Below are 57,810 nucleotides of genomic sequence, written 5' to 3'. Positions count from 1 at the left end.
AAAAAAAAAAAAAAAAAAAAAAAAAAAAAAAAAAAAAAAAAAAAAAAAAAAAAAAAAAAAAAAAAAAAAAAAAAAAAAAAAAAAAAAAAAAAAAAAACGTAAATGTGCTTGATAACGGTTTCCTGTTTATAGTTTTATTGTTTTTTTGTAACATTTTTATTAATAACCTTGAAATTCTAATTTTGTTTATTTTTTAAAGATACTCTTTTCTCATTTCTTCAACACTATATCCATTTTTTTCAGAAATTTCTAAAATTTATAATAAATATAAGAAATTTCAATATCCAAACCATAAATTTGTTCGAAAAATAATTATTTTGAGAGATTTAAAAAAAAAATACTAATAAAATCTATCATTCAAATTTGATGTGCTGTCATTTTTTTTTTTTTTTGTTCTCTGTTCAATTTGTCTTAAATAATATTGAGTTGCATAATTATTTCAATTAAACTAACAAATTTTGTAAATTGTTAACGATCAACTGCTAATTGATATATATTTTTGTGTGTCGATTTGGTTATGTGACATTTAGTTGGTAAGGTTTGACATTGTAGCATATTTATATTTCTCTAATTCAATAATATATTTTCTTTTAGTGGAGGATTAAGTTGAATTTTTGAAAAACTGATAATTCGGTATGATTTTTATCGGGTCAACCTGATTGACTTGAAAATAGGGTTATAATCTAATCCTACGTCCTAATAATTTATAAAATTAGTAGAGTGGTGTTTATATTTTTGTCAAAATTTGATCTAACAAATAACAGTAATATTATAGGAGCAAGCTGAAGCAAACTGAGATGGAATACCAGTATTTAAGGAGGTGGTTTGGCTCATTGACGGAGCAAAACCGCCGGCTGCGGCGGGAACTGGAGGAGCTCAGAGCTATTAAGGTTGCTCTCCCAGCCGTCGACTCAAGCCACGGCCGACAGCCACCCCTCCCGGTGTCCACTATAACCATGTGTCCCCAGTGCAAGCGCGTAACCGCTGCCACCATAACATCTAGTAGGGCTGCAGCCACCCAGACCGCCATTGCCACCACTGCAACGCCACCGAAGGCGGTTCGGTCCGCCCTCAAGTTGCAGCAGCCGTCGCAAGGTTGATGATCGGCCGACCAAGAAGGCCAGAAATGAACAAATGACGACAAACCATGGTTAGAAAATGACCTTAGGCTGTTCCTCCATTGAAAACATAACCTGCATAGGTTCACTTTTTTTAATTTTTTTTTAATTTTGTTTTATTTTATTTTTATTTGAATCTAAGATTTAAGTTACTATTTAAAAATACTACAATATTAAAATTTAAAAATTAGCTTTTTATCTGGTTAGCCCTTTGTGTTGGAGTTTGATCTTTGGAGACGATGATAGCAAAGAAGCCCATCATTCTCATGCACAACCCATAAGCCCATTTTTATGAGATTGATCTTGGATAATGAATTTTTTTTTTTAGTTCATTACTGTCCACTCGAGTTTGGTAAACCTTTTGAAACACTATTAAACTGTGAGCTAGTTGTGTTGGTGATTCGAGAGAGTACAATTAAACTGTGAGCTAGTTGTGCTAGTTGTGTTGGTGACTCGAGAGATCACAATCGAACCCAATTCTCTATTTGAGAGATCATAATTCGAACTCAACTCTCTATTTCTGAGTTGAGTTGATTGTCCGTTTTTTTTTTCCATAATTATTTAAAAAACTATACTTATTCACAATATATGTTACAAACATTTAAAATATCATAAACGTCAAATATCAAATATTCATAAGTCACAACACACAACACATCTTTAACCTCCATTACAAGCGTCAAATATTCTTAATTTTCATAATAATCTTAGAAGTAGGGGTAGGATAAGTTGTGGATTGTAAACCTATTTTCTAGTCGGTCAAGTTGACCCCCCAACCTGAATTTTTAGTGTTTCACTTATTGAACAGGGTTCTATGGTTGGTCTATTACCACTGGATCCCGAAAGCATCCTTGAGGTGATCTCGTAGTTTGTAGGGGTGGAGACGATGGGGTCGGTACATGGATTTTCCTTCCTTTTGCCGCATTTCGCTCGTAAGGGTTGAAGGGAGATAGTGCATCAAAGTGCAAGGACCAACTTGATCCTCTTCCCAGGGATCCCAGATGAGGGAACCCTAAGAGAGCCACTGACTCAAACTACTGTCCATGTACGATCTCAAATAGATCTGACCAACTGCCCATCCTACCTCCTCTACGCTGTATTAACATGAAAGCTAATTAGATTTCAAACCCATAACTCTCTGTCACAAATGCTAAAACTCTATATTAAGATAATTTCATTTCAAATGATATAAAAAGTATTCTTAGAAATTTGATCTTTATTAAAGAATAAGACATTTAGATCTAAAAGATTCAAAAATCTCAAAACAACAAGGAATCACTTCAAAAGAAAGTAAATTTTGGATTACTAATCAAATATCATAAAGTAAGAAAACTTGTTTGAGATTCGAACCACTCCCCAAATAAAATTGAGGGATGAAATTAAACTTGATGAATAATTTGAAGGAGACAACCAAAACCCATCAATTATCTTTTACTAACTATTCATCCCAACACATAAGGGTCCTGCCATACTTACTCCAAATAAGTCAGGTTCTCGAACGGTAACTGTTGTTATAAACAAATTTCGATAGGAACATATTCAAATTTGTACTATTTGAATATCCATTTCTTATAATACTCATTTAGATTAGAGAATGGGCCGAGATAAGGACAGAGAAGACGAAACATATTTGGAATAAGGTCCAAGGGTTAGTCTTTGACATTGTCCTACACCACGTTATTGTCGATAGAATGAATTCATCCTATAGCAAGGAGGTCCCTCTTGCTATAGAGAGAAGGGAGGGAAAAAAAAGTAATGCATGGACGTGAACTATCCTTACTATTTCCATTTGAATATGGTCTTTTGGTAAAGTCATGAGAGCTTATGATAAATGTAAATGATTTCGTATTTTAATGAAGATAAATGAAATTTGTGGTACCTAAAAAACAGTATCAAGGTCATATTTGACTAAGTAGTGCCTGTGTGTAATCCTGAACAACGAACCAAAGTTATAAATCTCAATTACATAGTCATGATGTCAGTGGTTAAGCTCTATGAGATTGTCGTAGTGCTCCAAAAGGCAAAAGAGTTAGCCTCAATAAGAGTAAACTCATAAGAATGTTCGCCAAAACAGATAATTTCATATCATTACGAAGATTCTAAGGTTCATTGTCCGCAACAATAATACAAAGGAGGGTCGTGTTATAAATATAGAAGAAAGTTTGAATTGTTTTTGAAAACCAACAAATCAACAGGGTATTGACAAATTATGTACGGATACCCGGTTTGAACAATTAATTTTGTTTCGGTTTACATATACATAACGACTACTCGAAAAACTACCCCTTTTGAAGGCGTTTGAAGACGACAATCAAATCAAGGATGTCCCTAATATGAATAATCAAAACCCTGTAAGTATATGGTTCCAACAAGAAAGGATGAGTATTAATGGTGGGTTTGTTGTTAACTCCCTCCCAACCGAACATTTGGAATAAATTCTCAAAGAGGCCCTAAACAACATCACATGGGTCTTTCCTAGCAGCCAAAGAGAGAGGTTTATTCAAAACAAACATAAAAACAATGGTTGTGAGGGCCTTGACATTGATTGTTTTGGTCACTTTGGTTTTCTCCAAACCCTATAAATTTTGTATCAAACATGCATTCAACATGTCTTCCATCCTCCATTAAAAATGCCTCCTTTTGTTACTTTGCTTCGAGACCCATTCACACCTACGAATCACCAAAATATATATCTTCTATGCTTAGAAAATTTCGGTTATATCTAATAATTTACATAATAGTATTCCAAAAATATTTTTTTGAGTTCAACAATTATATGGGTGGAGGATTGAATCTTAACCTTTGAATGATAATTAATATCTTATCTGCACGTTTGTACTTGGATTGATACTCTTCATTTGGGATGGATTAGGACACAACTCCCATCCTTTAGCTTAAATAGATATCTAAATTTAAATTTAGGTTACTTTTAGTTTTACTTTTAATCAATATTATTTTTATAGTGTTGTATTTTTAAGAATTTATCGAAAGTTGAAAAAATCAAGACGCTGATCTATCTCGATCCCTATAACTTCACAACTCGTAGATGACCTTGTCATGATCTTGCAACTTATCTTTCACCTATAAAGAAAAATGTAGCAAGAATGAATGCAAAATATTAAAAAAAGTAGCTTACTTCGTTATTAAGTTTTGTCATTCATGTTTATTGATTTATTCGTTTCTTATTTCATACTCAATTATATCATTTTTAAGTCATACGCACTCCTAAAATATCATCTAGGATCAACTAATAACCCAAGCTCAACTTAGGGTTTTGTATAGTAATTCATGGTTCCTCGTCTTTTGATCCAATCAAAGCTCTTATTGGTTCATCCGTTTTTAAGGTTCTAACTTTTTAAAGCTTACTACCTCATGGTTCTAAGATATCTCGATAGAAATTTACTGGTCACTTTCATCATTATCATTATCAACCTATGATTTGCATGACCTTTATCATAATTTCAACCCATAATTCTGATCATACCACCACTAGGATTTAGTTGGTTTCTCTTTAGTAAGCCCTATTATATCGATATCATTAAAGAGGGAGCGACCACTCATGCCTATCAACACTCACATTTACCTATTCAGTCACTTACCCGAACAAGAGCACGACCAAAAAATGATAGGAGTCTAAACACTGGAAAAAGTTCAATTAATAAGTAGTTTTAAAAAGGCAACACCATGATAAAAGAATGTTTTTCACGTGGGGGTGACCTAATCTCCAGAAGATTATGTTGGTAACTACTAAATGGATTGAAAACTAAAATTTTATTTGGATTAAATAATTTATGTTTTTGATAACTCAAGCTCCAAACTCCAATGGAGAAGAAATGAAGGGAATTGCTTAACAGGCAGGTTGAGAAGCATAGGGATTTGGAGTTTCAAAGCTATTTTTAGTCTTTTGTGAGATTTGAGACCTTTCTTGCTTTGCTTTACTTTGCTTACATATAATCCTTTTGTTTAGGTTTTCAAATTGGTGCAGTAAGAGGGTGGGGAACAAGATTGAGTATGATTGAGTGGATAACCCAATCATTCTACTACGAGTATATTTTGGCTAATGTAAGTAATATCATTGGGGTTGGAAACACAATCCCATGGGTTACAACACTGATAAATTCATTAGATTGCAAATACAATTCCGATTATGTACACGTACAGATTATGGGTGTTAATTAAAAATAAGGCTTTTGTAATTTTGAAACATAAAAGATACTTTACAAATAAGCAAGCTTACTTGGGGGACCCGTTAAAAGACATTGAAAGGAGATCCTGTCACGACTCAAAATTCGAAGATTCGAAAACTAGGTTCGTCGAGCGTGTGATCAAGGAGACTATTGCCTCTTTGTAGTACCCGATGCTGACGAGGTTTAACTATAACAAGTGGGCTTTGTTGATGCACGTCAACCTACAGGCGCAAGGGCTATGGCACGCCGTAGAACTAGAGGACAGAGAAGCGATTGAGTACCGGGAGGATCGGCTGGCGTTCGCCGCCATATGCGGGTTGTACCTCTTGAGATGCTGGCATCTCTCTCCACCAAGCGCACCGCGCAATCGGCCTGGGAGGGGATCAAATCCTGCTGGATTGGTGTGCAGCTAGTGCAGGAGTCCAACATCGAACAGTTGTGGAAGGAGTTCTCGGAGATCACTTCAAGGACGGCGAATCTGTCGACGATTTTTCCATGCGGGGCTTGCCAACAACATCACCACTCTCGGTAGGAGCATCAGCGAAACGAAGATCGTGAAGAAGATGTTGCAGGTCGCCCTAGATCACCTTGAGCAAGTCGCAATCTCAATTGAGACATTGCTTGACATGAACGACCTAATGGTGGAAGAAGTGACCGGAAGATTGCGAAACATCGAGCAGAGGAAGAAGAATGCCGCTTCAGCTATCGACAAGCAAGGTCGTCTTCTCCTCCATGAGAAGGAGTGGCTTGCACGCCTGAAGCTCCGCGACAACTCCGGTGAGATCGGTGGGTCCTCTGGCGGCAAAGGCGACAAGAAGCAATGGAAATCTCGCGGGCGCGCACACGGGAAAGAAGGGGAGCATAAGAAGGAGTCGGCTGATGGTAGGCCAATCTAATGCTTGAACTGCGGGAAGAAAGGCCACCTGAGCAAGGATTGCTGGAGCAAGCCCAGGAATAAGGAGAAGGCCAATGGGGTCCAATCCGAGGAGGAAAAGCCGACACTTCTCATGGTGATCGCATCGGTGTTATCTATCTTCCGTAATTCCGATTCCAAATCCATAGCAGAAATCCACGGCGGCGCTGCTCCGGTGAGCGTCATCAGTGAGGGTCCAAGAGATCCCGAGGAAGATCTACAGCTAGGCGTGACAATGGCACTGGCTGGAGAGTTGATTCAGCTGAAGGAGGAGCGAGTGTTCGCTCAGATCGGTGAAAGGGGTGAGCAATGAGAGCACCGACGATGGGTTATTGATACGGGGGCAACAAACCATATGACTGGGGACAGATCTGCATTCTTCGAGCTTGACTTAGGGGTTCGTGGGACGGTGAAGTTCGACGGCGGCTCCATTGTCGAGATGAAGGGTGCGACACCATCCTGTTCGTCGGCAAGCGAGGCAAGCACCACAAGCTGACCGGTGTCTACTTCATCCTGAGGCTTAAGGCTAACCTTGTGAGCCTGGATCAACTCATTGAGGTCGGCTCTACATTTCCATCGAGTGTGGGATGCCCAAGATTTGCGACGATCGATGACGGCTCTTCACTCAAATTCAGCATATGGCGAACTACCTCTACATTTTGGAGTTGGAGATAGAACAGCTGGTCAACCTCTCAGCCAGGATCGAAGAAGCAGATTGGAGATGACACGCAAGGTATGGGCACCTGATTTTCCTGCTCTACGAAAACTACACAAGGAGGAGATGGTGTACAATTTTCCAGCAATAGAGGGCGTGAACAGGCTGTGCGACGGGTGTCTCATCGGCAAGTAGAAACACACCCCTTTTCAGTCTTAGGTATCCTATTGTGTCGATGAGCCATTGGAGCTCATACACGACGATCTCTACGGGCCCATCAAGCCGATGATCCCAGGTGAGAAGACTCTTCCTCTTGCTGGTCAATGGCAAGAGCCACTTCATGTGGCTAATCCTGCTGCAAGCGAAGAGTGAGGCGGCAGAGGATATTAAGCACATTCAAGAGTGCGCAGAGGCCAAATACGGGAAGAAGATGCGAGTGCTGCGCATGGACCGATGCGGAGAATTCGCCTCGGCAAGCTTCGACAAGTACTGCGACAAGCTCGGCACTTAACGACGCCCTACTCCCCCTAACAGAATGGGGTGGTGGAGTGCCTAAACCAAACCATCGACAGGACGACAAGATCACTACTGATGTTTGCCGGGATGCCCGAGAGGTTCTAGGGAGAGGCAGTCATGACGGTCGTCTACCAAATCAACCGGTCGCCAACGCAAAGCATTGACGGGAAGACACCCCATGAGGTTGGTACAACTTGAAGCCTATGGTACATCATCTCCAAGTGTTTGGCTGCGTCGCGTACATGAAGATCACGCGTCCCCACCTTGCCAAGCTCGATCCCAGGGGGCTAAAGGTCGTCTTCATCAGCTATGAACCAGAGAGCAAGGTTTACAAGCTCTATGATCCTGCAGGGGGGCAAGCTCACGTGTCGCGTGACGTTGTCTTCAATGAGAACACCATCTGGCCGTGGAATGACGTAGCCACGACAGACTAGAACTCGGAACAATTTACAGTGGAGTACCTTGTCACTGTGCCGGGAGAAGGAGGAGAGCAGCACTAGGCACTATCACCGACGCCAGCAGTTACACCGAGCACGCCTACGCTAACACCGATCGCAACTCCTGCTGTGCCCCCTTAACTAGTGGAGTTCGCAACACCACATACTACGGATTCGACGCTGGATACCGATCATGATGATGGTCTGGTGGTCAGGTACCAGAGGATTGAAGACCTACTGGGAGGAGTTGAACCACCGGAATGGCGGCGCACAAGCATGAAGAAGAGGTGGCCGAAATGCATGCCATCAACGCGAATGAACTGAATTCTTCCGCCAAAGCAGAAAGGAACCCGTGCTAGCTGAAGGCAATGCAGGAAGAGATGGCATCCATCACTGAGAACAAGACGTGGAGTCTAGAGGACATGCCATCAGGACATCGAGCCATAGGGGTCAAATGGGTGTTCAAGCTAAAGCGTAACGAAGAGGGAGAAGTTGTGAAGCACAAGGTCCGTTTGGTGGCAAAGGGCTTCGTCCAAAAGTAAGGAGTGGACTTCGAAGAGGTGTTCGCACCGATGGCACGGTTGGAATCCGTCTGCCTGTAGCTGGCGATTGCGGCACATCACTCCGGGGGTCCACAACTTGGACATGAAGTCCGCTTTTCTCAACAGAGAGCTGAAAGAGACTGTCTACGTCTGACAACCACCTGACTTCATCGACAACGACAACCCTGGTAAGGTGCTGCACCTACACAAGGCGCTCTACGTGCTTCGGCAAGCACCACGAGCCTGGAACCGAAGCTCGATAGTACCCTGCTATCACTCAAGTTCAAGCGTTGTGCCCTTGAGTATGGAATGTACACGAGCGACCACGGCGAGCAGCGACTAATCGTGGGAGTGTATGTCGATGATCTCATAATCACTAGAAGCGACATGGAAGCTCTTTAAGATAAGCAACCTCAGCACACTCAGCTATTACCTCGGCATTTAAGTGCAGAAAGTATAACTGGCATCACCATTTGTCAAGGTGCGTATGCAAACAAGCTACTGAAAATAATTGGGCTAGCAGACTGTAACCCTACAAGGACGTCAATGAAATCCCGACTCCAGCTAAAGAAGGCCGGCACTACGCCAGCGGTCGACGCCACCAATTATTGCAGTATCGTCGGGAGTCTGCGCTATCTGATAAACACACTCCCTGACCTCGCCTATTCTGTTGGATACATGAGTAGATTTATGGAAGCACCAAAGGAGAAGCATCTTGTGGCTGTCAAGCGCATCCTGCGCTATGTGGCCAGAACCAAAGGCTAGGGTGTGAGATACTTTTTAGGGAGAGGAAGGAAGAAGCTTGAGCTCGTCGGCTAAAATGATAGTGACATGGTCGGTGACGTTGATGATCGTAAGAGCACCAGCGAGATGATTTACTTCCTCTCAGGTGGTACGATCTGCTGGCAATCAACTAAACATAAGATACTTGCTTTATCTTCTTGCGAAGCAGAGTACATTGCTACTTCGATGGCGGCCACACAGGGGGTCTGGCTTGCACGACTGATGGAAGATCAGATCGGAAGAGAATGCGATCCACCAATGTTGTACGTGGACAACAAGTCTACGATCTCCCTGATCAAAAACCCAATTTTGCACATTGAAGCAAGCACATAGAGATTAGGTTCCACTACATCGAAAATGTGCAGATCGGGGGCTTATCAAGATTGACTTCATCCGAACAGAGGAATAACTTGGAGACATCTTCACCAAGTCTTTGGTGCGAGTAAAATTTGAGGAACTTTCCTCAAAGATCGGAGTTCAAATAATAAGGTAGATATACCATATGCTTTAGGGGGATTGTTAGATAAAAGTTCAGTTGGTTTTTTCTTTATTTAGTCTTTCCTTAAATTAGTGAAGGTGAATTCTTTTGGTAGACAACTTTACGCGTCCAGGTCGAGTAGATTAGCTTAGGCCATGTTTACAGGAAAACGGCTAAGTTTAGTTGGCCACTTAGACTATTTTTTTCGTAGATTTTTTTATTTAAATAGGGGAATCTAATGAGAAACATAAGTATAGTTTTTCAGCAAAAACATCTTCCAAAGTTTTTAGTTCTCTTGTTTTTTGTTTCTTCCAAGGCTTTGTAGTTTTCTTCAAAGGCTTTCTTCTTGCTCTCACCAGCGGCGAGCTACTTAATCCAAAAATCAGGATTCAACTATCCCATCATTATACCAAGGACTACAGGAGAATGACTTGCTGGCGACTAATACCTGCAATAGCTAATTGGTTTGCACGTGGTTCTCCATGGTAGATCTCATGAAAGTTTGTTGTACTTTCAGATGAAGTGTTGCAAATGACTTTCCAGGCGATACAGGTGTCTAAGGAACTATCTTTAGGGGGTCTTGGGCCAGAGTCCTCCTCCGCCCTCTCTTTGGCGCTCTTGTTGGTGGCATAACCTCATCGATGTATGGAGGCATAACAATTTGTGAAGGTATATAGTAAAATAGTGTAAATTTTACGAGTACTATACATTATCATAAGTATACACTATCATAAGTAGTAATAAGTAAATTATCGATTCCACAATTAACCAATTTTTTTTTTTTTTATCGCAAAAAACTGAATTACAAGTGTGTTGATGGTTGTATAATATCAAGAACAAAAAAGATATGTACATAGGGAACAGTGAGGTTAGACTCGGAGAGTCTAAATAGAGAAGTTACTGAACTTTTTAGTGAGTTTTGTGATTCAAATAGCTTGACTTGAAAAAAAATATAATTATTAAATTGAATAAGTTTAGGAAAATGGTGAGTGAGTTATTTAAGAGAATTTTTAGTAGATATTAGAAATTATTAAGTTGACTAAGTTTAGAAAAATGGTTAGTGCTAGGATAATTGTCTGTAGTTTTTAAGTTGAGGAGAAAGTTAAAGAATTTTTTTTTTGTGCTTTCTCCCTTGTAAATACTCATTATTTGTATGTTCGAAGAAACTCTACCCTCAAATTGTTCTTTTTGCTTAAGCTATTTGTTTCAGTATAGTTCGATCAAGGGTCAAACAAAACATCTTACATAAGAGCTAGAATATCAAAACAAATGTTAACATAAAAATTCACTCGAGGAGATGTGATAACTGTTGGGTTTTATGTCCTAAAACTCATAGTTTGTAAACAAAAATATATTCTATTTTCAATAAAGTTATTATTGTTATTTATTCAGTAAAGATTGTTATTGAATAAAGTGAACTTTACGATTATTAATCTAAATCCAATAAACTAAGAACATTCTGACTATAATATGATTACTTGAACTATATGTAGAGACATAAGAGTTGATCAAGTTCAAGTATATAGTTAAAATGATCTATAGTATAAAGATAAAGCTGAGTACCTTATTCTGGGGACACTATGGATGCGGCCCACTTTTGTATATGATATAAACAATGTGAACTCATAGTTTGTAAACAAAAACATATTCTATTTTCAATAAAGTTATTATTGTTATTTATTCAGTAAAGATTGTTATTGAATAAAGTGAATTTTACGATTATTAATCTAAATCCAATAAACTAAGAACATTCTGACTATAATATGATTACTTGAACTATATGTAGAGACATAAGAGTTGATCAAGTTCAAGTATATAGTCAAAATGATCTATAGTATAAAGATAAAGCTGAGTACCTTATTCTGGGGACACTATGGATGCGACCCACTTTTGTATATGATATAAACAATGTGAACTCATAGTTTGTAAACAAAAACATATTCTATTTTCAATAAAGTTATTATTGTTATTTATTCAGTAAAGATTGTTATTGAATAAAGTGAACTTTACGATTATTAATCTAAATCTAATAAACTAAGAACATTCTGGCTATAGTATGATTACTTGAACTATATGTAGAGACATAAGAGTTGATCAAGTTCAAGTATATAGTCAAAATGATCTATAGTATAAAGATAAAGCTGAGTACCTTATTCTGAGGACACTATGGATGCGGCCCACTTTTGTATATGATATAAACAATGTGATCACTAAAATTGTACATGTGGAGACATGTGAGTGAGGGTGTCCTATGCAATGAGTATTGCATAAGATCGGACCATGAAGAAAATCACTCTCACTTTATAATGTCGTTTACTGTTGAGACTGTTTTTTTTTTCATTTGATGACCTAGGTAACTCGATCTTAATCCTGAGCTAACCATGAACTCCTGTTTATTCGGAATTATCCTTAGATTTGCATGAGTGAGAGTGGCTCAAGTTCGCCGACTCAATAGGCCTCCCATTTCAGGAGTAAGACTGGGTAAATGGCTGGGGACGTGGGGTTCACGATGGAATTCACTTCTACCCACTTTTAGGGATAGAAGAGAGGTAGTTCTCTTAAGTACTGACTCCAGGTCTTGAACATGGGACCCCACCCTCTCATTGGTCTGAGAGGGATCCGGTTTACTGGTTGGACCACAAACCAATTGTTCATTAGAGTGTCAGTGAGACATAAGAAACAAGAAGTAACTTCAGGGGTAAAACGGTAAATTGACCTAGTTCTAGTTACGAACAACTTGTGAAGGATCGACTTACTAATCATGGTTATATCAAATGGACAGAAATATATCTATAGTGAGGGGAGTGCAACTACTAGGCTATAGTGGAATGTTCTAGTAGTTAACGAATGTTGGTTAACAAGGTTAATGAGTTTAACCGGTTAATCTTGGATCGTTGGAGCCCATGATCTATAGGTCCATTAGGTCTCTCTGCTAGCTCATATCGGACTAAACCATAGAACAGTGTGACGAGTGAGTTCGAAGTGTTCGAATTCAAATTAGGGAGAATGCGCTACATATATACGATATATTTAACCGCATTTTTGTTTTATTTACGAATTAAACAAAAAGAGAGAATCTGAGATATTTAAATAAGATTTAATATCTTAATCAAATATGTGTCGGAATTAATTGAGATTGTCACTTGAATTAATATTAAATATTAATTAAATAGTTTAATAATCATTTAATATTACTTCAATTTGAAATTAATAATTCAAATTGATTGTTGAATCAAATTGAAGGAAGTCAAAATGTTGACTTCATTTAATGGAAAAATACATGTGGAATTTTGAGGTGTCAAAATTTGGTTTAACCAAACTTGCATGCTTGCCAAATAAACCCCACAAATTTGAGTGGAATTTTGAGTGTCAAAATTTGGTTAACTCAAACATGCATGCTTGCCACATAATCCCAAACATTTGAGTGAAATTTTGAGTGTCAAAATTTGGTGATCTCAAATTTGCATGAACATGCAAACATGACTCTATAAATAGAGTGATCATAATATATGAAAGAGCTTATTGTTGGTGAAAAACCTTGAGAAAAACCTCTCACAAACACTCTCTTCATATATACAAAATCTCTCCCAAGTTTAGTCACTCACCGGATTTCACAATCCCGTTCTAAGGCCGGAGGATAGTGGAGAAGACACTAGTGGTAGTTCAAAACCGGTTCGTGAAGAAAAAGAAATTTGAACTACAAAAGGTTAGTATTCAAACTCATTAAGTTTTAATACTTATGAACATGCTAGTTATTTACTATAATTGATGTTTTAAAAGTGCCTAAGATCCAAATTGCTTCCGCATGTGTTATATTAACACCTTCAATAACATTAAGGAGCAGAAGGGAGGAGAGTGAATCCTCTCGTACCTGTTACTCATAAAGAGTAACTAAGCATCATGGCTGATAAAGATGCGTGTTAACTTAGAGGCACAAGGTGTGTGAGAAGCCATCAAACATGGTGATGACGTTGAGAAGCATAAGGACAGGATGACTCTTGTTGTCATCTCTCAAATAGTCTCGGAGGGCACCCTCATGTTGGAAGAGAAAAACTTGGTAAAAGCAGTATGGGAGACACTGCAAACAATGCTTGTGAGTGCGAAACGAGTCAAGTATGCAAAAGTGAAAATCTTGAAGAGTGAATTTAAGACTATTCATATGAAGGATAGTGAGTCAATCGAAGACTTTGCCATGAAGGAGATAATGATCGTCATCGACATCCGTTTTTTAGGTAACAAGGTGGAAGAAATTTTCATCATCAAGAAGTTCCTTCGTGTTGTCCCCCCTGCCAAAAAAAAAAAAAAAAAAAAAATCATGTAGATTGTTGGTCATCTTAAGGTCCTTGAGAAGAGACTTTGTAGCTATGGCGACAGAGAGGACAAGAAACATCTCTTACTCACACACGAGGAGTGGCTTGCATAGACGAAAACAAAAAATACGGCTACCTCTTCTCTTTTCAGGTACGAAAGGATGTGGCAGCCACAACAAAAAAATAGAGTTCATGGCCGTAGACGTGAAGGCAAAGGAAGCCATGAAAATATCTCACAAATCCATGACAATGCCAACTCCTAGAAGGATAAAGGTATATCAAGTGTTACACTTGTGAAAAATACAAGCATTATGTTGCAGAGTGCCTCAACAAGTAGCGTGATGGAGAGGTAAACCTCACATTTATGGATGACGAAGAGCTCGCATTGATGTAGGAAGCAACCACATGACCGGAGATCAAACAAAGTTCAAGGAATTTGATGAGAAGCTCATTGGAAACGTGAAGCTTTGCGTTTGACCAATTGTATCTATCCAAGGCAAAGGATCCATCTTGTTCCAATGCAAGAATGAAAATCAACTTCTACTAACCAATGTATATTACATCTCGAATTTGAAGAGTAACTTTTTTAGCCTTGATCACATAATGGAAGAAGATAGTAGAGTGGAGTTAGTTGAATTGTTACTCAAAGACATTCGGTTGAAATGGAGCCTTATTGATGAAGGTAAAATGATCACAAAATCGCTAGTACGAGATACTAATAAAAGACCAATAACATCTTCTAGAATCTTCCATTGACATTGGTGGAAAAAATGGAAAGAAAAAATCAGTGAGAGGGAGAAAAAGGAACTGAAGAATAGAGTTTAGAAGAAATTGGAGCTATTTCCGTCAACGAAGAGCAATCTATAAGTCAGGGTGCTTCAAATTTATCATCTCAACTAAGAAGGCCTTGAGAAATGCCACTAAGGGATAAGAAAAATGGGACATCAAATTAAAGAGGTTTAGAGGTAAACCTAAAAAGAAACAAGAATCCAATGATAACTGGGTGACAATTGCCAACTTGTTCAAGCCCCCCATGTTGAATACCTAGTTGGTTCATCTAACTTGCTTGAGACGGAAGTTGTTCCTATAAATTTTTAAGGGTACTAAAAAAAAAAGGTTGAAATACGTAGGAGTACCTTACAAGAAGCTTCTACAAGCAATTTTGAAGTTTCTGCATAGAAGAGATAAGTGGAAGAAGTTGCACGTTGTAGAATTGAAATTTTTCTGAAGAAGACGAAGTTGATCACAGACCAAGAAAATTTGACACTACAAAGCAACATGAGGATACTCTCACCAAGGCCGTAGCATAGGTGAAATTTGCAGAGTGCAGGAGTCGTTCACTCTACCAGTGGAGCTTAAGAGGAAAAATGTGAGTCTATAAGCTTGACTTAGTAAAACTAGGGTTTATTTTAGAGAATAGTTAGTAAAATTTTGAAGTTATTACGCGAGCAAGTTTAAGAGAGTGATTAATACTTTATTTAAGAGAATTGTGAGTAGTTTTTAACGGAGAAGAAAGTTAAGAAAATTCATTAGTGCTTTCTCTCCTATAATTACTCATTAGATGTATGCTCTATTCCTAACCACAAAAAGAATTGAAAAGTAAGTGCGCATAGTTTTTTAATTTAAATAGACGCTCCCCTCAAATGGTTCTCTTGTTCTCTCTTCTTCCGAAGAGAAACACGACTAAACAAACATGCAAATAACTAAATAGCAACTTCTTAATAAATCGAAACACACTGTCCAACATGTTTTAACTACATAAAACTTTCATGTGTCCCCTATAATGTTTATCTCTCCATGGACATTGATTTATACAAATGAATAAATATTTTAGTCATACACAATTGATAGATAGAGTAAGAAAAGAGATTAAGAGATTAGGGTGATAAAGTTTTTGTTGTTCTTCCACTCATAAGAACTCTCTCATCTACCTCTCTACCTTAAGCTATTCTTCTTAGCCAATTTTTTCTTCTACTTTCACTAGTTATGGAATTAGGGTATCTCTTTTCTCTCATTTAGGGTAGAAGAGTGGTCATTCATCACCTAGACAACTTTTATTTGGTAGTCAACCATTCATATGACTCACTGATTTAGATTATTATTATTATTATTTTTTGTGTATTATCTTCGACAAATTTGCCACCAGAATTCCTGCAGCATAATGGTTCAACAGTTGGTGTAGACATGCCATCACTGACAAGATTCCTTCCAAGTTTGCTATAGCATTATGGTTTAGCAAAGAAGATCCGCTACTTATGCCACATATTGTATTACTTCCCCCAAAAAATCTCTAAGACTTGCATACTCTTGAGTAAGCTCCTTACAATGTTCAATATGGTGTGGTTTCTTCGCTCTACCACTTCGTTTTGTTTTAGAGTGTACATTGCGGGGAATTGAATTTTGATACCTTCTTCTTCGCAAAAGTTTAGGAAGTTCTGAAATAAAAACTCATCACCTCGATCAATGCGCAAGGTTTTTAACTTGTGACCAGAACCGTTTTCAACGAATTTTTTGAAGTTCTCAAACGCACATAACGCCTCTCATTTTTCTCTAAGCATGTACATTCACATCCAATGGTTGTAATCTTTAACACCTCAGAGAAAATACTTGTTACTAGAAATCGACAATGAAGTGATTGGACCACATAAATTTGCATGAACCAGTTGCATGGTTTCTTAGCACGAAAACTAGTTTGAGTTGGCAACGATAGTCTCACTTGTTTTGAGAGTATGCAACATTCACTCTTCTCATTATGTAAGAAGGTCTGCCATAACATTCTCTTTGTTGAGCATCAATTGGTTGGGCATCTTCTCGACCAACATTAGTGTAGACTCTTGATCATGTGTGAGTGTGAGGTTTTCCTCCTCATCGCATTTCTTCTTGCGGCACTCTACCACATAGTGCTCGTATGTTTCTCAAGAATAACACTCGATCATACTCTTGTCCTTCTAAAGGTTTACATTTTCATGGATTTGTGAGGTATTTTCAAGACCTTCTCTGCCACTATGTTTGCAGCCGCGCCGACGAGCTCACTTTCGTTGTTGTGGCCGCCATATTCATTTGTACCTGAAAAGGAAGAATCATCCTTATCTTTCTTTTTCTTCTGTGCGAGCCATTTCTCATGTGTTAGTAAGAGGTGCTTCTCCTCCTCTCTATCATTGTAGCTACAAAAGTCTCTCCTCATGGACCTTGAGATGACTAACGATCTCCTCAACCTATATGTTATTAAGGTTGTCGAACTACTCAATAGAGGTAACAATCTGCATGAATTTTGGGGAGAGGGGAGAACAGCTCGAAAGAACTTCTCGACGATGCAGATTTCCTCCACCTTGTTGCCTAACAAATGAATGTCGTTGATGATCGTCGTTTACTTTATGGTAAATTCATCTATTAATCCACCGTTTTCATACGGATAGTCTTAAATTCACTCTTCAAGGTCTGCACATTTGCTTTCTTGATACATTCCACACCTACATGCATTGTTTGCATCGTCTCACACGTTCCACACATACATTCATGTTTTTAATAGTCAAATTAGTCAATTTCATCTCACATCATTCACATAATTAGTCAAGTCCATCTCAAATTGTCCTCATAATTCATTCCTATATCATGCTCCATCAAATCCTACAAGAAATTCTTGAGAACTATTTTTCTTAGTGTTGATTGTCAAAGATTTGAGGCCTTGGTGCTGAGTGTCACCACCATACTAAGAAAATATTAGGTTTGTGACCCCAAGGTAGCAGACACACTGACATTGTAAGATGAATGTCTTTGATGTCTTCCTTTGACAATAAGTTTTCAATGACGGTGTCAGACGACACTGATGTGCCAACATTACACCCTTATCCTTACGTAGGAGGTTTGGTATATGGAACCATTCATTAGTACAACATTCGTAAATGATGGGAGGATTCCTGCCTTAATAATACTCAAATGGATGGATGTTCGAGATATCTCAATGATATAATTAACTTGACTAATGACATCACGAGACTTAGGATGGCATCGAATCAAGATGATGAGATGAGATGCAGCATTGTATCTAAAAGACCTTGGCATGGTGGCCTAGAATAGAGACAAGTGGACTAGAGTCGCAAGTCAGTGAACAAACACGCATGAGCGACATTAATTTTCACATGAGTTGTGTTCAGTTGGCGACAAAAAACCTCGCATAAAGCCCGAGAAAGCCATGAAAATTAGGTGAAAAAAATAAATAGGACTTAGAAGTTTAATTTGAGTTTTAAATGTAAGTAAGTAAGTTTATTAGAGCTACCAATTCTTCGATTTTTAAAAGGAATAAAGAAGAAGGCATCCACGTCAGTGAAAGAGGAGGCCACATGAAAACTGCCACTTGTGCATAACCCTAGTTGGGTTAGACTAACCATNCTTTAGAGCTTAATATTGAAACCAACTAGAAGTTGAAGCAAGTTTGCTCAAGAACCGAAACCAAAAACCTTATGTCAGATAGAAAATACGGAATAGATGATGTCAAAAACATTGTGCAGACAAAAGAGAAAAAAAAAGGATAACTGTGATCCTCCATTTCTTGCCAACAAATATCGCAAATGGATGGGGACAATGCATATAAGAAGAGATATGGACGAATGTAAGGATTGAACCAAAAACATACAGGAGGGATCAATCCTCCATACTTCAGCATCATCCCAATCAATACATATTACAAACGTGATAGTTGTAACATAAGCTCCTTGAATTCAGTTTCCTTGAGGTTCCTTTTGGCTAGAATTTTGAAGAACCACAAGCTGTATCCCAGTAGTAAAAAATGAAACCATTTGGGTTGACAATGATGTTCAACAAATGAAGAAACTAATTTTATAAGCAGAGTGACCATGCCCATGCCAGATTGCATTCCAAGAAAAAAAAAAAAAAAAAAAAGAAAAAGAAAAACACGTCACTTCTCTCTTCTATATATACTTCTCCACTCTCTCTTCCTCCTCTCCGCTCTGCTCTTTCATCCTCTAAATTATTATTATTATTTTTTAAAAAAATGTGTTTTTAATTTTCTTTTTTTCTTATTTTTTGACGTCTTGTCGTCCCTTCCCTTTCTCATAGTTCCCATCAGGAAGCTTTAGCAGTCGATTGCTGCAGAACGACATATATTCCCCCTCTTTGTTTAAGTTCGTTAACTAACTGAATTTCCCCATTTTTTTTCTCTCTACTTTCCACTTTTACCCCTCCTCTCTCATCTAATTTATCCTCCACTGCCACTGTCACTACCGCCATGATTTCATGGAAGGATCTTTACACCGTCTTGACGGCGGTTATTCCTCTTTATGTCGCTATGATTTTGGCTTACGGTTCTGTTCGGTGGTGGAAGATTTTCACGCCAGATCAATGCTCTGGAATCAACCGTTTCGTCGCCATTTTCGCTGTTCCTCTTCTCTCCTTCCATTTCATTTCTTCCAATGATCCTTACGCTATGAACTTCCGGTTCATCGCTGCCGATACACTTCAGAAGATTATCATGCTGTTCTTTCTTGGGATTTGGACTAATCTCACCAAGAATGGGAGTCTAGAATGGATGATTACTATTTTCTCCCTATCCACGCTTCCGAACACGCTAGTCATGGGGATTCCTTTACTGATTGCTATGTACGGTGATTACAGTGGGAGTTTGATGGTGCAGGTGGTGGTGTTGCAGTGCATTATTTGGTATACGCTTTTGCTTTTTCTGTTCGAGTATCGTGGTGCGAAGATTCTCATCATGGAGCAGTTTCCCGAGACGGCTGCTTCGATTGTGTCGTTTAAAGTTGATTCGGACGTGGTTTCGCTGGATGGCAGGGATTTTCTCGAGACTGATGCTGAAATTGGGGACGACGGAAAGCTTCACGTGACGGTGAGGAAATCGAATGCCTCTCGACGATCTCTCGGTCCTTGTTCGCTTCCGGGATTAACGCCTAGGCCTTCTAATCTCACTGGCGCTGAGATTTACAGCTTGAGTTCCTCTCGGAACCCTACTCCTCGAGGCTCGAATTTCAACCACTCAGATTTCTACTCTATGATGGGATTTCAAGGCCGATTGTCTAATTTCGGACCTGGAGATTTGTATTCGGTTCAATCCTCCAGAGGTCCGACTCCCAGGCCGTCCAATTTCGAGGAGAACTCTGCCGTTCAGCCTCAGACCGCATCCCCGAGGTTCGGGTTTTACCCCGCTCAAACTGTGCCCTCCTCTTATCCGGCTCCCAACCCGGAATTCACCAAAACTGCTAAAATCCCTCAGCCACCGCCTCCTCCTCCGCCGCCGCAACCGCAGAATACAAAAGCGAACCATGACGCCAAGGAGCTTCACATGTTTGTTTGGAGCTCGAGCGCTTCTCCAGTATCTGAAGGTCGCGGTGGGCTCAACAATCTCGCCGGGAATGAGCTCGCTGGAGCCGAGCAATCTGGACGGTCCGATCAAGGCGCCAAGGAAATACGGATGCTCGTGGCCGATCATCAACAACAAAACGGGGAAAACAAAGGTAATATTAATAAATAATCACTAATAATTTATATTTTATTCTCAATCTCAGTAACTTGATTCCATTTTTCTTTAGCTGTTCCAGAGAGTGAGGGCTATGGAGGTGAAGCCTTTAGTTTCAGCGGCAAAGAAGGGGAAGAGGAAAGAGATGATCAGAAAGAGGGACCCACAGGCTCCACCGGCGAACTCCACGGGAAAGTTTCGGCCGGAGCTCCGGACGGCGGGAACTCCAAACTAATGCCGCCGGCGAGCGTAATGACCCGTCTGATCCTGATCATGGTGTGGCGGAAGCTGATCAGAAACCCCAACACATATTCAAGCCTCATCGGACTAATCTGGTCGCTCATTTCTTTCCGGTAAGCCAAAAATCAAGTTCACAAATCACAATGCTACTACAATTACAGTTGATTGATTGAAACTTCCATTTCAACTAACTGTGTTCCCTCTTATTTGGGCTGTGTCTATGAAATTGCCTCTGTATTTATTGTCTGTGTTGTTGGGTTGTGATGAAATTTTGCAGGTGGCATGTGGCCATGCCCAAAATAATAGAGAAATCAATCTCCATACTCTCTGATGCAGGTCTTGGAATGGCTATGTTTAGCTTAGGTGAGTGGTCCTTATCTTTTATTTATTCTCTTGATCTAAATAATTAAGCACAATTCTCAAGAACTATGAAGAAACTAAAAAAAGAAATCACTCGTTCTTAAAAGAATGTGTCCGAAACATATTATCATGTTGTCACGTAAGTATCTCAATAATGGAAGGGAACGTAATCTAATCATTACAAGGGAAAAACAAATAATTAAAGAGTTGTTTTGTTTCGTAATCGGAGAATTAAGAAAAAGTCATTGCCCACCTTTATCCAAATAACAAATGCATTGAGAGGTTTATTCTTTGGTAGTGTTGTGAGTATCTTAGGAGATTAGGTTGATTATGTGGTAGAGAGGCTGGCAAAGAATGGGTATTGTTTCTGTGCATTATTTTTCTCACATTAGGTGTCTGAAAAGGGCTGAGAAAGGCTTTTAATCTTGAGCCTTTACCACCCGACATGTGGGTCCAAGTGGGTAACGTCAACTGGGTGGTCCAAAGATAGGTGGGTCGGAGTTTAATGCCCTCTATTACACTCCAAATTAGTGAAAGTAGTTGAACCGTAAATTCATGTATTTTTCTTTTGATGGGAAGGGCTTGAGAATTGACTGGTGTTTGTTTACCGCTGAAAAAAAGGTATATTTATGGGACTACAACCAAAGATGATAGCATGTGGGAACTCTGTTGCTGCTTTTGCGATGGCCATTAGATTCCTTACTGGGCCAGCCGTCATGGCCATCGCTTCCATCGCTATTGGCTTGCGTGGAACCCTCCTCCGCGTTGCTATTGTGCAGGTACTTCTTTTCATCCTCGATGCCTTAACAAGTTTTCTCATATGAAATCAATACTGAAAAGCTGGTGTATGCTATTGTAGGCGGCACTGCCCCAAGGAATTGTACCCTTCGTGTTTGCTAAAGAGTACAACGTTCATCCAGCAATTCTGAGCACTGGGTAAGCAAAACCCACCTCTCAAAATGTGCCATTTTTTCTTTCCGTTTTTGTTTTGCAGCTTTTTGGTCTTTGCATGATTTAGTCTCTACTATGTTTTTGTTCATTGGTGGCATTGTAGGGTGATCTTTGGCATGCTCATAGCTCTGCCCATTACTTTACTCTACTATGTTCTGCTCGGTCTGTAAATTTTTCAAGTTCAAATGGATTTCCTTCATATCATATTTCTTAATGATTTTGAGACGAAGAAGACGAAGACCACGACGACGACGAAGATCTTAGGGTTATTATATAGAAGAAGTTTGACAAAAGTTGCGAGAGAGAGAAGCCTCAAATGCTATTTGAGAGGAATTAGAAAGAGAAGAGAAGGCGTTGATCGTATAGTGTTGAAGGAAAAGGGATTGTTGGTTGCCATTTTGGGTGTAAATTTGAGACTCGAGTGGGAGGTCAATAGCCAATAGCCAATAGCCAATAGGGGGATTTGAAGAGGTTTGTTAATTAGATATAGCAATTATTTTGCGTTTGTCGTCTTCTCTCTTTTTCGGGTTTGTAGCTTTATATAATCTTTTTATATTTTAGGGCTGCTGATTATGTTTCCATTTTGTCACCTTCCCCTTTGTTCATACAAACATTTTTAAGGATGTATTAATGTTTCAGACCACCTCATCGTAATCATAACTCTCTACTTTTATGTATTTTTGTACTTATATATTCATCAAATCTTGATATTAATAATTAATTATAACAATTACATACCATTAATATTAGTTATTTATAAATTGTTATATTTTTACTATTCATGTGTAAAAATTTCATAATTTAATTACCTCGATTGTTAACGTACTTCTTTCGGAAACAAAGATAATAAATAATATATCTAAAAATTCAAAAGCTTATTCTTTAGATTTGATCCTATCATAACGATCAAATTGAAACTTTTTGAAACTATGTCCGGCGTACAAAATTAGTAATTTATCATTAAAAAAAAAAATCATCCTTATTTCATTAATTGGGTGGAAATGTGCATATAGAATGGGCCAAGGTTGGTCAAGTAACCAAATTAATCATATTATGTTAATTATTTGCTTACATTGCACATCTTTCTAATGTGATAAAAAAATAATAATAATCAAATTAAAGACCAGTCATTGGTTACCAATCAATTTCGATAGGAGGGGCGTATATGCTATGTCGTTTTTATTTTCTCACTTTATTCCTTTAATATTTTTCTAATTAAATTAAATTGTCTTTGGGAAGCAGTGACATCAAAAGTAACCGGGAGTCCTACGCTTACATAATTACAAAAAAAAATAAACAACTGGATAGAATGAAAGATATACCATGAAAGCAAAAGGTAAAACGATTTAGAATGGATATGTGACGCACAAGCAACATGCTATGGATAAGCATAATCGTGACATCCTTCCTCACTTAATTTGTTGACGTCGCTATCAATCTACTCTTCTTGAACTTATAATGTATTATGCTACTAACTTCTTGTCTTTCGTCATGTTTCCAATTGATCTCAACATTAGGGAGTTCCTTCCTCTTTATAAAGAGTTCTTGTATATCTCCTCTCGATTTGCTGACTCATCGTATCTTCTTAGTTAGGATGTCTTCCACTTCTTTCTCGGCAATATTCTTCATCGTGGTAGGAGATCATGTCACCTTGTTGTGTCTTCTTTGTCTAGGTTGTTAGGGTTTCAAGCAAAACGAGGTGAGTCTTCATCTATAAAGGTAATTGAACCTTGTACGATGCCTTTTTTACCTTCTGAATGACTTTAATTGGTCCTTCATATTTCATCACCGACCATTGATCCCTATTGCTTCATAATAGAAATTGTTATAGTCTCAACTTGATCAAAGCTTTTATCTCCGACTTAAAATTTTAGTGGTTTGTGTTTCTTCATGTGTCTGGATGTTTTCTCCAAGTAAGCACAAGCATGGTCGATTTCTTCATGTGTCTAGGAAAATAAATGCAACTACCCTATGCATGTATCATGGTCTCGAATTGTGATGTCGTCATCAGCCGTACAAAGATGTCTTGCCTTTACCTGAAAGATATGTAGCACATGATTTGAGTATTTTAAGAAACAATCAGTAAATGACCCCACGGGTCAGAGAATGCAAACATATGTCACTCATGATCTAGGGGACCTATAGTTAAAATCATCATAGGGGTGGTCTCGAGTCCGGACAAATTGGATGTGTAGTACTTCCTTACACATGACCCACATGTGTGAGTGTAGATCCTCAGGAGATTGTCACTCCCTTGGACCCATCATAGTCGAGCTAGCTATCCGTAGCAACGTCCGGAGGTCAGCAGACCTCGAGTGTCATGCAAGGTATGATGATGATCATCATAGTTTAGTTTCCGTACTCATCATCATAAATGGGGAAGTATCCTGATGTATATGAATACACAAAATACATGAGGTCCCTATAGTTTTTATCTTTAAATCATTTTAAATCATCTTTATGACACAACCCTATACATCGTTTACACATTACTCCAAGTAACATGCATGCATTGACTTTCATACATTCATCATCATTAACATTAACTAGGGTTGTGTCTTTGAAAACTCGTCGTCATAGTGCATCGTGACATTTAATACATGCACATTATCTTAATATAGAACATCATCATATTAAGTCATTTCATCATCATACGTCTCACATCATCTTGTTATCATGCATCATCAACATCATCACATTATCTTGTTATCATGCATCATCAACATCATGTACATCATCACATCATCATATAACATTATCACAACATCATTGAACATCATCACATCATCATTTAACGTCATCACATCATCATATAACATCATCACATCATCATATAACATCATCACATCATCATATAACATCATCACATCATCATATAACATCATCACATCATCATATAACATAAAACATAAATGTCGGCCACTGGATACATGTCATCATACATAAGACAAGTCTTTCAATCGAGCAGATAGTAAACCACTTACTTGGGTGACCTTAGCCGAGGTTCTATCTAGCTCCAAATTCACTTGCATTGTTCCTTCAAATTCGTTTCACTTACATCGAGCCTTCACCTATTTTGAATATAAACTTAATTGCCTCATAAAAAATCGAATTTCATGTTTTGATTGTTTCTAAAATGTCATGCTACATGGATCATACAATCCCACTATTATTTGTTATAATATTATATTCACTGATACCAACCAACTATTATTTGTTAATACCAACATTTTAATACTTTTTCACATAGTCCATTTCCTTTTTGCTGTTCACATAGATGCTTTTGACCCATTTTAATTGATCTTTTTTTTTTTAAAATGGCTATGGAACCTGAAGTAATTTTCTAAAATTCATAGAAAATCTTTAATTTCTAATTAATGCTAAGTAATTGCAATGAAATTAATATCTTTTCGATAAATGAATAGAAAAATGTAAAATATTATTTACTTTGACAGCTCTCCTTAAGGAATCCTTCCTTGAATTTCTTGAATTTTTACAGGGCTTCTAAATAATTACCGTAAAATAGAATCTGTAAAGGAGTTTTGAGTCGCAAGTTTTGGCCAGAAGTTTTGCATGATGAGGATTGGTCATGGGAGAGAAGGATGGGGGAGGGTTTAGTTTATTTTACTTGGGTTTTCCTTCGTCTGTTACACTGTGATTCGAAGCCTAAGATAAAAGGTCAATTGTCTCCATTAATTCTTCCATTTCCTTTCTCTTGGAGTGATTCCTTATCATTAGGCGTAAGCCAAGGGCTAAGTTATTTGAAATTCTATATATTTTAGGTTGCATGTTTAGAATCATTCAAGGTTGACATGATTGACCTTGCTTGTGGAGTGATTCAAATCTCAAACAACCCTTCTTAGATATTCGATCAACAAGATAATTTGATTCTTACTTCCCTTGTAACGATTCCTTATCACTTATAGCTTAGGCTTCAAATGCATGGATTAACAAATCCTGATGATTGAAACGTATGCTTCAATGCATAAGGTGTTTTCTTCCTGTAGCAACACTTGTTAGCTTACCAATGTATCAATACTTATTGCATCAGATAGGTCTTCAAACAAAGCGTGACAAGAAAGGAAATGTCAGCAACATTGAAAGATATTTTTTGACCTGTGGATTTATAAAAGGTGGAGGAGAAGAGAATTATAGTTGTAAGTTTGTATGGGGATGATTTGAATTTTACAAGAAATGATGATAAGTTGATGATGGAGTTCATGAAAGCAATGATGTCTGAATTTGTGAGACATGGAAAAAATAAATTATTTTCTTGATCTTAAAGTAACACAGAAAGGAAGTCTTATGGTTATATATTATAATAACAATATCTCTATCCGTAGCTGATGTCATGACTAAACCACACTCAAGTTGGAAACCTTTGTTCAAATGAAAAGCAAGTTAGGAGTTTAGCTAATATAAGTCATCGTTGGTAGGTTGTTATTGTTAGGTTTAGAGGAGAAATTGTTGGCATGGTCAATAGAATCCTCCAATAAATGAGTTGAGAGTTTTGAAGGTTTAGTAATAGTGACTAAGTGTTGAACAAAGAGTCAGTACTTTATTCAGGTTTCCAGAGACATTTCTTTCTAAGCTTCGAAGTTGTAGTCCTAGTGACTCATGTGTTGAACAAAGGGTGTATTTTGTTAGAGGGCTCTAGAGAATGATGCATAAGGGAAGACTTTACGGTGTAATTTGTTCAATGGTAAGATCGTTGAGGATTGTTCTCATATTGACTAATTAAGAGGAAGATCATAGATATATAAGTCGAGGGTACGGTATGAGAACTTTTAGGAAAACCAAAAGCAACGTTCATAAGAAAAACAGATAATTCGAGACTAATTAAGATATGAAGGTTTATTTATTCGAAATGGTAGAAATCGTCATTAATTAGCTCCTTTCACGTTTTTTCAAACCTACAAATTTGAACGTCATCCGAGCGTTTATCAACTTAAGTATAACTCTACTCAAACCGATAAAATATATTTTTTAATTTCTAAATTGTTTGGGAAAGTAGAAATTGAATAAAAAGGGAGCTATCTTGGGAATTAAAGGGCAAGTAGTTGGGAAAGAGAACCATTTATTTGTTTGGAATAAATAGAATTGAAAGAGAAAGTGGTGAATAATGGAGGATATGCAATAAATTAGGAAAACCGACATGCCTTCAAGTGGGAGAGCGACGTATCGGTTTCAATAACGACAGAGTTCCCACCTTTAATCCAAGTTTTGTTCGACTTGTCGTGTTATTGTGGTAAGGACCAATTTTCTTCCCATTCCCCACTTTATTATTATTATTATTTTTGGACAAAATCCATTTCCCCCATAATGCAATTTTTAATCCCTTTAAATATATATATACACACACACATTTCACTTTCATTTTCAATCTTTAAATCCCTTCGTTTTCTTCCATTTCTTTTAATTAATTATGTGATTGTAAAAATTCATGATACATATATATATAGAAATACATTTGTAGTACTAAAAAAATTGATATTTATTGATTAATATCTCTATGTGCCAAGTAGAGTTGAGTTAGATGACTCTAAAATAGAACAAGTCATGACTGTTGGATGAATCGGCTAATTTAGGGAATGATCATGAGTTTATAATAAAGAAATACTATCTCCATTGGTATGGTGCTTTTCAGGGAAGCCCAAAACAAAGCCACGAGAGCATATACTCAAAGTGAACAATATCATACTATTGTGGAGAGTTGTGTTCATCTAACGATGTGTATGTTGCATATCTACGAGAGTACGTACGAAGTATTTTCAATTCCAACCACATATTTGGTCAAATTTTGAAATGATTAAGGATAAGAGAAAATTTGAAAATAATTTGTTACAGCTAGCTCGCTAGGTATCATGTGTCTCTCTAGTTGCTCTAAAAGCTCAAGAACATTATCTGAAACCATGGAAAGCTCCAAGGTTCTTTGTTTTGGAGTTTTCCCTAAGCATACTCTCAAGTATAAGTATGGGTCCATCTTTTTGTTTCCCCTCATGGCGTTTTGTTATCATTGAATTTGCCATAATGAACAATTCAGAAAATGAAGCTTGTAATTGTTCTCAAGGATATATGTCTATGAATATTTGAAAATTTGATTTATCTAAAAAGATTTATCCTTCGTGTATATCAATATATAAAATATTAAGAAATATCGTTTCAAAATGAGTTAGATTGTTTTTTAAGATATGATCTAACTTGAATTGGGTACAGGTTCCGTGTGTGAAAGACCGAATTAACCCAACCTAACTTGAATACATAAAAAAGAAGAGGAGTTAAGATTGTGACTAAGCCCAAGCTGAACCCACGTTCAACCCGCCCGATGGGCCAACCTTGTGTCAAAAGTCACTGCTCCCAGTACATGTCATGTCTTTCATAAGTACACTACGACACCATAGTTCCAATTTCTGGATTCCAACTTCCTTACGATAATTCTAAAAAAGTAGAGTTATATTCAACATTTTTTTTTTTTGTCAAATAGTTAGGTGTACACACTCACCATTTTTTCGTTAGTTGCTTCATTTTTTAATTAGTAAGTGAGAAATAGTTCATTATGGTTCAACACGAAAAGGTGATCAAATTGCATGAATGTAGCCTAATTGTACATTTAATTGAGTTATTTTTATAGAGATACCTACAAAGTTATGTTGAACAATAATGGTATGGGGAGCAATCCAATTACAAAGACATTTATAGAATCATTTGCTGCAACAATTTTGCCAGTAAATGATGCAAAATTTTGAATCTGAATCAATAAGCCATTAAATTATTGACAAGCTAATAAGAGGCCGCTGAGATGGATGACTAATCTCTTTTCAGCCTTAAATAAAAAAGAAAGAAACAGTATAAAAGGAAAAGATTCAACCAACAAAATGGGGAAGAAAAGACATATAATCGGAAAGCGCAAGAATAGAGGTGGTTGGTGCTGCTAATAACTAAAGAAAGGAGAAAGAAACATCTTAATTCAATAGGGAAAAAGAGACCAAAAAGAATAGAGACAAGAGAGTTGAAAGGAGGAAATCAAGCTTGACCACTCTAATTCCTTATTCTCTTTTCCTTTTTATATTTAAGATATTGATTATTTAAATTAGCGTGTATAACTAAATCTTATAGGGGAGACATGAGAGTTTTATGTAGTTAAAACATGTTGACGGGGTAAGTTTAATTTACTTTATATATGCAATTTTTTCTCTTATTCTAAAGAAGAGAGGGCAAGAGAATGCTCTCTAGTCCCATTGCAAGGATAATTGGAGGATTATGAATAATCCTTCTTCTAGAGCAGTTCAACGACTTCAAAAACATGTAGTTGAGGAGATCATTGGTCGTCTTAAGGCTCATTAGAAGAAATTTCGCGGCTACGAAGACAAAGAAGAGGAGAAACACCTCTTACTCAGACATGAGGAGGAGCTCGCATAGACAAAAAAAATGATGCGCCTGACTCTTCTTTTTCAAGTATGAGGAGACGTGGCAGCCATAACATGAAAAATAAAGGTTGTGGATGTGGTTGCGGACGTGGTCGTGGATATGATCGCAACGTGGTTGTAGAGGAGGTCGTGACAATATCTCACAAACCCATGACAATGTCAACCCTTAGCAGGACAAGAGTAAAGAGTATGATCAAGTGTTATTCTTATGAAAAATATAAGCATTGTGCGGTAGAGTGCTGCAAGAAGAAGCGCGATGAAGAGGCAAGCCTCAAAATCATGTAGGATGAAGAGCCCACACTGATGTTAGGCGAGAAGATGCCCAACATGTTGATGCTCAACGAAGAGAAGGTTATGGTGAACCTTCTGACAAAATGAGAACACTGAGTGGATGCCAACATGTGGTACCTAGACAACAGAGCAAGAAACCACATGATCGAAGATCGAGCAAAGTTTAAGGAGCTTGATGAGAAGCTCATCGAAAACGTGAAGTTTGACGATGGATCAATTATACTGATCCAAAGACAAAGGATCTATCTTGTTCCCGTGCAAGAATGACAACCAACGTCTACCGACCAAGATATATTATATCCCAAGGTTGAAGATAATATTATCAGTCTTGGTCAGATGATAAGAGAAGGAAGCTAAGTGGAGTTAGCTGACTTGTTCTTCAAGATGTTTGACAGAAATAAAATCTTATTGATGAAGTTAAATGATTGCATAACTGCCTGTACAAGATAATATTTGAGACCAGTCAACCCACCTCTCTATTGACGACACTAATAGACCCACCTTGGCTATGACATGCAAGACTTGGATACGTGAACTTTCAGGCGCTCAAAATGATGGGAGAGAAAAGGATGGCTATAGGGCTACCCAAAATCATACACAAACACGTTATGTGTAAGTTGTCTAGTCTCTAAACAAGCAAGGCTGTCGTTTCCATCTCAAACTAGTTTTCGTGTTGAGCGACTACTGCAACTAGTTCATGCAAATTTGTGTGGGCCCAATTACCATCATTGATTGTTGGCAACAATTATTTTTTCGTACTTGTTGACGATTATAATAGTTGGATGTGAGTGTACATGCTCAAAGAAAAAGAGACATTATGTGCATTTAGGAAGTTCAAAAGACTCGTTGAAAACGTGTCGTTACAAGCTAAAAATCTTGCACACCGATCGAGGTGGCGAGCTCTTATCCGAGAACTTCTCAAAGTTAAGCTAAAAAGCAATGGAATTTAGGGTATAATTGGTTGGAAAATCGGAAGAAGAAAATGTGGATGAACCAATCGAGTTGATTTTTGGAAAGAATCACTCGAAACTAAGATAGAATAAACACGTATTTGAGAATGAGAAATTCTCATTTCACAGTGTACTAAATAACTTGATTCTTATTTATACAGATATGTAGAGAAAACATCGAGTAGAATTGAGATCTGAAACACGAGATCGAAAGAACAACTTCGATGATTATAATTTATATATTTGATATTTGGTTGAAATACCTAATATTGGTTGCTAGAAAGCATGTTAAGTGATTAAACCTATACGTATGTCCATGTATGAGTGATGATTGAATTATGGTGTGATCTTAGATGATATATGAATTACGGTGTGATCTTAGATGATATATGAGCATGTTTGATATCACTGCGGTAGTATGAGTTGATTAGTACTACGTAGAGGCAGTTATAGTGCAATCTCTAATCGTGAACTTGTCTCGACTTGCAAGGATCTATCTAATATAGAAATACATGGCGACACCAATCTATGATTATTGACACAATAGAGGATACTATTGAGGAAGCTCCCATTAAGTTTAATAACAAGCCTATCAAATAAGATTGAGGGAGTTTAGAATAGGAGCTTTTCACCCACCATAGGGAGCATCAATTAGTTTTCAATAGTAAACATTGGAGATGATCAGAGAGATTGCAAAGTAATTGCTAATAGAGAGACTTGATCCATATATATTAGATGACCCTAGAACTCGAGATTTTATGAGGCCACCTGTCGTTTCTCTAGCACAGATCACATAAGAATTGAGAAAGACCAACGAAAATAGTAACTAAGTGTACCTAAAATCTGAAGTAACTTAGATAGGTGAAGTATACCCCTAGAGATGGAGTGACGAGGCTTGATAGATTGAATAAGCCTAATAAGACTAAGCTAATGAGGACAATATAAAAGGTGAAACTTAAAATTCTAGACGAGCTAAATGTGGTCGGTGCACCTCGATGTCGTCTTTTAGTAGCATAAATATAGACACATGATATTATGAACATTAAACAAGAGACAAGAATGATGAGAGTCTACATGTTAGTTGCCTTAATATTTTTATGCTCATCTTTACCGTTCTTGAATATTACTATGAATTTTATGCATATCTATTTCAAATGTTTAATTTGACTTATGCCACCCTTTGTTTTCAAAATAAAAAATTGTATAGGTATTGTCATTCAAAGCATAGACCCTTTGTTCCTAAACTCTAAACCTCTCCCCTAAAGTGAAAAAAAAAAATCTAACTCATACCCTTCCAATAAATTCAGAGTGGCTATTTTAACATAATATAATTTTAAAGAAATACGTGAATCAACTCAATTCATAAATTTTTTCGATTATTTTAATCCAACCCAATTCAAATAGTAGGAGTGAGGTTGAATTGATTGAATTTTTTCTAAGAGATCTAAATTTTTTTTTTCCTTCATAAAAACATAAATAAATAAAATCTCTCAATTAATTAACATATTCAAAAACAAATTCTCTTCTTTCAACACAGAAAAAAAAGAAAAAAAGAAAAAACAAACTAAACGAAGAAACACACAGAGGTTTCAGCAGAAACCAACCAAAACAAAAATGAGAAAGAACGAGAGATTTGGAGGGAGGAAGGGCATGGAGGGTTATGCGTTGTGTTGGGAAAGTCGATGGCAGCAAATGGCAATCACAGCGACAAAGCAAGGGATATTCAACCAAGTGGGTCAAAAATGGGTCCTTTTAAGATGGGACTACGAGTCATGATTCTTGGGGCTGCACACGTGAGGCCTAACCCAATACAATACTCGAACTCTGAAGTTGAGGGACCGAGGGACCTCCCTCATGTGGACTGCCATACTGCCATCATGTGCCTCTCTCTAACAAACACACCCCTACGCTTCAATACAATGAATGGTGTTATGTGTTTGCGTGTGTGCGCTTAATCATTGAAGTTGTTCCACAAAAAGGGATCTCAATATCTTTATACATATATATTAATGCTTATGTCTTTCTATTATTGGGTTTGGGGTTTCAGTTTGGTATAGATTTAATGAGAATCTTGTGTTTCCCACCCACTTTTTTGTTGGAAAGTTAAAGGGATTGTAAGGCTACCATATGATATGTGATTCATCATTATTTGTATGTTCCCCCTTCAATCTCCTCGAACTAATATTTTTTTAATTCATAATATGATACTTTTTTACGGTATATCAACGATATATAAAATTGATTTTCTCGACGTTATTGTTCTCATTGTAACACATTGATTATCAGACATTCTTATTTGAGATTGATAACATGCTCTGTGTACTATAGATAGTCATATGAGAAAATTCTCTTTGTTCATGATATTATGCTTGAAATCTTTGAGGTATGTGCCACTCGAGTAAAAGAGAGGTTCAAAATCACATCTGAATATATAGATTCGTGAGGTCAGTGATATCTGAGTAAATCAGGGATACATGCACGACGTCATTATTTAGATTGATATCATGCTGTGTACTATAGATAGTCACATGGGAAAACTCTCTTTATTCATGATATTATACTCAAGATCTATGAGTTATGTGATACTCGAATAAAAGAGGGGTCCAAAACCACATCTGAATATATTGTGAGATTTGTGAGGTATATGACGCCTGAGTAGATGAGGGGTACATGCACAATAATCTGATTTGAGATTAATATTGTACTTTGTGTACTAGATAGTCACATGGGGCAACTCTCTTTATTCATGATATTATGCTCGAAATGTCGTGAAGTCTATGACACCTAAATAAATGAGATGTACATAAATTAACTAAGACCACATTTGAATGAGAGCGATCCTGAAGATAGAATGATTAAGAAAAATTTAAAAGAATTGAAAGTTATTACTTGTACCTACAAAATGCATTTTCTTTTTCGATCATAAAAGCTCCAAAATTATGCATGTTTGCATCGTGAAATGATTTGTTTTGATTTGGGGGATAGTTTTCACAATCTGACTATATCATAGGAAATGTAAAAAATGTCGAAGCTATCAAATACTAATTTCATATAAATTGTTACGTTGATGGAAGCTTAAAAATATATATAGATAAGAAAGGAATAGATAAGGAATATTCTTATCTAAAATATATATATTCTTTTTAATTATATATATTTTTTTATTTTATATTTAATATATTTGTAATAAATATTAATTTAAACTTTTTTAATTAAATATATTTTAATATTTCAATTTTATCTTTCAAGTAAATTGATTTTTTTTAGGTCACTCTATTGGAAAGAGTTACATTTTTATACATTATATAACAAGTTGTGCTCATTGGTATAATCATTACAAATATGGCAATTTTTTTGAGTTATCCGTGATTAGAGTTAGCTCAACAAACCGTTTTACCTTTGTAATTACATTTTACTCATAAAGTATCGATGATTATCTAATAAACAATTAGCGTATGATCCAATCATAAACTAGAGAGTGGAGCCTATTATGCAAATCCCAAAATCAGCAATAAAAAGCTTCTCGTCTGCGTTATCATATATGAAAATGAGTGAATTATATCTCGTAAAATTATGTTTCGAACTTTCTATTTAGTTAAGCACCCAAAAGGGTAAACATATTCAATTAGCTTCAAAGGTCATTCTTACCCATACAAATCAAAGGATAAACACTCACATGCAAGAGTTCATAACTCACTAAAAATTAAGATCGAGTCGTATATAATCATTCAGTATATTTTACTTTAGTATAACACACACATTGTAATAAGACACATCCACTCACATGTCTTCACATTATTTGAAGAACAAAGTCAAACCTGATCGATCGATCGTGTACCCTAAAAACTTTGAGATCTTTCCTTTTTTATCCGTAAAAGCATTAAGATTTGTTGCAGAGTACGAAACACTAGTTGTTATTGAAGTTTAAAAGAAGGCTCCTTTAATGGCAAAATTTTCCTTTATAATTACGGCTACGGGCACACACAAAAGTGAATCCCATGTGAGGAATTGGACAAAGATCTACAAATCTTGACTTTATAGAAATATCATAAAATATTGACATAAATATGATTGAGAGTATTTATAAAATAAAGCTATGAACATTTGATTAAATTGGTATATTTATGTTCTAAGTAAGTTCAGAAAATCTTTACTATAAGTTATGTTTGTAAGAATAATATTTGGTTGATATGTATTTTTTTTTATTACAAATTACATAATTTTTTTTAAGTAGTGAAAGGATCTTGAATGAAAAATATTTTAAAAGTTAAAAGTTGCTAAAACTGAAGAGAAAAGGACACTCATAATTTCTTCCATTAAGCTTTTAACACCATGTGACATTATTTTATTTATATTCTAAGGACCTTATTATAAGATTTCCAATAAAGATTTTCTTCCTTTTATGGAAGATTTTTCTCCATTTGGGTACACACGAAGAGATTCCACTTTGGTGGGTGTAATCGAACAAGTTGATAATTTGGTCCATGAAAATTATTGGTTGTGACCGTGTTTGTTTTGATTTAGATTGAGTTGAATTTTTAGAAAATTAAAAATTTTGAGACAGTTTAAATGGATATGATTTTTTGTTAGGTCAACTCGACCCATTCGAAAATAGGTTACAACATGAGCACTATAAATTGATTAGTATGTCATTCCGCTGGACAAACACCCCTATAATATTATGTAATTGATGAAGTGACTGCTCAGACTTTCTTGATACATTCATTAACAATATACTATTGTTCTTCAGTTGTATGCCAAGTATTTAAAGTGTGAGTTTTGGCTTCAGCAGGTGGCTTTTCTTAAGCATTTAGTATGAGTAAAGGGATCATATTGAACCTATCCAAGATAGAGGTGATCATGAGATGACCCAGACCGACCTTAGCTACTAAAGTGAGAAATTTTCTTGGACTAGCACGCTATTAACATGAGGTTTGTTTACGAAATCTCCAAGATATTACCAATGTTAACCCATTTGACTAAGAAAAATAAGTCTTTTATATGGACAACAACATACGAGTAAAGTTTTCAGGAACTTAAAGAAAAGCTGGTGATTGCATTAGTCTTCACACTGCCATATGGAATAGGTTATCTCGTGGTATACAATGATGCCTAAAAAAAGAATTGGGTTGCATGTTGATATAGAAAGGCATTGCCTATGCTTCAAGATATCTTAAGAAATGAACTTAACTATCCTAATCACGACCTAAAGTTGGTGATCGTAGTGCTCACATTGAAGATCTAACGACATTACTAGTATGGTGAGAAGGTACATGTATTTATCGATCATAAAAGTCTCAAGCATCTATTTATGAGAAAGAGTTGCATATGAAACAAAGAAGATGGTTGGAGTTAGTGAAAGACCATAATATTGATATTCTTTAATACCCAAGGAAAGCTAATGTACTAGCAGACATATAGAGTAGAATCTCGTGCACTATTTACGTGTTAGAAAGTTGCAAGATGAGATATAGAGAGCTAGGATCAAGATTATGGTTAAAGATGTCCACTCAGTTAGCTCAGTTGACAATTTAACCCACACTCAAAAAATGTATCATAAATGCTTAAAGGATTGGTATGTACCTCAATAAGATATGACAACCGCGGGAGATTGATAGGCCAAAAGGATTTACATTCTTGTTAGATGATTGTTTGGTATAACAATATCTTTTATGTGTACCTCAAGATGAAGATATCTAGATGATGATTGAAGCTCATAATACTTCTTATCATTCGATCCTAAAAGTAAGAAGATGTTTTAGGATTTGACGGCCTGTTATTAATGGCAAAGAAAAAAGAAGACGTATCTAAAAATGTGAGTCGATGTTTGACCTGTCAGCAGGTAAATGCATTGAGATAGTGGTCTTTAGGGTTATTAAGTCACTCAATGTCCCTAAGTGACAATAGGAGGATATATCTATGAATTTAATCTCGAATTTGCTAAAGATCTAGAAGGATTTCACAGTCACATTGGTTATCATGGTTAGATTGACTAAGAAAACTCACTTCATTCCTGGTGTTCCAATTTCCATCTTGTCAGATCGAGATACGAGGCTTGCCTCGCACTTTTGGAAGAGTTTAGAAAACAATGGTATGCAGCTCAAATTTAGTATGACTTAGATGGATAGATCACGAGATTGAATCAAATTTTAAAGGAAATAGCTAGGACATGTGTTATATACTTCACAAGAAGGAAAATCACTTTGTAGTTCGTCGACTCTTGATATCTTCTCAATTAGAATCTCTTCTATTTTCTTTGCGGTAGAAATCTTCTTCATGGCATGAGGTCGTGTCACTTGTTTGTGTCTGTGTTTTCCTAGTCAGGATACTAACATTTCAAGGTACATACGTGGACAACAAGACGAGTTCGCATCCATGGGAATAATTGGATCCTATATAAAGTCTTCTCGACCTTCTGGATGATGTCAACTAGTCTATAGTATTTTCACACCAATTGTTAGATTTTTCTGCTTTGAAATCGAAGTTTGTCTGACCTTAGCTTGATCTGAACTTTTTCTCCAATTTGGAATTGTCATGGTCATGCTTTCAATCGTTCCTTCTCTTTATCTGTATGGATGGTTTTCTAAGTAAATGCAAGTTGTTTCAGAAGTTTGTCTCCCCCCGAAGATGTTTTCTTGAGGTCTCTCCCCAGCATTTGGGTGATCATTTACAAGAATTTTTGCATGTATAGTGAACACAACTTTAACAAGTAATTGAGTTATTTTTGGTATTCAACTAACTCGAGTTAATTCGTATGACACACATCTGCAGCATGCAATTTCGCCCCATTGTTGAATATCTCCCTATGTAGAGATAAATATTTTGTCTAATTTTCGATCTTGCATCGTGGTGTTCTTGTATAGACTACGAGGTTTCTGTTGGGGTTACATACTCAAGCTCCCATCTTCAACCAAAATAATTGTAACGAACGTGGGTTAAGCATTGGTAAGATCCATTCACAGACTCTAGTGCTAACATAATCTTCATCCCTTTTGGTTGATGGGTGTTAGTGTTGGATTGGACCCCGTTACTAATAAGGAGTTCGCTTGGGGCATGGGGATGAATTTGTGTTCAAGTAGGAAATTCATCCCTAACATGATGTCAAAGTCATTCATCTTGACAATCACAAAATTAGTTTTCTACTACAAGTCTCCAACTTTATCGAATTTCTCATTGCAACTCTTGAGACATGTAGGGCTATCAAATTGTCATCTTTCATCCGTCATGTGTCTCGATACCAAAGTTTGTTCAAACGTTTCGCTTCGGTCTCTATCATGAAGTTGTGGGTGGCTCTAGAGTTGACAGTAGTGTTCTTGGTCACTCTGTTGTTAATCCAAGTCTCAATATACCTAAAACCACGTTCTACTCGCTCTTCTATCTCCCCCACTCTCTTCTAGAGAGAAAATAAATACTTTAGGGCCCACATCCAAAGAGATCTTTCATGCTTTCTTCTAGCAATATTTCAACTTTGATCATCTCATACTTAGTTTTTGAACTCATTCCAAAATTTTCTTGGAAGGCAGAGAGTGTTATCTTTTGGGTACTCAATTTTTCGGTGGGCTCCCTTACATATGAAGCACAACGAGAGACCATGACTTTGACTATGATTACCTCCTCTGCACTTCAAGTTTGTCACCTCCCCCACCTGGGGGGAATTGGATTGGTAATTTCTATTACCTCCACTTGGGAAAGCCTGGTTCCACCTTACATCATAGGACTGATCATTGCTTAGGTCAAATATTGGTTCGGCGGTAGCAAAGACTGTGAAAAGGTCATGAAATTTTTGTTCGTAGAGCTTGGTCTTTGTCCTTAGCTTCAACCCCTCAATAAAACTGAAGACCTTATCATTTTCAATCATATTAGGAATATCCAACATAAGACTAGAAAACTACTTATCGTAGTCTCAAATATTCTCAATATGTCTCAGCTCCCTTAACTTCCTCCTGGTTATTATCTTGACGTTCTTTGGAAGAACTGCAAGTGAAGTTCTTTTTTAAGCTCTCCCAAGTGTCCACAGTACATCGGTCATCTTAAATATCCATGTACTTAGATCTCCACCACAACTTTGCATGATTAGCTAGATTTATGACCAATGTGTCACCTCTTCTGCCATGGTATTTGTGAGTTGAAATTTCTGTTTGAGGTCAAAGATAAAGTTCATCAAAGTCTTAGCGTCTCGAGCCCCCACACAAGGGCTTAGGATTCAAGACGTTCACCTTGTTAAATTGGACTGCATCCTATTTGGAGTTTTGTTTCCCACTGCTCTAATGGTGAGGTTTAGCTTGGTGCTCAAATTTTCCACTTCAACACTAACCACAATAATGGTTGCTACTAAATCCTCAAACATTTTTTTAGACATTTGAACAATCACTTGTTGGGTATTGTCTAGGCTCGTGATACCTTCTTCCATCTGGGAACACAGTCCATCGAACTATCCCCACGCTTGAAGCCACCATAAATTGTGGCCTTATCTTCTTGGGCCTTGATCCTTATTATTAATTCACGGACGGGCATGGCTTCAAGGTGACATGCTATTTCGTCGATTTTATAAGCCTTAGTGGCAATCTAGTTCATGTGAGATTCCAAAACCCTCGTTCCATCAAGAACTTCACTCGGGTAGGGCAACCGATCTTCAATCTTTACAAATCGGTTCGCGTAGGACTTGCCCAACTATTTTGCAGTGAACATGTTTGCTTATGATTCAAGGAGCCGACATGACTTTGGTACCACTCGTCACAATCACACTTTTGGGGCAATGGGACAATGATTGTGCGACACTTATTCTAACCTAGCGAACAAATCCGCTGTATGAAAATCAAACTTTGCGAACAATCTTTATGTATGATCGAGTCTCAAGTCACGTTATGCAAAAATATATATATATATAAAAAACGTGAGCAAAAATAGCGTCGAAAACAATTTGGAAAAAAAAAACAATGTTATAGGTTAAAAACGAATAAGCGACAACTATAACTTTGATAGCATATAACCAGAGTATGAAGAATTGACAACTAGTCACATCTCCGTATAGTATATTTCGGGTCATTTTAGCCTTGACGGGTATAGAAATAGATTTTGGTGAACGGTCATACACCCGATTGTTGACATGACAGGAATATTAAAGACCTAATTTTTCAAGATTTGGATAAGCCTTGAAATGATTACAATATGCATACGTTGTTAGTATAAACGAGACATAGATCGTGTGCTTTTTTAATAACAATCCATGGATAGGTTACTAGATAAAACGCCTCGACAACTCAGCCTCTAACCCAAGTAATCGTTAAACTATATAAAAAGAGTCTACTAATTACCAATGAAACCCTAGTACATGCATTCTCTCAATTCTACCTTTCCCTAAAATACAAAGATTAAGAAGAGAGTAAAGGGTGGGGAAAAAGTGACTTAGTTTGAAGACAAGATATAGGGACAAAATAAGGGTAACAAAGCATGTGCATCTATGAAGGAGGACCAAAACTATTTAAAACGCCTGGCTTTGTAATGCTCATAAATAACAATACATCCATACACAACAAGAGTAATCAATCCACATTACGAATAGAAAGAGAGAAGGGGTGATGGTTGGTGTAGGGTGAACCACGGACAGCAGCTGGGCCACATAAAAGGGACCAAAACAACACAGTCGCCATTAATGGTGAATTGGAGTAGAAAACAGATCACTTATGACAAACCAAGTCATGACAACACACTCTTTACTTTTCACTCTTTCATGTCATAAATTAGGGTTCATATATGATATTTTTGATTCAGTATTTGACATGTTATGTCATACTATCCTTAAACGTTATCTCGTTAAAATTATATATTTAGGTATAAACTTTAAAATTTAATTGTTTTATTAAATTTCAACTCTAAGTTTAAGTCTAGTAGATTTGTAATTTTGAAAGTTAAAACTTATATGGGTTAAATTGAAAAAATCTTTTCAACCAACTAAAAATTTCTAGTTAGTTGGATTGGTGACCCGAACAATCTAAATATAGTTCACAATACAACTTCTATTTATTTTTAGATGGGTTAGGTTGGATTTTCAGTTGTTTTTTTATAATTATTTTATAAAACATTACTTATTATATTAATGACTAGAATTTCATAAAATTCAAATATCACCCAATTTTAACCTCAGTTACAAAAGTTAATTGTTAAATATATTTAATATTTTTAAAAGTAGGGTTACGTTGGGTTGTAACGGATTGGTTAGGTTGATCCGACCAAAAATATTTCAACTTGCAAACTACACCGAATTTTCGATTTAATCTAATCCAACCCAAGGTTTCTAGTTTGGATTGGTTGGATTATCACACCTTCTTATTTCCCACCACCTTTATTCATTAAAAAAATTTCCTTTTGGAGGGTTTCATATCAACTAATCCTTTTCATCAAGTGGCCCTCTTTAAAAGAACTCTCCAACCCACATGCATACACTACACCTTTTTCTTTACATTCAACACAAGTTAACATCAAATTCCCTGTATCAAACTGTTCAAAGTTGAAAGCAATTTGTATACATATTCAAATCCTTTAATTATTACCATACCTATAAATTTAATTTGAATAATCGAGCTATGCTTTGTACGATCTCACATGATAGATGGAGTTCGGGTTACATAATTGAAGCGAAGCATAGGACGTGGGAGAGATGCGTGGCGTAGGTAGTCCGAATACAAACCAACAAGTTTGAGGGATAGAAATGAAATGAAAGGAAAATAAATGAATGTGAAAGGCATTGAATTAGTAGATTTACTTCTGTTTTCAATTGTGGGCCTTTTCCTTTGCTATTAATTTCACATCCTTTTCACTCTCAATTCAATGTATTATCATATAGATGAGGATGGAATTGCTATATATTGCCTAAATATATAATTCCATCTTTTATGAACCGTAAACAACAAACCAAAAAGAAAAAAACTTATTTTAGTTGAATCCTTTATCTCTAAACTTTCTAAAATATATTATTTTAATTTAACATATACTTTTTTTTATACGAAAATTTGGATATTTGACTTGTAATAGCTCAAGCCTACCGTTACATATAATATTAGAGCCAGACGTCGGGTAGTGAATTGTGAGATTCCACATCGATTGGAGAGAGTAACGAGTGTCAGTGAGAATGCTGGGTTTCGAAGGTGGGTGGATTGTGAGATCCCACATCGGTTAGAAAGGGAAACGAAATATTATTTATAAAAGCATGGATATCTCTCCCTAATAGACATGTTTTAAGAACCTTGAAGTAAAGCTCGAAAGAGAAAATCCAAAAAAATAATATCTACTAGCGGTAAGCTTGGCATCATATCTTATAATATAACAACTATTTTTTGAGCCATTTACATAAATAATATAAAATAAATATGTTTTTTTTTTTTTTTTTTTTATGTACAACCAAAAATAGCATATTCTAAATTCTACTCAAATTCAAACTTATATATATTATTATTTTTTTTTTTTTACATTTACATAAATTTACTTTATCATATTCACAATTAACTTTTAACATTGAAAAATCTCTCTTGTTATCAAATTTGTAAAAACGATTACTCCCCTGTGGTTTAGAAAAAGCAATTAATGGGCTTCTTTCTGAAAGCCCAATGAATGTTGGGCCTGAAACTTATGGTGATAGAAAGTCCAGCCCACAAGGGGACCTATTCTGGGCTTTTAGCTATGCTCTGCTCACTTAGATAGGCCATAGTAATTCTAGTGATCCAGACCTCGAACCAAACCACAACATGAACAGACCAAGAACCCAAACTGACTCGCCCATCCACACCTCGACTCGCTGACTCGTGTGTTGAGTTGAATCCACGACTGCATCTCATCCACGTGCCCGAGCTATCGTCGGATCCTGACTCGCGTGTGGCTTGATTGAACTGCCCTCTGCATTTAGCTCGCTATCAACTCAACAACTCTAGGTCTACTTATTTCGCTTATATGGCTTAGTTCACCCATTTGAACATCGTTCTACTATTTTGGACCCTTTGCTACCATTATGGACCCCACTCAAGTCATTTTTGACGTTATTGAGAGCATTTAAGGCGAAATTGAAATTCAAGGAGTAAAATTAGATTAGCACTAAAGAGTTTTAGGGAACTTCGGCTAAGACACTCAAGTAAGTGGTTTTACTGTTGGATGCTCATAGACTTGATTGGATGACTTGTCTACCTGCGACCTCTATACATGTCATATTTTTATGGTGCTATGTAATGTTATGATTATGCTATGTTATGATATGAATGTTATAAGATTCATGTATTATGTTAGCATGTTCACATGCTATGCTACATCTATTATGTTAGCATATTCATATTATGCCTATGAGACGTTGATAAGTCGTATAAGTTAACCATAAAAAATATGTCCAAGTATACGAATGCATGTCACATAGAACATTATGTCATGAAAAGGTATTATTTGCATCATAAGTATGTACCATGATTTAAAACTATGAAGCATCCTACATTTTGTAAGTCACATGCATGGAGATACTTTCTTGTTATAATTAATACCGACGCGTAAACCTTAATATTATACACACTTTTTTTCCTTTGTGGCTTCTAGCAGCGTGAGAGTGTACTACCCATGTGTGTATGAGCCCTCTGTAGAGAATACTACATATTCAACTCTATCTCGACTAGAAGGTACAGAATAGGAAAAATAGGGTCGTTACAATCCACCCGAGATAGGGCCTCCTTTGGGTCCCCCAAGCCTACACATTTTTTCTCAAAATGGGAAATTGGCAAGAAGTTGAGAAAATAATTGCTCTTGGTGAAGCTTTTACTAGAAGTGGAACCCACCAAAGACTATGATATTGTTTAAACTTTAATAAAGATCATCAATTTTGTAGTTACAAAATGCTTAAACTTAGACATAAATATTTTATTAAATATGTTTTAATCTGACAGAGATAATAATCGGATGAAATCGTAAGGATTGTCGAGAATATGAAAATTTCTAATTAATTCATTACATCAAATTGAAGGAAAGAGAGAGAGAGAGAGAGAGAGAGTAATAAATAACAAAGTTCCAGCGATCATTCCGACCTCCGATTTGCGTCCTGCGATGGCGGAGCCACTGGATTCATCGTCCGGTTTATGAGGAGGCTTCTTGAAGTAATAAGGGAAGTACGGCAGAATCGGGTCCGGAGGCGGTGGAGTGACGCCATCGAAGCTGTTGCCGTTGGAGGGCGGGGTGTTATATGGGTAGGTAGCAGCCGGAGGAGGGTAGAAGGCCGGAGGAGAATAGGAGCCATAGCCTGTTTGCGATGGCGGAGATGGAGTGGTGGGAGTAGCGGTGGCGGGGCCGGTGGGCGGAGGGTAGCAGGGATATGGGCAGGTGTCTTCGGTCCTTGTCGGCAGCGGGAGGACAGCGAGGATGAAGGGCAGGAGCACGGCGGCGATGGCAGTGTTTGGGTGGGAAGCCATTTGTGGGAGGAGAGAGAAAGGGGAAGTTAAGAGAGAGAAAAGTTGGAAGAAAAAAAATGAGTTAAGTGAAGTGTCAATGGGAAAGGAGCTTTTGTCGAGGGGATGAATGAATGAATGTGGAAAAAAATGTTCTTTTTATTTTTTTATTTTGTCTTAGAAATCATTTTTGGAAATAATGTAATAAATATTTGTGGACATGTTTTAAAACTGAAAGAACAAATATATATATATATATATGTTATCTTTTACACTTCCTACAAAAATCTTCAATAAACTTAAAAGTTGTTGAGGGTATCAATTGATAATCAGTGTTACCTAAATATTCCATTTGGTAAAGTCTCCCAATTCATAATTCTTAGTTTCCAACAAACTTCTATTACAAATTTTCCACTTGTTTAGTGTTTTTGTTCCTAAACCCGACTGAGAGGGCTAAGGCAAATGCCGACTTAGATGTTGGGATATGGAGGCCTAACAAACATATATTTTGAAAATATTTAGTAAAGATGAGATAGAGATATATATATTAGAAGATATTTGGTAAAAGAGAAGATATATTTGTTAGATTATATTGGTGTTTAAATATTTAGAAGCTATATTTAGTAAATTGAAATCATACATGACTGTTATTCTTTTGTTCTGTATGTTCTTTCTTGTGTACTTACTTAAGTCATCAATAAAACCTTTGCAAGTGTGTGTTGTTGAGCGATCCTAACAACGGGTATCGATCCTAACATTAGATTTTACGTTTTTATTGCTTTAAAACGAAAAACTAAAAATATGTAAGATGCAAACTCATACATTCTAAGAAAACAATGCAACTTTATACGTCATACTCCTTTAATATCAAATAAGAAACATGGTTCATTCAAATTTATTTGAAAGCAGAAAGCTCGTAGCATATTAAGTGCAAACGAAATTAAAAGATAAGGTTAATGAAAATTTTAGAGTAATAATTGAAATGATGTAGAAGTACAAATATCGTCCCTCCCATCACAACTTTTGCATGTCGTTGCCTTTACCTCAACAAAATCTTAAAAGGCTGAATATTGAAAATATAGGATGGGATTAAATATGTATACATTCTCCCAGAGTTGAGGGCTATAAATCTTTTAAAACTAGTCAACTCTCATCCACGTAGATGAACATGTGCCACAAGTAAAAATCACGAAAAATGATACACAATTTGGCGACGTCTAAAGACAAAGTCTTTAGTTCTTCTACGATGTCAATGCGTCACTTCCCTTAGACATAATTTGCACTAGTCTCTCCACATAATTTAAATAACCATTCGAGTGTAGAGGCTCATGGTCGATCACATGAGTCGAGTTTACTATATACTTATGTAGGGGTGAGATTCATACCAAAGAGTGCTGAAACTTTGAACTCTCCCAAATTGCTTAGATAGCAATAGAGACTATATTCGAGCTTCCTAAAGCTTAGAGTAAAATCTGTAGATTCTGACTAGACTAAAGATGTGATGATAGCTTACAAGTAGATTTGTTACGGAGTATTTTTATACTCGCCCTTTTCTCAATTTTTAGGTGTTGGCAAGCTACTATTTGAGGTGGGAAAGCATACGAGAGTTGTGTGGTTGCAGAGAGGGTTGTTCTTGAGCATTAGTCTATCTTTGTATTTTGAGTTTTTTGTATTTCGATTTGTAATTGTATCTCGAACCCGTTTTTCCATTTGTAATAAATTTGAACGACACCGTCTTGTAATTGGATTTCGTTTTGTACTTAATTGTGTTATTTGTTTTGTAATTTCATTTAAAATTTACTCTATTTTTCGTATTTTACTTTATTTTACTTATTTACGATTATCTACTTTCATCTTTTTTTTTTTTTTTGTCGTGGTCTGGGATTTGAAGCCTCAAAATCGGATCGTGACAACATAATTGATAGATAAACGTTGGTAGGCACGAGGTTCACTCTCTTCTTGATGATTGTGACATTATAGGACCTACTAAAGAGACACAAACTAAATACTACTAGAGAATCTATCTCGACTGATAGTGTCCATTGTGATATGATAAGAATCATGAATTGGAAGCATGATAAGATTGTGCCTCCGATTACCTATAATGTGTAGGTTATGATGAAAAGGACTATTAAATAGCCAATCAAAATCCCATAAGATCCAAAGAGATACTTCACAAACTTGTAATCTCCAATGTGAGAGCCTTGAAAAGGTTGATTCCAATTGAACCTAGTTGATAGCCTAGAATCTAGGTATGAAATAATGTGCGATAAAGGCGAGGGCATGGACGAGCTACAGGGCTATAAGGGTTAAGATAGATTCATGTCTCGACTTTTTCGACTCTGGATGATTATATGAACTTATTTTCATGATGTATAAAAAATCGAATCAATACATACTCACGAAGGAAGTTTAGAACTGAAATCAAACCAATTCTCATCATTAAATTGGAGAATGAAGATTGAGTTTGGATGAAAAGGGGTTTACGTAAGTTTGATGAGTTTGGAAGGGTAATTAAGTTCCCAATATCCCAATTCTTACGCCAACACCTGCAAAGGTAGAGTGATTTAGACGAGTAGTGCAGGTTAAGCTTTAGTTCTTATCCCCATATTTTATCTATATATTTTCACCTAATTCACTTTATTTTATTTATTTTTTCTTTTTTTTTCAAAAGGACTAATTGACTTTATTATTATTATTATTGTTGTGTCAATAGGGGGTGTATGATTATTCACAAAAATCATGTCTACACCTATCAAGGCTAAGATACCCCAAAATGTATTACAGAGGATGTGACTGGTTGTCAATTCTTCCTACCCAAGTTATATGCTATCAAAATCGTTGTTGATGCCTACTCTCTTTTAGTCTATAACATTGATTTCTTTAAAATTATTTTTAACGTATTACCTCACTCAAGTTTTCTAAAGCATTTATCTCAAACTTGACTCTAGGCTCGAGCATACACTGATATTATCTAGGAAGTCTTAATTTTACATAGTTGACTTGTTTGTTTGGTTAGAACAAGTGTAGTACAATCGTTGTTCTCATCATTAGTAAGAGAAAAATCACATTGTAAGAGCCAAATTGTTTTTTAGAAAATTTAAAAATCATTAGGGTCACTATTGGTTGCACAAATTCCAGCGACCAACCTCCTCTCGTGCCTAAAGCTCCCCAAATCACTCTCATTCACTCCACTCCTCATTCTCTCAAAAATCATTTTCTCTCAACAAGTCATGAAAATTCAAGCATACATAGAAGAAACGGTGTATCGCTATACACATTGCCACAGTTATTGGAGGGCAGGAACATGTCGTTGGGACGTGTTGTAGTAGACGTTGAGGAATATTGATGAAGAGAGAGAGAGACTGAACAAAGAAGAGAGAGGGATTGATGGTGATTGTGAGAGAACAAGAATGATATTGAGAGGGAAGAAGTTAGGATCGCACAACAACTTCACAGACTTAATCGAGATGAACACAAAATGAACCCAAAGGATTTCAATTTACTAAATATAAAGATTTAACCCTTTCATACTAATAATCTACTAAATATATCTCTATCAAATATTTACCAAATATTTATTTTATATATCTATTTCCCATCTTTACAAAATATCTACAAAATATATTTCTACAACATCTTTACTATGAATAGGCTAGCTCCATATCCAGCAATCTTCACTGGGAGACTGGTACAATCAACTAAGAATTTGCACAATCTCAATGTTCCAACATCAGCACAAAATGTTTGTTGGATTCCTTGCACCCTCTATCTTCTCCAAACACATCATCATCTTCCACTAACCTCCAAGTGAAATGGTATCGCCTTCTGTGTTTTATCTTTGAATGATAAATCGGGTTCCTCGTCAACTGCATGACACTCTAACTATCTACATGAAGAATCTTCTCGCGCTGCTTTTTGACTAATTCTTCTGGATAGTATGTCATCCATATCATCTTCTTTTCAGCTTCAGGTATTGCCACGTACTCAGCCTTAGTAGAGAAGGTACATACCTATCTAGTATTCTGATAGCTTTGTATCATCTTTCCAACACCTATTCAGGTGTCACTTGCTCTGCTTTTGGTTCCTCAACAATAGTCTCTAAACATCACTAGGTGAATCTTTCGACAACTCAACCCCAACTCCCACTTGCTTCGTTGTCCCGGTACTTTTCTTCAATTCTCTAACAGTCTTTGTGAAGCTAACTCGTTTCTGTTTGCTCATAACGCATTTCTCACAAGGACTCATATCAACAGATTTCAGTCCTTCCAAAACTTCTTTTGCAACCAACATCTTTACTCCTTTAACGCTCATATGTCCAAAACTATTGTGCCATAGACTTGAATTTGTAGCACTCTCAACAACAGCAGCTATGTTCATACACCCTGTAGTAGTATATAAAGTTCCAGATTTTTTGCCACGTGCTACCACCATAGCACCCTTCATAACCTGTGCTATCCAACTAACCAATAGAGATCAGGTTCTTCTTGAGACTAGGAATATATCTGACATCCCTCAATGTCCACTGATTTCCTATCGGATTTTTTATGTAGACATCCTCTTTTCCTTCAATATTCAAATATTTGTTGCTGGCAAGATACACCTTCTCACGATGCACCTGAATCCAAAATCTAGGATTCAATTAGACGGTCTACATTGAGAATTAGAGCATCCCCAATGTCTTCTATTGAATTTACCGAATCATCGTCATCCTTTGATTTGCGATTCGGCTTCCTCTTTGTACAATCAGCCCGAAAGTGACTTTTTTCTCCACAACTCCAACACTTTGCATTTGGTTTGTTTGGAGATTTTCCTTGGTTTCTTGATTTTGATCGCCCATTGTTTGGGTTCTTTGATTTACTTCTTCCCCTTCGATCAACACTGAGAGCATTGCCTGATGAATCTGCAATTTTTCGTTTGCAAATACTTTCGCTAAGAACTACATCTCGAATTTCATCGAACTTCAGTTTATCATATCCTCAAGAATTGTTGATCGCGGCAACAACAATATCCCACGACTCGGGTAAAGATGACATCAAATTCAATGATTTAATTTCATTCTCGAAATTGATTTCCACCCAACTCAGTTGACTTACAATCATATTGAATTGGTTTATATGATCAGCAACAGATCCACCTTCAGATACACCCTGTTCATAGCCGACAGTTTCTCATACATATTCGACAGCGCCTTCAACAAATCTGACGTTGTCTTCTCCTTGATGATATTGAACGCCACATTTTTTGGACAGCGTCAATTGAATCAACCCTAAGACCTGACGATTCTTGAGCTTCCATTGCTCTGTGGTCATAGTATCCAGCTTCACCCCCAACAGGGATTCATGAACAACTTTCTAGTACAAACAATCTTCAATCTGCATCTTCTAGAAACTAAAATCGGATTCATCAAACTTTTCAGCTCCATTCCAATCTTTGAAATTTTCTTCTTCACAGATCGTGGTGAATTTCGCCTCGCTCTGATACCAGTGGTTAGAATCGCACAACAATGCACACACTCGATCAAGATGAACACAAAGAATAAGAGAGAAAATTCAAGGAGGAATATCGGCTAAAGGTTAAAGGTTTTATTGATGACTTCAGGTATGTACAACAAGGGAGAATACAGAGAATGAATAAAAATACATCTTCGAAACATAGCTTTCAAATATTTAACCACTCACACTCACCAAGATGTAATCTACCCAATATATCTCTATTAAATCTTTATCAAATATCTATTATATATATCTGTGTATCCGATCTTTAAGAAATATTTACAAAATATATTTCTACCAGATCTTTACAAATAGGCATCAGGCTCTATATCCAAACATGAGTGAGGAAGAAACGTGGTTGCATTTTTAGACTCTAACGATAGACTCACTAATTTTTTTAAAATATTCATTTCATGTTTACCATTTTTTCAAGTAAAGTCAAGAGCCTCATGTACAAATGACATTAACTAAAGCCCGGAGATATTAAAACATAATTTACCTTACCTAAAGATCTGATATTACATTAACTAAAATCTCCTTGCAGAAAATAATTCCAACTTCATCCATCTTTAAATGTACGTGTATTAAATATAATGATGTGACATAATCAATGGAGAATAAGGTTTGTTTTCTTTTCAAGAGAAAAAACATGTCGCTAACATCTCCCATCGATCTTAAAGAAGTATTGGAAGAAAGAAAATTAAGAGATTTAAAAATGGATGATGGAAAGATTAGACATCATGTTAGTGTCGGTGGAAATAGCATAAAGAGTTAGGTTCCCAAATTTCTTTGTTTTGATGATGTTTATTGGAGTCGTTACACCTACCATTGATTCTCATACCCATTACAAATCTTGTCGTCTTCTTTTGAAAACTCATTTTCTTTGATTCATGAAGCTTCATCTATAGTTTCTTATTCCTATATATATATCTTATTGTTTTTGTTCTTTACAAGATTTTGTATTATGTAACGACTCAGACCAACAGCTAATAGAACGTGTATGATAGAGAAAGGTTTCCACACCCTTGTATAGGGTGTTTTGTTCTCCTCCCCAACCAATGTGAGATATCACAATCCACCCCATTTAGGGTCCAGCTTCCTCGCGACTAGTTTCTTTCTCCAATTGATGTGAGACCCCCACCAAATACACTCTCCTTCGGGGCCCAGCGTCCTTACTAGCACACCGCCTCGTGTCTACCCTCTTTAGGGAACAGCCTCCTAGCTGGCACATAGTCCGGTGTCTGGCTCTGATACCATTTGTAACGACCGAGGGCCACTGTTAGCAAATATTGTCCTCTTTGGGCTTTCCATTTCGAGCTTCCCCTCAAGGTTTTAAAAAGCGTCTGCTAGAGAAAGGTTTTCACACTCTTATAAAGGGTGTTTCGTTCTCCTCCCCTCAAGGCTTTATTGTGATATCCCACATTGGTTGGGGAAGAGCGAAACACTATTTATAAGGGTGTGGAAACCTTTCCGTAGGGAAACCTCAATAAGAACAATATCTACTAGTGATGAGTCTGAGCGGTTACAATTGGTATCCTACTTAATAATTTTTTTTTGTTATAAATATTTTTTTATAATATATTAATTATACTTTTCAAATAAGAGGTGATAAGTTCGACAAATGTTTTAGTAAAGTCTATATATATATATATATATAGTTTTTTTTATTTCATAAAATAGCTTATATTATAAGATTATAAATAGAACATTATTGTCAAAGGAAAGAATGGAAGGGATAAAAGTGAAAAATATTCTTTTACATTTTTTATATATACTTTAGACGAAGTAGAGAATCTTTTCTTTCCTTTAATTAAATTGCATATTTGGTGTTCCAACTTAAAAAAAAATATATATTTAATAAAACTTTTGACTCTATTATTCTATAAACTTTAAAATATCTTATAAATCTTAATTTTTTTTTTATTTCATTCATTTAATTAGTTCAGGACGAACCTATTCCATATTAAATATAAAATTAAAAATAGTTGGACAAAAAAAATTAATTTACATAACTAATAGATTGGTTAAATTTTAAACAATTTAAATATGTCGAAGATATATTACGTCTTAATTGTCCCAATTTTGAACTCACCGGGAAAAACAAAAATAGAAATATTTCCCCTTTTTAAAAGATAAAGGCATAGAATTTTTCTATTCTAAAATCGAGTTATATTTGAACCAATTTCATATATATTTCTAAAATATTAACTGAAAAAATTAATGATAGGTTGAATGAATTATAATGACTTAACTTTCTAAAATTACATACCGATTAGTTTATTACTAAATGTATAGTGGAAACAAACAAAAGCATACTAGTTACACATTTATACATTTTCAAATAAATAAACTAACTTTATACGTGATACCCTTCAAAGGGGAGAACATTCATCCAAATTCATTCCGAAACAAAAAAAGAAAAAAAGAAAATATAAATATATTGAGTTTCAAACAAATTAAAAGGTTTGAGACAATCCGAGTAAATAAATGATATAATGTGGAAGTACGATCAAAATATGATAACAGTCTCTTAGGGATTTATCTAAAAAACGTAAGAGAAATTTTTAGCATTGAAAACACTAGCGATTGACTCTTCAGGTTTGATAAGCATGCACACACAACATAAATATAAAGTAAATCAAGGAACCTAAAGACAATTTACTAGCATGTGACTTCGGGTGCAACCAACTTGTGTTGACCTCAGGTGAGATAGAACCATCAACTTGTGTCTATGTTCGAACCTATAAGCAATGATCATAATGTGACTAGATCCACAACATGAACAACTAATTTATGGTTTTCAAATCTGAAACTTAAGCGGTAACGCTCCTAATTTTCTTAACCTAATTAGTGACGTCAAACATATATGCATAAATTTTTAAGCGGAAATTCAACATAAATAGTCTGGTAAATAACCCTACTCTAACATAAAGGTTCAAAATCTGAACTAAAATATAACTCCGGAACTGAAATTCTAAAAAATTTAGATAAAATAAATAATCAACTATCTAACTTAAAAACCCAAATAAAAACATAAACAGCTAGCGTTATCTATCTCATTAAATTCCATGATAATCTCAATCATACATTGATGTCTTGCCTTTACCTGAAAAATATAATTAGGACGTGGCTTGAGTATTTTATGAAATACTTAGTAAGTCACCCATTGTTGGGATTAGATATGCAAACACATGCAACATATGAGTGAGACCTAACTTTCATAAACTTTACATGGCCTTGGGTACTTTTCTTTTCTGGATAGGGTTGGATGTGTGGTACTTCTCCACACACGACCCATGTATGTGCACATGAACCCACCAAGTGGGCTCGTATACGTACCCCCTGGGCCTAGCTTGGTCGGGCACAGTGTATTACATGTCGTCGGACAACCACATAACAGAAAAGGCCCGCATAATATCATGGTGAACATAAATATCGAAGTTCATTCTTTCGTGACATAAAAGGAAAGTATCCTGATACAAATGACATACATATATACATGAGGTCCTATAACTTATGTTATATGACATATTACGTAATATGGAAATAGGTTCTAATTCCATAAGCATTTCATAACCTAACTTAATTATGCTACGTGTATACATGGTAACATTCATCACTTTCATGACATATAATACTAACATATCAACCATAATTTTTCGTAACATCACCGGTCAACGTAGTCCATGTATCACATAGTCATATCACATAAAATATGATATATGTAGGGGCCACAGAGCACGCATGCGGGTCACTCCCCTAGATGTTGACTATATGGTATTTCTTGTGGAACATAACCTTACATAAATGTATTCAGACTAAACTCCATATTGTCCTATGAGATATGATGAGATTGCACCTCAATTTAGGATATCGGTCATTTACAACTTTGACTATGCAAGCTCACTAAGTATGAGACAATAAAAGTCAATTAATCTCGAGCTGAGTTTCACCATCCAATAGAACCGTGGCGCTAGAACTCGATGAACAACTTCAGGATCCCGAAAAGGGTATGTGATTGTAAGAGAATCGCTCATAACTTTGTAACCTTCCCAGAAGCTCAAATAGTTGTAGAATTAGACTCGAACTTTCTAGAGCCTAGAGAAAAACCCGTGATAAAAAATCGATGAAAACCTACAAATATGTTTGCCTTCCGTACTTTTAGACTCATCTTTTTTTTTTTTTTTTTTTTGTCCCAATTCAATTGTTGAAACTTTGAAACTTAGACCATGACTAGAAAGACAACAATAAAAATAAATAAAATAAGATATAAAAATATGGTAAATTTTAAATTAAATTAAAATTAACCAACCACAAATAAAATCAAATTGAAATTCAATATAAGTTAGTGTTGTTTAAGCTAATTACAAACGGAGAAAGAGTTTAGGATATAAATTCAACTTAAATGTAAAATACATAGACAGACTCCCAACCCAAGATGATCCTCTTATGACCACGAAGTTCTCGAACACTCCACCTTGACCAATAACCAATGAACACATAATTAAATATATAAACAAAATACAAATTTGACTTTTGACTAAAGAAACGAAAGAACAAGTAAACAAAAAAATCAGTTTTAGACGATTGAGTAAAGGTGGAGGAGGAGAAAGATGAAGAAACATGTGTATAATGACGTGTAATATTAAGAAATAAAATAGGGGTAAAAATAAATTAGAGACTATAGGGAGAAAATAATCCAGTGGGGCCGCAGTTGGTGAAACCGAAGATGATCATCCTAGGTATTCAGAGTTGACCCCACACTTGATCAGATCCCAACTCAAAGAACTCTCTGACACCCGATCCAATGGCTCAGGATCGGGTTCCCACTTTCAAGTACACTACGCAATGCCACCTCGTAATTTGAACCCCAACGCGTGTCATCACCACAATTGTCAGCCCCACATCTCGGACTTACTCTTTTACCCTCCACACGTTTTGGCCGGTGCCACCTCCTCTCCCTCTCCCTTTATTCCACTAACATTAATTTTTATTTTATTCCTTTCTTACTTTTTAAACTTTTTTCTTTCAATGTTTTAAGTAATTAATTAAAAAAAATTGCATGATTAATTAGATAAACACAATTTGATATTATATCACACGTCCAATGTATTATTATTTAAGTTCACATAGTTTTATTTTTTAAATATATGAATGTGACATAATTTATGACGGTTACATTAATTAAATTTTTTAACTAACTAAAAAAAAAAAAGCAAAATGACTCGTCCTAATAACTATGGGGCCCGATGACAAATTAATTTTTGGAACCGAGCTTTTGTACCAATAGAATAGTATTTTTTTAATTATATATTCAATTATATTATTTTTAAAATAAAAAAAGGTCGGTTAATTTTTTCCATTAATGTTTTTTTACTGCTATTTAATATAAAATTTTAAAATAGGTGTTAGTATGTTGTTGAATTAAATCACTAAAACGTAATCAATTTTAGTATTATTAAATTACAATAAAATTCAATTATATGGTTTGAGGACGACAGCAATTAAATTGAATCAAATCCGTTCATATGATCGCACAGAAGATCTGACCTAATTTTTCTTATTTTGATTGAAAAATAGACAAACAAAAGCACAGTAATTTTGTTGTCTGATCACAAATTTGTGGATAACTCAAAATTTAGTACAAATTACAAAATTATTGGAGAAGAAAATGATGATGATGATCCATATAAATTCTTACAAACCGTTCCCAAATCAAAAATCTCGTACACAATTCGTTTTACCTTACGAGAAATTCCATTGAGATCCTGCAGCTTAAACCAAGAGAAGCCCAGCCAGAAGAAGCCAAACCACGGCGGCGGTGGATCTCCGGCCGGCGGCGTTAAAATTCTGATCGATGGGATAGAGGTCGCCGGGAGGGCCGGTTATGTACATGAACGCGGAAGGCGGAGGCGGAGGGCAGTTGGGGTTCTTGTGGTCCTTCTTCTTGGGCGGTGGGGGAGAGTAGTAGGGGAGGAGGTCAGGGGGCGGAGGAGACGGCGGTGGGGGTGAGGGGTAGATCGGCGGCGGGAGAGATGGGGGGTTTTGCTCGCATGGGGTACACTTGACGGTGGAGTCGTCGAGGCGGCGGTGGTTGGCGGCGGTGGTGGTGGAGGAGGGGGAAATTAGGAGGAGGAGGAGAAAATAGAGAGGGAGCATTTTTGGGTTAAGAGAGAAGTGGGTTAGGTGATGGGTGCATGTAAATTGTATAGAACTTTGAAGACTTTTAAGAGAGAGAAAGAGAGAGAAGAGAGAGAATATTCGGAGTCCATGTTAGGGGCCCACCGCCCGCCTCTCTCCACCGCCGTCTGATTCACATTGCTTTTTCGTTCCATCATCAATGTTAAATTAGTTGTACCAAAAAAAAAAAAAACTAAAATAATTAAGGTGTTAATATGACTGGATAATTATTTTGGTTTAGGTTAGATTTTTTAAAAATTTTATCTAGTTTATTCATTAATAATTTTTAGCCGTTAACCTGGCCAATCCAATTCAACTCTATCTTCCCTTGAAAAAATTAAAAATATTTAAGGTTTATAATCGATATAAGGGATAATTAAAATTACCAAAATAAAATTAAGGTTAAATTAATAAAAATACCCTTAAATTTTGGAGATAAATTATGAAGTTTCTCTCGTCCAACAAAATTTACTATAAGCCTCTCATCTAGATTCAACTCTTTTCTCTAGAGCCCTCGAATAAAGTAAACCCTTTGTTCGACACTTTAGTCACTTTTGACTACACCTTCGAGGCTCAAAATTCTTTGTTCGATATTTGAGGATTCTATTGTCATGGCTAAGTTTAGGGCATAACTCTGATACCATGTTAGGAATCACGACTCTCTACAATGGTATGATATTGTCCACTTTGAGCATAAGCTCTCATGACTTTGTTTTGGGCTTCCCCAAAGGGCTTCGTACCTATGGAGATTTATTCATTTACTTATAATCCCAGGATCATTCCCTAAATTAGCCAATGTGAGACTCACTCCCAACAATCCTCAACAAGATCGAAGGGCTTCGTGAAAAAGTATTTATTTAGAGCAAAACAAAAAATACCCATTCGATACTTTTGGTCATTGATCGAAAAATATTCCATAAAACATTTAAGAATATGCAATCAAATATATATAAGTATTGCTCTTAATTGTATCTCACCCATCCATATATTACATCTTATAGGGGTATATATTTTATGGTGTAATGGGAAAAAAGTGTATAAAAAAGTAATGATAAGGAAAATGCACCAAAAGAAAAAGTATTAAGAGAATACATTCCCAAGGAATAAATATAGATGAAAGAAACTCTATTGAAAGTTTCAAAATTATAAATTCGCCAATTTCTTAAATTATTTAATATCAACCCACAATTCGAGTTCAGGAGGGAGCCGACCACCCTAAGGAGGTTAGCTCGGTCGAATAATCAACGAGGTTAGTAAACTTGTTTAGAATTTGATTGTACTAACATTATTGAACTACTAAATAGACCGATTAAAAATTATTATAAAATATTAGTATAAATATAGAAACTCATTTCCGTAAAGATTGCAAATCATATTGTACTCAGTTCAACATTATTTAAACTCGATATTAAATTAAATATCAAAGTGTGTTGGATAAGCTATGTTTCACAAATTTTCTTGGATAAAAATTAGTAAGACTTCGAACTAAATTTTTACATTAACAATTATCATTATATTATGAGCTGAGTTGTGTCTGTGTTGTATAGACACCTATCACTATCAAATTAGAGGAAGGGAAATTTTGAAGTGTACACATGATCATGTCTTCTTTTGGAGCTATGCCTTGCATTTATATTGTCCATTATCGAACACTATTTGGTCTTTTTAAAGTCAATAATTGAACTGCATAATTATTAACACTTGAATGTAATTACACCTTTGACAAGGTGAAAAATGTTGTAAACAATGCATATGGGTGTTGAAAGAGTCAATAAAGCAAAGATGCAGACTTTGAAAAACGATATTGAGGCTATCCAGATGAAGAATATGGGTGCTCAAAGAGTCAATGAAGAATAGTGAGTCGGTGGACGACTTGTTCAGGAAGTTGATGACAATTTTCACCGGCATTTGTACATTAGGTGACAAGGTGGAGGAAATCTCCATTGACAAGAAGTCCTTCTTGAAGCATCTTCGAGATTCATGTAGATTGTTACTCATCAAGCAGTTTAATGATCTCAAGAATATGTCAGTTGAGGAGGTCGTTGGTTGTCTTAAAACCCAAGAAAAGAGACTTTGTGGCT

The 57,810-nt window shown here is 36.2% G+C and overlaps 3 protein-coding genes across 4 annotated transcripts in view; 2 read left to right on the top strand and 1 right to left on the bottom strand.

Moving 5' to 3' along the window:
• LOC111489348 (homeobox-leucine zipper protein ATHB-17-like) overlaps positions 1-1,180 on the top strand; it is a 2,818-nt gene extending 1,638 nt beyond the window's left edge. Inside the window, exon 4 of the mRNA XM_023137525.1 lies at positions 776-1,180. Within this exon, the coding sequence (XP_022993293.1) occupies positions 776-1,100 (325 nt within the window). The 3' untranslated portion in view covers positions 1,101-1,180. The remainder of the gene's footprint in view (positions 1-775) is intronic.
• Positions 1,181-19,184: 18,004 nt separating this feature from the next.
• On the top strand, positions 19,185-22,654 carry LOC111489488 (auxin efflux carrier component 3-like). 2 transcript variants are annotated; one of them, XM_023137730.1, is made up of 6 exons: positions 19,185-20,424; positions 20,500-20,779; positions 20,944-21,029; positions 21,648-21,805; positions 21,886-21,962; positions 22,081-22,654. In XM_023137730.1, exons 1-6 carry the CDS (start codon positions 19,185-19,187, stop codon positions 22,145-22,147), a joined length of 1,908 nt encoding a protein of 635 aa, XP_022993498.1. In that variant the 3' UTR covers positions 22,148-22,654. The 2 variants fall into 2 exon arrangements, with proteins under 2 accessions (XP_022993498.1, XP_022993499.1); XM_023137731.1 differs by having other exon boundaries at positions 20,509-20,779; positions 22,081-22,147.
• Positions 22,655-43,625: 20,971 nt separating this feature from the next.
• Positions 43,626-44,078, bottom strand: LOC111489357 (leucine-rich repeat extensin-like protein 5). Its single transcript, XM_023137545.1, has one exon. It carries the CDS (start codon positions 44,076-44,078, stop codon positions 43,626-43,628), a length of 453 nt encoding a protein of 150 aa, XP_022993313.1.
• Between the last annotated feature and the right edge of the window lie 13,732 nt (positions 44,079-57,810).

This window comes from Cucurbita maxima, unplaced genomic scaffold (genome assembly GCF_002738345.1).
Source record: "Cucurbita maxima cultivar Rimu unplaced genomic scaffold, Cmax_1.0 Cma_Scf00014, whole genome shotgun sequence".
Lineage (NCBI taxonomy): Eukaryota > Viridiplantae > Streptophyta > Magnoliopsida > Cucurbitales > Cucurbitaceae > Cucurbita > Cucurbita maxima.
This window is presented reverse-complemented; position numbering and strand designations above follow the sequence as displayed.

Bases quoted from the DNA above. Each gene is read 5' to 3' on its own strand.
- LOC111489488 (XM_023137730.1), top strand. From the start codon at position 19,185: ATGATTTCATGGAAGGATCTTTACACCGTCTTGACGGCGGTTATTCCT. The intron at 21,030-21,647 runs GTGAGTGGTCCT...GCTGAAAAAAAG, and splicing joins AATGGCTATGTTTAGCTTAG to GTATATTTATGGGACTACAA. The intron at 21,963-22,080 runs GTAAGCAAAACC...GTGGCATTGTAG, and splicing joins CCAGCAATTCTGAGCACTGG to GGTGATCTTTGGCATGCTCA.
- LOC111489357 (XM_023137545.1), bottom strand. From the start codon at position 44,078: ATGGCTTCCCACCCAAACACTGCCATCGCCGCCGTGCTCCTGCCCTTC.